The sequence below is a fragment of the Carlito syrichta genome, unplaced genomic scaffold, assembly GCF_000164805.1.
Source record: "Carlito syrichta isolate Samal-C Ts95f unplaced genomic scaffold, Tarsius_syrichta-2.0.1 Scaffold315494, whole genome shotgun sequence".
Lineage (NCBI taxonomy): Eukaryota > Metazoa > Chordata > Mammalia > Primates > Tarsiidae > Carlito > Carlito syrichta.
Window position 1 is genome coordinate 291,106 of NW_007259590.1, and position 72,089 is coordinate 363,194.

A 72,089-nucleotide genomic window follows, 5' to 3' on the forward strand; every position below is an offset into this window, starting at 1 on the left:
GCTTGCCTATGGCATTCTCCAAACTGGTTCCTGTTCCTCTATTTCTTCCTTACTCCAATCTGTTCTACGTAGATGGTTGCCCTATTTGTCTTTCTGGGAACTCTTATCATGTTGTCCATATGATGATGATAATAACAATAAACACAAAGCATAATGATATAATACAAAAATAAGACAAAAACATAAACACAGAACCCAGAAAACAAAAACACAAAAATACCCTCAGTGGCAAGGAAGACCCTGCATGACACAGAGACACCTTTCTTCCCCTACTTTCTACTCTTCCTCTCGTGAACTTCTCAGACTCTTCCTGTCATAAGCAGTTCACTTCCCCATAGCTGCCATTTGTTAATGCTTTTTCTTATAAATGAAAAAGACAAGGGAGAAAGCTGCATGTATTAAGCACTGATCATTTGTAAGTATAGTGCTAATTCTCTTAACATACTGAAACCCAAACTTGACTGTTTCAAAAGGTCCCATGGTGGGAACTGTATGAAAACAGTAGAGGTGATAGCTCTTAGCAAGGTAGGTGTGTCCAAGGCGGCCTTCTCGCAGAGGCTGGACTCTAGACTTGAATGTCCACATGCTCCGAATGTTCTCCCAGCCATGTTTGTTTCTCCTGTTCTTCTGCCCTTCTCCTCCTCTCTCTTTTTGTTTTTGAGTCAGAGTCTCACTCTGTTGCCCAGGCTGGAGTGCAGTGACACACTTACAGTCACCACAGCCTCAAACTACTGGGTTCAGGTGACCCTTCCGCCTTAGCCTTCCAAGTAGTTGGAACCACAGGCATGTGCCACCAGGCCTGGCTAATTTTTTTGATTTATTGTAGAGAAGAGGTCTTGCCAGGTTGCTCAGGCTGGTCTCAAACCCCTGAGCCCAGACAATCCTCTCGTCTCCACCTCCTAAAGTGTGGGGATTACAGGCTTGAGTCACCATGCCTGGCTACTCCTCTGCTCTTATGGCAGCACATTTTTATTTCTCTATCCTTCAGGTTTCTCATGGAGGGACTTCCACCATAAGTTCATTCCTACCTCTCCTCACCACTCCTATTACCACCTCACCCTTCATTTCATCCTCTCCATGGAGGGAAGAGTGAATGTAAAAGAAGACACGTGCAATGCCTCTTTCTGTTTTTCTTTCTTGGAACCAGCCTTTCAGCAAGATAGAGGATTCTGACCTGTCCTCTGACATTGACCTACCTCTGTGGAGAAGGTCAACAAAACAGAGGTAATTCACCTGCACTGTGTCCCCTACAGGAAACCATGCCCCCTTAAGCCACAGGGTCCTATTTTTCTACTTGACTCTCCAAGTCTCTGGTTTCTGGACTCTGTGACAAGTTACTAGGAGAAATGTCTAATTCCATGAGAAAATATGAGGGAGCCCATTGTGGCCATACTTCCCTTAATCCACAAAGCCATTGCTGCTGTCTCCACTAGCCTGACTCCTGTCTATCATCTGGTTCCAAAATAAGAAGTGGTTATGGAGTGTTATTTATTAGTCCCCTAGCTGCTCCAAACTTCCAAGTTTTTCACTAGCACTTTCCTGTCAGTGACCCCAGATATACATTTTCATGTGGCTTCTATGGTTTTTGTTTTGTAAAGGCATTTCAGAGAACCTTCTGGATATTTTCTTCTAGTATCTTTGTTCAACCTGCAATTTCAAAACTTCAAATTTTCTTCTTATGAAATTCAAGACCACTATCCTTCTTAAAACTTTATCTATGCATTGTCAAAGATTATAAACGATATATCTGCAATTGTTATGGAAGTAATTTACATAAGAGAAAATGTAATTTGTTTGGATTAGAGTCTAAACAGCAGTTTGCAAAGAGCATGCTGCATCCTCCCTTGAGGATATCTTAATTTTCTTTGCTATACAGCACAGCAAATGCAAAATTTATGGAAGGATTTTAAAACTCATGTTTGTGCAACACAGTTTGTATGTGTTTTTATTTAAGAGTTATTTTTAAATATAGGGATGCTTTAAACAATATTACACATTTAAACTTAGTTCCACCAAAATTGCCTAACCTACCTATATAGATACATGTACATAAAATGTAAACTAGGGTTATTTCATTTATTGTGTCTAATCTGATAAAAATAATCTCACATTTTATATTAACCTATTAAAATATTTTCAGTTTGAATGCTGGCACATTTTATAGCTTTTATGAATCATTTAAAATTTACATTCCATGGAACTGGCAGATGGGACATTCAAGCAAGTTTCTACTGTTAAATAAAGTATACAGTTGTGACAATTATTCATATTTTTTTCCTTTAAATCATCAATCTGTGCCTAAATTGCTTTAATCAATAGGTCCTGTATAGTATTATTCTACTGAGAATGCTCATTAGGATAAGGAAGTCACCAAAGAATTAATTGATAAAAATTATTACATAAGCTGGGCTCGGTGACTGAGCCTATAATCCCGCGCCTTTGGGAGGCTGAGGTGAATGGATTGCCTGAGCCCGCAGGTTCAAGACCTGTCTGGGCAGTGAGACCTCATCTCTACAATAAATCAAAAAATCAGCCGGGCGTGGTAGCGCATGCCTGTAATTCCGGCTACTTGGAAGGCTGAAGCGGAAGGATCGCCTGAGCCCAGCAGGTCGAGGCTGCGGTGGCTGGGAGCAGCCACTGCACTCCAGTCTGGGCGACAGAGTGAGACTCCAACTCAAAAAAAAAAAAATTATTACATAAACCACAGATCCCTTAAAGTATAACTTATAGAGCTCTAACAAAACAAAACAATATATCTTGGAGGCATGTTTGATCCTGATTTTGTCCAAATAAAACAAAATAAAGTTTGGTACATATAAATTTGAATTTTATTACAAATTTACTTTTCTGTCTCAGCAGGTTTTAAACACAGACAATGTTGAAATAGAGACAACATGAAACACAAAAGAATGTCAAAGAAAGCTTCAGACAAATGTATTACTTTATACTCACAAATTTTATAGCTGCCACTGAGAAGAGTTGGACTATATATTTTCTGTGCAAACAATATCTTGTGCATCTGTGTGCACATGTATGTTCCTCTTATAAAGTATACAAAAGGCCAAGTGTCACATCTTTCATCCTCTGGAAAAGACAAGCCTTGTGTTCACCTATATATAACCTAGATTAGTAAACTTCCCTATTTCTTCCTTCTCTTCTCTGCTTCCTTCCATCTTCCTGCCTTAACTGAGACCAAGCTCTCTCATGAAACTTTGTTTTTCCCCTAAGCTCTCTCAAGCAAATTTTCTTTCCTATACTCAATGGGCCTCAGTGTCTGGACATGTTATCCTTTATTGTCCTGAGAGATGTCTATACTTTCTGTAGGTGTCTTCTGCTCACTTTCATAAACTTTTCATTATTTTTAAGCTCATTCTATTTAGTCTTTTCCAATCTCTTAATTATACTCATTCTCATTCACCGAAAATTTGCATAACTTAATCTTTCCACTGATATCCTGCTGTCAGCTAAGTGACCTCCATGTCCACATACAACACCTATATCACTCAGTCCTTTTGCTTCTACTCAATGACCCCCCCCCCCACCAAGAGTTATTTTTCTCCTCAGTTCCACTCTACTTAGAGCTATGGCTGCACCTTAGTTCAGAACACAAACCATACCTCCTCCACATTTTATGTAATAAAAATTTGAACCTCAAAACTCTGTTCTTCTAGAAATAACACTCAGTAGTTCCCAATACACTAGTTCTTCCATATCATCAGGGCCTCATAGATCAATGGGAGTAAAGGCCATGTCCCTGAAGTATACTGCAATAGCCCTAAGTCCTATAAATAAACTTAAACATAATAGTGCTCAGTAATATTTATTGAATGAATGAGTGAACCCTTCTACTTTTCTTCTTAACTATAACTTTGTCTTCATATCTATCCTGAATGAGATTAGATTTCATGCCGATAATTACAACCATTGGTTTATCACAGAACTAAACTTCCTTGATGAGCTATCCTTTCGTGACAACTGCCTGGCATGACTCCAACAAAGCTTGGCTCAGTGCTACTTGAGAAAACACTATAAAATGTTGATAGGAGTTACTATATAAATATACCTCAAACATCAATATATCTGTCAATGCTGTCCTCTACTCAGCTTACACAGCCATTCTTTACCAAAAAAAGCCAAATCATTTCTAAAAATCACTTCATCTCCTGACTTTAATCCTCAACATCTGACTTCATCTCCTAGCTCAAAAAGTAACTGAAGTCATCAGATGAGAATTCCTCAACTTTTCATTGTCAAGTCTATTTTCTACAAAGTGCCTTCCACACAAAAGTGATCCTCCCTGTCCTTGATTTTCTGGATTCTATCCCTATTTGTTCAGGGATATGAGTCTCTTGATGATCACCATTCCTCTGTGTTTAATCTCTTCCTGCTGGATCTTTCCCATCAGTCTTTAAACATGCTCAATATTTTCTCATCTTAATGAATTAAAACAAAACAAATAAAACTCTATCTTAATTCCATGTTGTGTTTCAGTTATGCCCTTTCTCTAACCTATTCCTTGCCATTTAACGCTTCCAAAATTGCCTTTTCCCTTTCTCATTTCTCTATCTATAAGCAACCTACTATCAACTGGTTCCCACCTCCATCTTTCTCTGGGAACTACCTGCCCCATAGTCATGATGGATATCTACATTGATAAATCCAGTGGATACTGCTCAGTCCTTATTTGCTTGAATGTTCAGCAGCATCTGACATCTTAACAACTATCTCTTCTCTGAATGTTATTTTTCCTCGTGTTTCAGATTTTCATAGTTTTTAGTTTCACCACTCTGACCCTTCCTCCCTTTGAATGATTTCATATCATCTCATGCCTTCAATTACCATACATATGTTTATGAATCACAGGTTTCTGAATTTCTCTAATTTTTATCTGATTAATATATGAAACTGATAGAAAACTCCACTTTCTACTTATAATCAAGTACAAAATGAAGTTCATTTTATCCCAAAGATATATTTTTCTTCTAATAGTGCTAGAGAATCTTGAATTAGGTCACGTCTCCCCTTTCCCACAATCTCGCCTTAAAGCAGCCACTGCCGTCTCTCGCCTGGATTACTACTGAGGGAGCCTGCTAACTCTTCCTTACCTCTAGTCTTGTTCCTCTTTTCATTCATACATTCATTCCCGTTCTCCTATAATTAATTGCTGCCATATTGATCTTTCTAAACTTAAAAACTTATTTTTGCATTTTATTTTATTTTGAGTTAGAATCTCACTTTGTTGCCCAGGCTGGATGCAGTGGTATGCTCATGGCCACCACAGTCTCAACCTGCTGGGCTCAGGTAATCCTTCCACCTCAGTCTTTCAAGTTGCTGGGACCACAGATGTGTGCTAATTTTTTGATTTATTGTAGAGAGGAAGTCTCGTCAAGTTGCCCAGGCTGGTCTCGAACCTGCAGGCTCAGGCAATCGTCTCACCTGAACCTCCCAAAGTGCTGGGATTACAGGCGTGAGCCACCACGCCCGGCAGCATTTTTATTTTAAACACTGCAATGGCTTCCCGATGATCTCAGGTAAGATCTCAAATCCCTATGCTATTCCAGGCCTTCCAAAAATCTGCCCTCACTACATATCTTCAACTTCATTTGGAGCCTCCCTCTTATTCTCTGTGTTCCATTGGTACCGAACTCTGATTATCTTTTGCTCTCAAATCCTTTAACACGTTTTCCTTTGCATCACAACTTTCCTATCCTCTTTGCCTGGTTAGTTATCACTCACATTTTCACTCATGGTTCCAAGGACATTTTGTTGCAGAAAGCTTTCAGTGACCTTTGCAATATAGTTTAGTCTTCCTCCGGCGAGTCCAATGGCAGCATGTATCCTCATCAGATGATTTATCAGGCTTATTCATACTCTTCTTAGTCAAAGTCTAAACTAATTAACATCAGATAACATGCTGGTCTTCATAAATTTTTCTTCACAAGGCTCTCAGCTCATGCACAATACTCAATAGGCTTCCATAATAAAATAATGTGTGAAGTGTTAATACCTTCTCTGGGTGGATGTATATACTTTAAAAAAAAACATATTTATGTTTCATATACATTAATGAGAGATCTTTGAGTTGCAAGGAAACTAAAAAATAATTTATTTTAATATTCTCACTACAAATGTGGAAAATTTGATCCAGAAAAAGTAAGTGATTTGTTCAAGGTTACAGAATTTATTTGGTTTCTTTCTAATTTACATTTCCAGGTAGCATACCTGCATCTTCTTGCTTCCTTATTTTTTGTGTGTGTTAACCATTTATGGGTGCATGTGTGCATGTGTGTGTGTGTGTGTGTGTGTGTGCGCACATGCATTATGACTTTAACAATTCAAGGTTATTCTTCGTTTGAAATTTATCTACACAAATAAATTGAGTACAAAGTTCTGGCCAGGAAGAACATATAGATTCCTTAAATTCATTTTGAACATATGCAAAACTCCCTTCTAATATCCATACAACTGTTATTTTTATCATCTTCCCCCAAAAAACCCTAGTTACATTTTTATTATGTGTAAAACAAGTGGAACAATAAAACCTATGTTCTATCATAGTTAATTATATTCTTGAGATACATTAATTCATTTCGTCAGCAATTATTGGTTGACTAACTACTACCTGTCAGGTACTGTTCAAAGAATTTGGTATACTGCATTGAAAAGAAGACAAAGTCCCTTTCCTCACAAAACCTGCATTTTAAGGGGGGGTAGAAAATAAAATAAATAAATAAGTAAATTAAAGAGTAATAAGTAAAGTAAATTATTATGTTTGATAACAATAAGTACTAAAAAATTAAATAAGACACATTCAAATGTTGCTATTAATTTGTTTTTGCATAGCTCTAAGTAAAATTTTGCAATTTTACTTAGAGCTATAACTAGAGAGTTCTCACCTATGTGAATTTAGGAAATGAAGCCAGCCATGTATCTATGTTGGGGAAGCATTTCAGCAGAGAAAATAGCAAGTTCAAACGTTCAGAGAAGTAACTGTGACTGGTGTGCTACAATCATAACAAGGTCAGTAGAGCTGAAGCAGAATGGACGAGAAGACTGGTAGAAAATTAGGTCAGACAGGAGGCAACTGGGTGGACTGTATCAATGTTAAAGGGCATCAGAAGGACTTTGCACTTTACTCTGAGTGAAATGAGAAGGTATTGGATGGTCGTGTGCACGCTAGCTGCTGAACTGAGCACAGATCCAAAAGCAGTAAAGGAGGAATCAAGGAAATCAGTTAGAAGACTATGGCAACAACCCAGGCAAGAGATGATTGTGGCTTGGGTACAAATAATAAGGTGGAAGGTAGTGATCAACTGTGAGATGGGGATATATTCCAAAAATTGAGCTCATGTGGCATCTTAAAAAATACAGGTGAGATATGAGAGTGAGAGGTCAAGGATGACACTATGGTTTTTTGCCTAAGTACATAAAAGGCTGGAGCTGCCATTAGTGGGATGTGACATTATATAGAATGTTAGTTTGAATATCATTCTGGAGTAAAACTATAACAATATCTAGTGCAGAATTGAATATAGCACACAGGCGTCCTGCAGCCAAACCAGGACAGTTCCATTTTTGGCATATGCTGCATCAGTATCAGAAGAATCACAAGTATCTCTTCATGTAACATTTTAAAGTAATTCTCCTTTGATCTGACTGCAGTATTGACAGCAGAGAGTTCTATACTAATTTTATTGCTTATAATCGGTCATATAGAATGTTACTGTGGATTAAATACAGGCGAAAATTCAAGAGTAAAAACGGAAATGTGTAGGTGTGAGTGTGATATATATATTGTATGTGGATATATATATGTTAGTATATATATTATATATATATATAATATTCCCATTCAAACTGTGTTACTTAAGTCTAAATTTTGATACTTTGATTGTGATGCTGGGTACAGAAAAAAAGTTTTTCAATTTTTTGCAGATATTTAAGAACACTGAATTTTAAAATGGGAACTATTTTTTAGGTTTAAGAAAAAGTTATTTATTTTCTTTTAAGATCACCATCATCTATATCTGAATCGCCAAATCAGTGCATAAAGTCAAGGAGAAAAGTACACAAAAGTAGAGGTAACAACTAAAAACCACTGACCAAGCCTGCCATGGAAGCCAAGAGTGGTAATCAAAAGAAAATGTTGTCAGATGCAGTCTGTAATCCCAGCACCTTGGGAGGCCACGGCAAGAGGATTGCCTGAGCCCAGGGATTCGAGACCAGCCTGGGCAACCTGGCGAGACCTCGTCTCTACAATAAATCAAAAAATTAGCCGGGTGTGGTGGCTTCTGCGGGTGGTTCCAGCTACTTGGAAGGCTGAGGCGGAAATATCACCTGAGTCCAGCAAGTCGAGGCTGTGGTGATCATGAGCGTGCCACTGCACTCCAGCCTGGATGACAGAGACTGACTCCAAAAAAAAAAAAAAAAAAAAAAGGAAACGTTTCTCCATTTCTCCCTAATCAAGCCTGAGAAGCAATCTGGTCTCTTTTGTTCTTATACCCAAATACCTAAAGATTGTTACCTTTCAATACAAAATCTATTAGAAGGACAATATATATATTAAGAAGCTCCTCAAAATTAAGAGCAAGCCGGACTCGGTGGCTCAGCCTGTAATTCCACGCCTTTGGGAGGCTGAGGTGAATGGATTGCCTGAGCCCGCGGGTTCGAGACCCACCTGGGCAACTTGGCGAGACCTCATCTCTACAATAAATCAAAAACTAGCTGGGCGTAGTAGCGCACGCCTGTGGTTCCAGCTACTTGGAAGGCTGAGGCGGAAGGATCGCCGGAGCCCAGCAGGTCGAGGCTGCGGTGGCCGGGAGCGGCCACTGCACTCCAGTCTGGGCGACGGAGTGAGACTCCAACTCAAAAAAAAAAAAAATTAAGAGCAAAGAAATAGCAGAAAAGAAAATACATGTAACTCTTCATTTATTTATAAATCATAAATTTCTACTAAACATAGCCAAATAAGATGCATGGAAAAATAATTTACTTTTAAATTTGAGGCTTAATATCACCCCCTTGCTTAGCAAAATGCTGAAGTTTTAACAGCCACAACTACTAATTAAAAATAAATTATTCTCTTCAATTCCCAGGGATGTCATTTGTTAACTTAATTATACACAGAATGAAATAAGATAAATAGGATTAACTTTTTTACTTTTAAATTTAAGATGTCCTCACTAGAAACTATACATTGGGCTGGAGCTTGCTTAAGTTTTTATCACAGTTCCTACAATAAAGGCCACATTTTCAGAAATATTGTTTTCCGGATGTTTTTGCTGTTAAACTTATAAAAGACATACTTAGCTTGCTTGGTTTTAAATAGCAGTGAATCTACTAGAATTAATGGTTTTCCCATCTCATGAAGTAGTTTTGCATTAGTTTAGAATCCAGATTGAAAAGTGGAATGTCAAGCAGGCCATAGAAAAACAGAAAATGATTTGTAACTTTTAATGATTCAACCTGATTTTATTAGCTTTTAAAATAAATTGTGCCATGTGTTTGAAATAGACTTTTACTTGAGTGTATTGAGATGTTCATGGTGTTTTTCCATGTTTATTTATGGGTATGATATAAAAATGCTTATATATATTATTTTACATAATATATAATATGTAAATTCTATAGACATTATATATAAATACAATAAATATTTATAGCACAAATATTATATATATAATACAAATATTATATATAGTATTTATTTAAACACTTAAAGGGAGTTATGTGGCTTTTGGTAAATCTCTAGTTTTCCCTGAACCAAATTATAGATACAATACTTATCTACTGGGAGGCTTTAAGTGAGTTATTTATCATTTGTGGGTTTCAGTTTATCATCTACAAAAATGGGATGATAATATTGTTGCAACATTAACTTTTACAGCATGTGCATGTTACAAATGTATTGAAAATGACTTGGAAAACAAACCTTATCCATTAATATTCCAACAGAAACAAAGTTTACTAATTTAAGTTGTTTTTTAAACAGAGTTTAATCACACGTCAACATTATCAAGAAAAAACTTACTTTTTCTTTAGAGAGAAACAAGATGATGTAAAATAGTTTCCATAAAATTTAGAGTTGAAGAGAGTTTAATATATGTACTGCCAAATACCCTACACCTTTTGGCAAAGTTGTGCAGCATTGACTAATACAGTCATTTTGGCAGCTGGTATGAGAGTTGAACAGGGAGCTGTGAATAAAATATTTTATTGTATATGTCTAATAGAAAATGAACCTTTCTATGAATAATTTGACAATGACAATCCATCATGCCTCACCTCATCTGCAAGCTTCTATCACACATCATAGTTTTAGGCCGCAGAAACAATGATTAGGTGCAGCTGTAAAACACACTGATTCAAAGTGAAAGGTTCATTAGTCACCTAATAGGAGCAGCACAGAGAACTGCACAATGAAATCTGCGATTTCCCTTTTGTCTACTTTTTGGTATTCAATCTGTTTTGGCCTGAGGTCTGCATGCAGACAGATGCCCAGAATTGATTTTTTTGCACCCTAATGATTCCCTTTCCCCCCTTTGCATTAAATTGATTGAGGAGGACAATGATTGTGCTGATATTCTAAATGGATTGGGACTCTCCCATGGCACACCTGAATCAAGGAAAAATGCAATTTGGACTGATGTGTTTTCCACATTGGCTGCTTTATCTGAGAGTACCATATGAATCCTGAGCAGTGTATGAGTAGGGCTGAAATTAACTATTTCCTCCTTATGGTGTTGTCCATAGTCTGAAGAAAATAGCACTGACTGGGGAATCATAAAACATAAATACCCTATGCCTAGTGGGTCTCATGTTTTCTAGATTACCCTTTCAGTAGTCTAAGAATAACTCCTCATGTTCCATCTCAGTTTCTCTCTCTCTCTCTCTCTCTCTCTCTCTCTCTCTCTCTCTCTCTCTTTCTCTCTCTCTCTCTCTCTCATAAGGAAAACCAAAGGTTTGGGGCACACATCTTGATAAGGCTGTTGGAGTTCTGGCAAGAGCTATGTAATACACCCACTACAGTTGGGCAGCAAGGCCTCCAGGCTCACTTCAGAGGTGTCCAAATTAGTTTTATGTTTACTCTTGACTCTCCAGTGCTGCTATTATTTCATTCTACAAGTATTGTCTTTCTGATAAACGTGGAGGCAGGGGAAAGAGTACTGTTATTGTCCCAGGAATAAAGTAGGCAGGGCATACACATTTGTGAAGTTGAGTTGTTGAAATTGTTGCCAGTATCACCAGGTATTCGATTTCTCCTCTTCTGAATCCCTCACTCATTCCTTTTCCAACATCTCCTTGCCTTTGTCCCTCATGTTCACCTTCTATTCTGGGCCATTATATTTTTCATAATCTTTCATAGCAGGAATCCCCCTTTTCTTGATCTCTTTTACCCTCCCGAGAGAGTGTGAAATCTCAAGCGATAACACTCACAATAGACTAAGAGTTCAAAACAATGATCCAATGGCGGAATAAGTTGATAAATACACTACCTGCAGAAATATCTATTATAAAGTATTCATTCATTTATTACTGTTTCTCAAAATTTATTTGGGGACCAAAATGTTAAGATAATTGATGTAACCTGGTACCACCTTAGCACAATGAGTAGATGTAGAATACCATATGAGGGTTTCTTGTTTAAGTAGGACCTGAACATTAATCACAAAAGTGCAAGGGAGGGATTGGCAGTCGCAGGACACTACCAGGGAAAGAAGGATGGGGGACGGTTAGGGAGGGGGCATGTAATAACACAAAGGTTATCTGATCCTAAACTAGGGTTAGTGAGGACCAGTTGAAGGTCCAAATTTCATCTTCACATACATTACTTATGTGCCTAATCCTGACTTGTACCCCGCATCTTTATAATAAAATAAAGTAAAAATAAATAAATAAAACCAGTGAAAGACACCAATAGTTCTTTATGCTTTTTTTAGTTTACTAAGAAGTACATTTGATATTTCTACTGTTTTAAATAAATGATGGAAGGATATCTCTAAACAATAATTATAGGTATTCCAATATCAATAGGAATTGTTCACTCATAATAGTAAGATTGATATTTCTCTTACGATCTATCTGGTATTTTTCGTTTCCATCAACAATGCTAACGTTTTTTGCCTCACTACTACAATAGCTTGGTAATTATTATGCCATTCTTGGGTCCTTAAAATAAACTTGATTTTTATTTTGTCTTTCAGAAAATCTTTAAATGATATTGTATTGAACACAGCTGTCTTCAAACAGGAAGCAAGCTTCCTGAAGTGTTTGTAAGAAAATGCAGTGAGGAGTTGTAAGCTCTTGATATTCCAAATGTGATCCAGGGAACAGTAATTTCAGAATCACTAGAAACGTGTAAGATGCAAGTTCCCAAGTTCTACACCAGATTTACTATATCAGAATTGCAAAATGTTGTCCAGGTGTTTCGTGTGCACATTAACTTTTACTCACAGATTTTTATTTAGAAAATATGAAACACTAAATGTTACTTATATATAGTGTACCAATTGCTACTGGAAGTTTCACTCAGTTCCTTGGGTAAATCTACATCCCAAGGAAAGGCTAGAACTTAATCAATTCAAGGCATTCTCAATTTTGTCTTTCATTTTCACTTGTTTAATGTTTTGGAGTTTCACTGTACACTGATACAGAGACTGCAGGATTATATAATCTAGAGTAGCATAAACCAACTTTCCTCAAACAAATATATGGCTTTAAAAAATGTAAAGGAAAATTGAAGGTAGGACAAAGTATGCAAACAAAAATGAATAAGAATCTAGTAAAGCTGAATATTATTTGCCTAGTACAAACTATTTTTCAAGACAATATTTGAATTATGATTTAGATGAATACTAACCACTATATGTTGTACTTTAAAATTTTCATTGGTCAAATTCTAATATTTCCTCAAAGTATTATGTGTATCAAGTAGACTAAGTGAGGCTTCCAGTACTAACTTGTATACTATTAACATATGTGTTTATTTTCTAGTACCTTCAGACTTCATAGTGAAAGTAATGAAATACTGAGCAAGAATTTTAAAATTAAAGATTTTACAAATAAATACAATCTCTGCCACTTTTCTCAACATTTAAAAATGATATAATAGGCCAATCTATGGAAAGTTCCTAAAGTAAATAATATTTTGAAGTATGTTTTGTAATTTATGCCTTAAAAATGAAATAAAAAATAAAACCATTCCAGTAAAAAAACAGATTTCTTTTGCCCAAGTCAAAGTAAACAACTGAAATAATATCTAGAAAACACTATGGTAAGAACCTAAATGAATTCCTTCATCAGTAAACTTTTGTCAGGGGATGAGGGGAATTACACAGATAACATTACTGAAGAGCTGAAAGAACAGACTTATAAAACTATGTGTTTTTGGAAGACTGCTCATTGTGGGATACAAAAACAAACAAACAAAAAAGATTTCTATCCCATTTCAGCTTATGCAAAACATGGTTTGAACTAGCAAAAAGATGGTTGTAGGAAGTTATATTCTGAATGGTACATAAACTGTAATAAAAGTCATGTTCTGTGGTGAGGAACAACTGTCTGTTAGGTATAAACACCGATGAAGTAGATTTTGGAGTAAGCTTCCCAAGATAGAGCACCATGAGTGAAATCATCTCACTGTATCTTCTGGGATAATGAATGTAGGAGAGAGGTTGAAGCAAGAATATCCAAGTGCTACAGGATATTTTAGAGACACTTGAAAATAAGCAAGAAAACAAAAAACAAGATCTATAGAAAATTCTCAACAATACTCTGTAATGACAGGGGCCATGATAGCAAACATCATTTGCGCTACAGAATGTTTTTCTGGTTTTATCTGGTAAAGAACTTAAAGGAGTCGGTTCTAAAGGTATGTTGAATAGTTACCTCTTACAAAAAAAAAAAAAGAAATCCAAACGTACTGTTATTCAGTAGAATGCTATTTAGTAGATGGTTTGGGAAAAGTATAAACATATCTAATCTCTCTTTTTAAGGTAATATTTTAAGCAAATGAATCTCCATGGGTAACATATACACTTATATTTAGAAAAAGAATTTGCTCGCTTGTTTAAAAATGTCTGAAATAAAGAATTTTTGAAATTTTTAGATCCATTTTTTGAAAATATAAGAAAAAAAGGCTCCTAAACTAAATGGTCTTAATTTGCCAAATGACTGATTTACATTAGCAAAAATAGAGATGTAATTGGCCAATTGAATGTCAAAATTTCCAACAAAAACAAGACCAGGATCCTTTCTACAATTGGTGAGTGAATGTCAAATGACTATCATGATTTAACAAGCACAGACAATGATAAACTTTTTCCATTTGTATTCACCTGATTGATTTTAAAATCATTTTGCACCTAACATAGATTACACCAAATTTTAAAATGGTACTAAGAACTAGAACTTTGAGACACCGCATTAAAGAAAAGTTTAATTTGAATTAAAATTAAACAGAAGTAAAATACATTTTTAGGAATTTAATGATTAATGTTTAAATTAATTATTAACATAATTGACTAATGTTCTTTTAATTTCTAGTTCTGTGTTTATCTTATATAAAGTAAATGAAATAAAAATAAATGGAATTGCTAGGGGATACAGAACACACTCTAAACTTCTTTGCTTTCTCTTCTTTCTAGTTGATATTTTTGTCTTATAAAAGTTAATGTTTTAAAATGCAGTTAAAGTATTATTTTACATAGTGCAATACAATATATATTATTGTAATACAAATATTCTGAAGTTACTGTTTATTATCATTTTTATTTTCTAATTTCCTCATCTTTGGGTCAAATTATGAACTAAATACGAGATGTTTTTATTTACAACTTATTCTCCTCACCAAAATGTTTCAGTTAAGTAAATATTTATCCATCCATACACTGACCAAGACAATCAGAACTCATGTTCAGTTCCTTTGTCTTTGAATCAATATCTTACTCATCTTCCACAGCCCTCTGGTCACCCATTTTTTTAAGCACTATCTTTTGTTGAATATTTACATTTTCTTTTCTGTTTCCTGAGACTCTCTCAATCCACTGATAATTCCTCCATCATTAACTTGTAACACACCTACTTGCCCCCAACAAAAGTGATCTCAGTTGACATTTTCATTCATATTTCTTTCTGTCCCCTGTGACAACTCTCTAATCCAGTTAAAACAGCCACTGCAGCTTCCCTAAGATGTATCATATATAGATAGTCCCCTGGTGCAATTTCCTGTGACTATTTTAACCCTAAAAATGCTCTTCTTGGCCTCTCTTCATATCTAAATAGCTTATTTCCTCTAAGACAGTTCATATTTAATTTTGTTCCTTTCCAATGTATTAGACATTTCTTTTCCTGAAATCCTATTGTATTTATTACCTATACAGATAATTACTGCCCTTACTGCCTTGAGCCTTGCATTGTCATACTACATTGTTGGTCTATTACATACATTGATGTATTTCACTGTTTAATTATTTTCTTAGCTTTTATAATAATAAGCTTTGTTTCTATGAGGTTTTAACTTACTTGAGGGTAGATGATTTCTCTACATTCCCAAGAGTACCTACCATGCTGTTGACAGAGAATAGATGCTTCTGGATAGGGTATTATTATCCTGAAAAAGATTTTTCAAGCATATGTAATGCATATGTTTATGTATAGCTCATAAAACTAAGGGTTCTAACTGCTTCTATAATGACCCAGAGTTAAGAGAAGTTATACGTTTATGGTAGATTGTTAAAGTCAATTGCTTGAGTTTAAAAATTGGTCTTATTTCCAATATCTCAAGACCTTTTTTTTTCTTTAATGTTTTATCTTGCTGTCTATTTTATATCATTTGTGGAGTTAGAGTAGGTTCCAATCTCCTGATCTAAATAAATAATACAAGCAATGAGCCAGACAGCCATCAGTGTACCTATAAAACAGAAATATGCTGTAGCTGAAATGATGGAAGAAATCAACCTATAGACAAACTCTCACAGTCTTTACAAAGGAATCTAATTTGTGCTCATGTGAACAGAGAAATCTTGTTAATAAAAGAAGATATATGAGACACAGCATTCCATCTCTCTGGTTTAAAAATGTTATTAAACAGTATTGTACAATGTCTTATTCTAATCATTATCACAAGTTATAGCACCCTAAGTTCAGCTTATTTTAGTGCTAGAAGACTTAGTACACTGGTGTTTATGATATGCTGTTATGTGTTCCAGGCATTTAAGAAACATTAATAAATGAGAATTTATACAATTATGCATACGTTAAGGACAGTGCTATTTAATATTAAAGATTTTTTTAAATGTTTCCCTGAAAAAAATCCTCACTGCACAAATATGATATTCACTACAAAAAGAGATAATGTTGTTTACTAAGCATCAAACACATGGGCACATATTCATTCTTTTGAAAAATGAACATGCATTTTTATTTTAACAGAAGACGATTCATGCAACATCCTTTGGTTATCCCATTGGAGAGAGAGTTTGAAGAATTTACCATGCATAGCTTCAAGTATGAAAATGCCTAATCTTAAAATGTAAATAGATGAACCACAATTCAGAAATGTAAAATAAAATGATGAAAACCAAGTGCAGTCAGCCGTGTGGCATACTGCAGGACTCAGTGCAAAGTGAGCAAAACCATGTTAAACATGAAATTAATTCTTATTCATGAGTTTAATCCTAAAGGATTACTCTTCCAAGCTTGTATATCAGTGTCCCTTCACTTTCAAAATATTTCCAGCACATTTTAGAATAGAAGATATTTTACATTGTGCTTATAGTATATAGTTTACACAAAAAACACAAAATAAAACACACATGTAGTAAAAACCTTTCAATTATTTATGAAACCACCATCACCACCACCACAATAGCAATTATGCTTTCAACTGCTTCTATAGAACATTGCCGAATCTTGGATCTAGTGTTAATTAACTTTACGGCTTTCAAAGTACATGTAAGGACTGTGGCAGTGACCTTTGTAAGATTATCAAATACAGGTGAGGGCACATGAACCATGGCTGAAAGTCTATTACTTTAGATGAATCATTTGCAAAGTTTGTGACCTATATTCCTCATACAGATTCTTTTAAGATGATTTCAAAGAATGTAATTTCAAAGAAACAAATATTGGAATGACCCTGGACATTTTAGAAGTGTCAGACTATCATATACAACTGTGAAATTTTGTAAATACTACTTCTTGAGCATAATTATCTAAATAGTATTGGTTAATGCCATTGCCTAGGACTGTAACTAACAGTCCAGTGTGACACTATATTGACAGTCCATAATTACATATCCATTGTGTAGTCACCAACTAACAAGTTGGTACCATCTCATGTTCTCAACAGTAAGGCAATTCCTTTCCCCTGCTGGGTTCTGTCCTTCAATAAAAATCAATCAGTCGGGGAATTGGTGTTTCCTAAAGGACTAATGCCTACAGAAGCACTGAAATCCGAAACACATCTGGTCCTAAGCATTTCAAAACGGATGCTGAACTTGTAATATCCTCTTACGTACACGTTTTATGGATTAGAGCCTCAAAACTACTTTTTGGTTTTTTGTAAACCTGTAAGAAACAAAAATTTAACAGTTTAATATGATGCTAAAATTGTTAGTATTTATTATTGGTGGATAATAATAATTTTGACTCAAAGGAAGATAATAAGGTGTGAGTTACTCCACCTTATATTATGTCAATATCAGCCCTGTTGTTATCCTCATCATTGAATTTTGATTGGATGGCAGCAAAAGTCAGAAATTACATCTTGATTTATATACAGTGGTTCATGTCAATGTTGGGGATTCTCAAATGACATTTAATTATGCAGACCCAGGAAATACCTGTGCATAAGACTCTAGATAGGATATATGGGTTCAAAAATAATGAAATTTCAAGAGCTTCTGATAAGTTTATCTGACTCTGTATCTCTTTCATTTAGGTGTTTGGAGGTGGGGGGAGTAGTCATGGGATTAACTCGGGTGACATAAGGATGAATGTATTTGTGGAGAAAAATGCAGCCTGTAGTAGACAAGAAGTATCTTTTAAACAGAGGGTGGAAAGTCCAGATGCGAGGCAGTGGGTTCTTTACTAAGTCAGTGTTGAGTGTTCAGCATTATTAAGACATAGTCTGTGCATAAGAACAATTAGAAATAGATAGATCCGGATAAGGAAGATATTAAGCTCACAACCATCTCAAGCAGTCTGATTTCTTCTCTTATTGTGATCTGGTTGATATGCAAAGATATTTTTCAGCTCATGTCTTGAAATAATTTATATACTGATAATGATACAATGGATTCCAACCCTCTCTCTCTTCCCCTCTCTTCTCCTTCTCTCCCTCTGTCCCTCCTATGTCTGGATGCTACATCCACTTTTTCTTTTATTATATTTCCTTTCACAGAGCCTTCTCCTCTTCTATTTCTTAAAGGCAAATTTATCAGGTCTCTATTCTTGGTCTTCCCTTATAACCTCTTTCTAGGATCTCATCCTTGGAGACTCCCATGATTTAACTCTTTGACTCCTTCCTATTGATTTGGTGTCATGTCCAATTAGCCTCCAGATCCAAGCAATTTCAATGTACAAAGTTTAGAGAAAATATCTTTTTTTCTGTTTTTCTTTCTGAGATTAAAATATCCTTTATTTGTTGGTCTCTTAATGGTCTCTAACTTAAAATACTGCCTTGTCCTGGGCCATTTATATACCATGGGCAGGTTAATTATTCCTGATGCATAGGCTTTAATTATTTAAACAAAAACTGCATGAATCTCTGTTACCTAATGAATAAAGTGAAAATTACTAGCATAAAATTAAATATGTCTATAATGTCAAATTAAATTATTTAGTTTCTCATCTTTTACTGTAACCTTCACATGCCCTATAGTCCAGAAAAGGAAGAAGTTAAGTTTCATGTAAGTGGAATCAAGCTTTTCTCATCCTACTCTTTCATAACATCCACCTCTGTTATCCTAATAATTTTTAACTATTCATTACAATGAGCGTTTCCATGATGAATTCTCCTTTGCCACTTTTCAACCTGACATGGTCTATCGCTCTCTATCGGACACCTGTAACATTATTTTGTTTTCTCTTGTAAAACATTGATAAAGACCTTTTATTTGTTATTAGTATTTGTATACATATTAATTTCTTTTCTAGAATGTAAACTTCGTAGAGAAGGAAGTTGCTCCCATAAGCAGGGATTTCAATTTAACAAAACTTTCATCCCACACAGAGCATAACACAGTGCTTCATCATGTTTCCGGAAAAGTATGAGAGTTCTGAGAAAGGGAGAGAGTAATTGAATAAACTCTGCATTTTCTGACTGATTTTATAGAATTTTTGCCAATAACTTTTGGTAATTTATGTATTGGACTTTCTTACCTTTATGAGTTGCAACATTTTTCTGTAAGAACCCTGTGCTTGTTCAAACAAGTCTTCTTACCTGGTCAGATTTCCTATCTGAAACGCCTTCCATCCTCCAGTTGATAAAGTCATAGGATTTCCAGTTTGAATTCTTATTCCTCCGTTGGAGTGTCACCAAATCATTCTGGGCAGGAATTTTTTGGTTTGTTTTTTCTTTTCTTTTGTAGTCACAACCATTTATTACTTACTTGGCATTAAGGAATATATTATTTGGTGAAAATGTTTGCTGTGTCTATGGTGTTATAGTAACATAGTTTCTCTGTATATTAAAGGGGGAGGGAAAAATGTCTTATAATTACAGGTTGACCTCCCTAATTCAACAAACCGAAATCCAAAATTCAAACCTTTTTGAGCACCAGCATGACACCAAAAACTGAAAACTCTACACATAAGTACTTAACACAAACTCTGATTCACCCACAAAATTACTAAAAAATATTGTATAAAATTACCTGCAGCTTATGTGTATAAGTTATATGTGAAACATACATGAATTTTGTGTTTAGACTTGGGTTCCACCCCCAAGATATCTCACTATGTATATGCAAATATTCCCAAATCTGAAATCTGGAATACTTTGGGTCCCAAGCATTTCAGATAAGAAATACTGAACTTGTAATATCCTGTTAAATACAAGTTTTATGGGTTAAAACCTCAAACTACTTTTTGTTTTTTGTAAGCAAGTAAGAAACAAAAGTTGAAATAGTCTAATATGATGCTAAAATTGTTAGTATTTATTATTGGGTGGATAATGACAATTTTGACTTATGAGAAGACACTAAGAGCAAGAGCTTTGTTTATAATATAAGTTGGCATGTTTGGTATGGGTGAAAAATGAGCATACACATGAAAATTTTTTGTATTAAATAAAAACTATAAGACCAGAAAAGGAAATCAATACTCCCTGATTTAATATACTCAAATGAAAGTATATGAAGTATATCTATTCTTTCCCATGTTATATTAAACATATTTAAATATGCTAAGGTTTAAATATCTAAAGGGTTAGTACATAGCTCTAAAAGTTCAACAATACATTTTCTATATTCCTAAATTACAACTAAAATTTCAGATTAATATCAAGACAAAGAAGCATCAAATACAGTATTAAAGGTATTAAGTGAATTCTTTTCTAAAGAAGCATATGTGGAGAGAGTAAATAAAAATATCATTTTTTAGAATTTAAAATATTTTGAACAATAATAATAGTTAGCTATCATAATAAACACACAGACAGCCACACAGATAGAGCCAGAGCAAAATTCTCAATGTTTAGTACTATTTAGTATATTTGACATAGTCAACATAGAATTCAATTAGGTATATTTATAGAGCTGTTCAAAACTACTGTAAGGCTGCAATAAGAAAGTTCTGAATACTGTTTTTATTCTTTTGGTGCCAAAATCATAAGGAAAACCACTATTTTTCTTGAAATGCAAAAGGAAAGGGCTAAACATACTCACAATCTTTCTATATATAAGTGGAGAACTTAGTGCTAAATGATGAAGAAGAGAACAGTTTGCCCTTCAAAGAAGACTTGGAAAGTATTTAAAAGGACTTTGGCATTTATTTCATTTTACTGACATAACAAGAATAATATTTTATACACCAGAATGTCAGAGCACCAGGAAGGTCATAACAGTCTGAGAGGGGTGCATGCTTCTACAGACAGAAGTTGTTTTATATGCGGTAGTGGTGAGGGATGAAATTGGTGACACTTGTTTTGGACTTTACATAAATGGGGGAAGAGTTGGTCTTGGCCAGGTGGTAGCTACAAGAAAGTCATCAAACAAGGATGGAGCAAGAGAGAAGGTAGAAGGAGGCCAGGCATGGCTGGTCTGATCCCTTACCTGTACCGTTTCAAGACTAACTTTACTATACTCACACAGTTATTCCCGTCAGTGAATATTTTCCAGAAAATCTGTGAAAAGGTGGTATTTTGTGCTCAAATGAGTCCAGGACACAAGGCGAAACTTGAGGCAGTAGTCAAGAAGTCGCAAATTATGGAGAGGAATCTAAGCTTTTATAGGACATGAAATTAAAACTTTGTGCCAAATCATATTCTCCAAAGAGAAAGTTCTAGAAATATCTGGGCTATAAACATTATAATTTCATCATTTCATATGTACAAATTCAAACTTAAGTTTAAAAATTAAAGTTATTTCAGGTGATATCCATAGATCAAAGCACAGAAAGTTATTTCGAATTCTAGAAAGTAGAAAATGATGACAATTTTAAAAATATTGTACTTTTAACAGCAGTCAGCATGATAATTGATTATTACTATTTAGTAGTAAATGGACAATTGAAGAAACATAAGTCATAATTCATAAGTCATAAGTCAAAGTATCTCAATGGAGTTGGAAAAATGAACAAAACTGCAAGACTACCATATCCTTCCAAGTGCCTATAGCACTTTAAATATATCTCACATATGGTATTTATATATATTTGTATGACTAATAGTACATTTTGATATGCTTATCTTCTCTGTTAGAGAAGTTAGTCTAAGTTTCTTGAGTGCTGAATCTGTGTTCAATTAAGCATTACACAGGTCGAGTATCCCTTGTTGAAATTCTTGAGACCAAAAGTTTTTCCAATTTCAGATTTTTAAAAATTTTGGAACATTTCCCATTGTACTGGTTGAGCATCCAAAATCCAAAATGCACCAATGAGTTTTCCCCTTGATCATTACATTGGTGCTCAAAAAGTTTTGGATTTTAGAGCATTTCAGATTTCAGATTTCTGGATTTCAAATGCTCAAATTTTTTTCATGATAGCACTTAGAATACTATGTTAAGAGAGAGATCGCATAATAGCATCTCAACAAACACTTGTTAACCCAATATGAATAAAAAGAATGTAAGTAAGATGGCATTAGCAGTCTCCTACCTACTCTGCTTTGGAAGTGGCAGTATGATTTAGTTACTAAGCATGTAAGTCTTAGAGCTGGTGTCCTTCTCAACTTACTAGCTTTGTGGACTTTGACAAGTTTCTTGACTTCTTTGTGCCTCATAGGCCTCACTGTAAACTGATTGATGTCCTAATCCCTAGGACCTGTGATCCCAAGGGGCTTTTAAAGTGGAAGAGGAAGAAGTCAGTAAGAGATATTTAAAGATGCTGTACTGCTGGCTTTGAGGATGGAAAAGAGGCCCATTGACCAAGGTGTACAGGTTGCCTCTAGAAGCTGGAAAAGGCAAGGAAATATACTTTCTTCCAGAGCCTCAAGAACGAACAATGTCTGGCCATCACCTTGATTGCAGCACAATGAGACCCACTTCAGACTTCTGACCTCCAGAACTGTAAGATAGTGAATTTGAGTTCTTTCAGCAACTACATTTGTGGTAATTTGTTACAGCAGCTGTAAGAAACTAATGTAATATTAATGGATGCATCATAGGGATTTTTAGGGAATTCATATATGTTAAGCGTGTAGATCAGTGATGGAACCGCTAGTATTATTATTTGTAATGAGTGGTCCAAGTTATAAGTGGAATAAGCTTCATGAGGGAAATGAACATTGAAGGAAAAACAAAATTTGACCATGAAAAAGATAACAGCATAAAGACAAGTGAAACTTTAGGGATAAGAATATACTTCCAGAGTAAAGAGATTACAGTGTTTTAAGAAACATGACATAAATTTTTATAGCTTTAATGAGGCCAATATATGAGAGCCCTGAAATACAGACAAAGGAATTAAAATGTAAGATGGTGGTAAACTGAAGATCCTTAAAGGCTTTTGAGCACTGGAATGACACAGTTATAAAATTTTTTTTAAAGTTCCTGGAGGAGTGGGAAGAGACTAAAATACAGAAAACTATTTATGAAAGTATCTCTGTCTAGCAGACAAAAAAAATTAGGTAGGTAGTATGGTGATGAAGAAAGTGGAAATAGAGAAAGGATATATTTAACTAAACTGCATTCTTGATTAGCACATGAACACCATTCATTATCACCATTACATTCCAAGCCATCATCATCTCTCTCCTGGACCTACATTAATATCTTCCTGTCTTTCTACTTTTCTTCTTGTGCCTAACTTCACTTGGTTTCCCCAGAAAATAGGAGTGAGGCAAAAGCTCATGTGCTTCTCTTGCATTTGGACATGCAATTCCAAGTAAACAGGAATACAGGAAAAGGTAAGTGAGGCAGAGAAGGAGGAAGAGCCATCAGGAGAATGCACTGATATGCTAGCTTGGTAGCAACACAATGGATTGCTCATTCTTCGAAGATACCATTTTAAGAACCACATGAACTACACACACCATCTCCAGACAGTCTGTCCTGAAGGAAGAAGAGAGAAAAGTGTATCTGCTGTCTCCCTTCTACTAAAGGTCGAAAATTCAATCTACACTGCCAGTTTCCTGGCGAATCCAGATATACTGTAGGACACTAGTAAGATCTTATGCATCTTACACCTCAGTGGCTCAAAGGCAGCCTAGATTAGGAGACGCAAAATGCATAAGCAAGGGGAAAGGCAATGATGCTGTACTCACATTAATTTGGAAGCCATGATGGCTGGTGAAATGAGTCAATGGTCCCCAACCTTCCTGGCATCAGGAACTAGTTTCATAGAAGGACATTTTTCCACAGACAGTGGGGAGTGGGGGATGTGCAGTCAAATCTCACTGCTAAAGTGAATCTGTATTTGCAGCTGCTCCTCAGCACTAGGATCTCCACTGCTGATCTGCCAGGTGGCGAAGCTCAGGCAGTAATGCAAGTGATGCAAGTGGTAAGTGTAAATGCATGAAGCTTCACTCTCTCACTCGCTGCTCGTCTCCTGCTGTGCGGCCTGCTTCCTAACAGACCACAGACCAGTATCATTGAGGACCCCTGAAATGAGTGGTCAGTGGTCCCAGAAACAGGAGTTATTGAGTGTGTCTGACAAGGCACATGAGAGGAATCTGATATAACTCCCTACAGCCTTCTATCTACCCAGCACTTGAAGTGATCACCATAGGAGCCAAATTAAGATTCTACCAATTTCCAATTGCTCTCCACTATATTTGAAATACAATTCAAACTCTTAGATACCAGACAACACTTCAACCACATCTCTCTTGATTATTCTACTTTTGGTGTGCCGGTCTTCTTGTTATTCCTCAAACAGGCTGAGTTTTTTGTCCCTCTCAGCAGCTGGACAGTTAGATGTCCCCATTCCTGGAAATATCCTGACCTAAAATATGAGGAAGGACCCCAAAAAACCCAGAATTATTTTTTGGAGAGTGGGCCCCTTGTAACAAAGACTTCCCCTCCTAGGTAAGTGTTCTAGGAACCCATTGGCATCAGTGTACCAGCTAGCATTGTTGAGAGAGGCTGTATTCAGCTTCAGTGAACTTTTGTTGGAGATTATTTCAAAGCCTTTGCTCATTTCATGATGAGTGACTTACAAAGCGTAACTGTTCACAGGGCACTGAGTGTTCAGCAGTTTTTGACTAAAAAAACAGCAGGACCCTGATGCCCTGCCCTCCCTATTCACCCGATCTTGCCCCAAGTGACTTTTTTTTGGGTTTCCCTGGATGAAAAAAGTCCTCAAAGGGAAATGTTTTGCCATTGCGGAAGAGGTAAAATGAAAAAAATGGCAGCAGTACTAAAAGGCTTAAAAATTGGCGAGCTCAAAGACTGTTTTGAGCTATGGAAAAAGCATCTCAATAGGTGTATTGCCTCAAACGGAGAGTACTTTGAAGGTGACGTCAATTTAAACATGTAAAAAGAATTATACTATTTTTAATAAATGGATTCCAGGTTTTTTTGGAGGTTCCCTTCATATTTAAATCTTAGTATGTCTCCCTCTGACTAGAGGTCATCTGGTCTTTTCCCAAATGTCACCTTTGGAGAGATGACTTCCCTGTGTACCTACCTTCTCCCACAACATTATTTTCTACCACCTGTCTCTAACATTATAGTGCACCAGTACCAGGAAGTTTATTATCTACACATTTGCTTCCTACTCTAGGGTCTGCTTCTCCCACTCAAACGTAAGCTCTGTAAAGTCAGAAAATTCACTTCTCTTGCTCCCTATTATACCAGCACCTGAAACATGGTGAGCACTAGATAAATATTTACCGAATGAAAAATGACTTTAGTTTATACCATAATACTATTTACGTAAATAAAAGAAGACCCTGATAGAAGAAAAGATTTATTTATTAAATGATAACCATATAAATTATTATTCAAACTAGGATGTTGAAGAGAAAGCTAATATTTTGCTAAGTACTTATGTAAGTGATCATATAATCCACTGTCCAAACTGGGGAAATAGAAGGCGGAGCTATCAATAATTATCCCTAAATATTAGGCAGATGTTTGTCCTTGAGCACCAAGAACCCTGCTAGGTGCTTAAACTTATCATAGCTTTCCTCCTGATGGTATGAAATGTTTATTTCCCTTCTGTTACAGTACTGTGCTTTGCGGTCTTGACTCGGGAAAGATCATTTTAAATAACCTCTGGCAGGAAAAGTTTCTCTCTGTTAAAGAGATCCAAGGTAAAACAGATCACTCTTCATCTAAAAACACTGATGCCAGGCCAAGTTCTGAGTGTGTCTTTATTCAATATTCTGTGTCTAGTCCCCATATTAGTAACATTATAAAATATGCTTTATGATTAATTTTGAAGGAATGCATATGCTATGTACGCACTGAAAAAAGTGAATATTGGAATTAAGCTCCTGAGTGATTTTTCAGTTAGGTTCTGTAATGCTGTCTTATGTCATTATAATAGATGAAATATTAGATAATAAATAGAAATTAAATATTTGTATTAAATTTATAACCCATGAACATTCATTAGTTAAAACAAATCTGAGGTAAAAGATATTTTTAAATTATAAGTTTAAAATTTTTAGAAGTGGTAATTGAAAGTAGAGCATAAAATAAGATATATGCCAATTTTTGAATAACTATGCTGATGACAGAAAAAATATATATAGTTAATTCAGTTCCCACATCCCCCGCAATCATCTGTGTCACTCATTTTGCTCTTTCCTAGACAATTGTTTATTTATGAAACTACCTTACAATTGTATTTCAATTTATTGTTGCCAAAGTTTATATGTGTGCATTGTTTTACATGGTCCTCACATTAGATGGGGCTGGCATGGTTATTTTTAATTTAGAGATGTGAGTGCTGATCCTCTGGGATAACTGACTGTCCAAGGTTTCACAGGCTTAATCTAGAGCTTAAATCCAGGCTTTCCAATTAACACCCCTTTTATTCCTTCAAACAAGTCTTTAATTTTTAACTTTAGGAATCATAAAGTGTTGTAAAGTGAAAATTAAATCTTACTCCTTCTTGCTTATCATGGGGTTGTGATTTTTCCCCAGAAGCTGTCAGACTCCAAGGCAGTCTAAGGACAGATACAATTGAGAAAAAAAAAGATCATATTAAAAATTCTTTGCTTGCAACAATTAGAGTAGGAGAGAAGAAAATCAGTAAGTCAGATTTTGTTTTGTCATTTCAACTTTAATGCCACTTTCAAGTGATTAAATTAGTAAAGAAATCAGATCCTTTGCTTAATGCCTCAATTTTCTTTCCATTTAAAGAAAAATAAATTGAATAGTGATTGCTTTGGTCATTTCAAGGATATACCTGCTATAATAATATAAAACCCTCAATCCAAGCCATCATGGTTTAACAGCCTGAAGTGGTGATGTAGCATGTGATAGAAACCTTTATGTTGTCTAATTGATGAAGTGCTCAGAGGCACCTTCAGAAATTCTATATCCATTTCTAAGAAATTCTCATAGAAAATTCCCACCCTTTCAGTTAAAAAGGAAAACCTTTGTGCATGTCACTTGCCAGGAGACTGGGACTTTGCTATTAATAAGGAAGCTGCTGTTGCTGTAGTCAATGATTTATCACCTTCACACCTCTAACTGGGGAGGGTTCACATCAGATGGAAGAAGTCACTCATTCAAAGGTGATAGTTCCCTTTCCACAGCCAGTGCTTTAAAATCTAGTACTTCATACTTAATTAATGAGTGTCTTTTGTGGCAGGATGGTTCTGTTCACTGAGGTTTACAATAGAAACTGCTACTTTCTAATACACTTTTTCAATGATATTGCCAGCAAGGTTAAGAGTGTACCTCTACATTCAAGAGTCCCAGCACCTGCTCCTTACTGAAGAAATCTGCTTATGTAATCCTGAATTGTACCCCTCACATCCTTAAAATAAAACTAAAAACAAAAAAATACATCTGCTAGTACATCAAGATTCATCCAGTGGATAAAGATTGAGGGATCTTATGATTTAAAATGCTGTGCTACATATTATTTCATTTCTAAACTCTAATTTAGAGTCTGTGGCATCTGTTTGCTTATTCTTTCTCATTAATATTTTTGAAAGCATACAAATATTTTATGGCCTTAATGAATGAGATCCTTAGCAATGTGTTATTGACTTTTGTTATCTTCACAAGGCAGTTCAATGAAAAATAGTTGAGGTGCTTAGAACAAAACACTAAACCTAGTTTTACCAGTACTTTAGCTTATCTTTGAGACTGAATGTATTGCAATGTGAAACAGATTTATCATTCATTGGGAATATACATCCAGGCCTGAGAGATCAAATTTAAATGTTTTTTAACTATCCCATAGATTTTCAGATGAGGCCAAAGGAGAAAATGTTTCTTTGAGAATATCAAATATTTGAAAAAAAACATTTCACTTCTTTTTGTAGTCTAATACTGTGCATTCTGGTTTCAGATTTTCTTTTCAGTGACTACATTTTAATATATTCATTTTAGTGTATTATGGGTGTTCCTGAAGATATAGTTCTTCTTGGAAGAATTTATCATTTCATTTTACAGGCAAATTATCACCTGCTAACATGGGGACTAAGTAGACACACTTATAACTCCAGTTAAATATTCCAAGTTGTATTAGCAAATACAAGTTTGCCCAATTCTATGCTATGGTGATCCATGTCCACAATAAACTTAGGAATGTCTTTTAAAAAGCACCTCTTGCCTATTTTGTGTCACATTCCAGCTGTATCTCTTGTAATCCACATTATCTCTTGTAATTATCTATTACAAGAGACTTGACTTTTAAAAAATCTTTAGACAAATAATGAATCACAATAGAGTATTTCAACATCAAAAGAACTGAGGGCATATTGTTAATTTTTTTTTTCTTTTTTTGAGTTGGAGTCTCACTCCGTCGCCCAGGCTGGAATGCAGTGGCACATTCACGGTCACCCCAGCATCGACCTGCTGGGCGCCGGCGATCCTTCCGCCTCAGCCTTCCAAGTAGCCAGAACTACAGGTGCATGTTACCATGCCCAGTTAATTTTTTATTTATTGTAGAGACGAGGTCTTACTAAGTTGCCTGGGCTGGTCTTGAACCTGCGGGTGCAGGCAATCTTCTTGCCTCGGCCTCCCAAAGTGCTGGAATTACAGGCTGAGCCATTGCAAACTTTTGACTGCACCTCCCACATTCTTCCCTATGCCACCACTAGAAATGTAGACACAATACAGACTAGACTGACAGTGGTCAACACCATAAAGGATTTTGGTCATTCATAGGGTATTTTCTTCTAAAGTTACTCCAATTTTTAAGGAAACTAAAGTCTATCTATATGCCTCTTGGGATTTTTTATTCCATTCTGGATGCTTGCAGATAAATGCCCTTAATATGATGACTGGTTCATGATGGTCTAGAAGGAGATCTCTTTTTTGACCTTCATGTCACTGACTTGTTAGATTAAAAAAAAGTCTACATTTCTTCTGAGAAGCATATTGATTGCTGAATCACAGCAGGTGGCAATAAGCTTTAAGAGTGAGCCTTGCCCTTACGTTAAAAGCATGAATAATGGATACACATTTATTTGTTTTCAATTAAAATAAATCAATTAACATGTGCTTGACGCAATTTTTATATAGCAGCTTGAATCAACCTTTTAATGAACTGACAACTATATTCACTTGGAATTTTCAGTTGTTGCATTTGCCCTTATATTTTGTATTTAAACATTTATTTTGGAATAATTACAGAAAAGTGACAAAGATTGTATATAAGGCTCCCATATAACCCTCACACAGTTTCCCCTGAAGTTAACATCTTACATTGCCATAGTACATTTGGCAAAACTAAGAAACCAACTTGGTACATTACTATTAACTGAATTTTAGACTTTATTTAGATTCCACCAGTTTTTCCACTAATGATCTTTTTCCGTTCCAGGATCCAATCCAGCATTCCCCCATCCCCTGCTGCACTTAGTTGTCAAGTCTCCTTAGGATATTCTATAAACTGTGACAATTTCTCAGACTTTCCTTGTTTTTAATGACCTTGACAAGTTTTGAGGAATACTAGTCCCATATTTTGTTGAATGTTCCTTCATTTGGGTTTGTCTAATGTTTTGCTCATGATAAGTCCGTGGCTATTGGTTTCATGAAGTATCTGGGAGGTAGAACAGTAAACAAGGGATATATCATATCAACATGACTCCACTATTGTTGCTAACCTCGATCATTTGGTTAAAGTGGTGTGTCTGTCAGGATTCTCCATTACAAAGTTATTATGTCCCCTTTTCATACTCCATTATTTGGAAGCAAGTCATTAAATCCTGTCCACACTCCAGGGTATGGGCTAAACTCTGCCTCCTGGAGGGGAAGAGGTATGTAATAAATCATCTGAAATCTTCTATAAGGAAGCTTTGTCTCGTTCCTGTTCCTTTTTTAAAAAAACAAATATGGGTCATAGAACCCCTATCTCCTGCCAATGGTGTCTTTTACTCTAAAGTGAATGTCATTCATTCACATATAAGTATATTCAGTTACAAAGTGATTTTGATGAGCTTATCAATTACTTGCCTCTTTACCTTTCCATAATAGAAAGGAAATCACCTTTGGCAATGACTAGTTTTCATATTTTAATAAAAAGAGGTTGCGCTTAAAGTGAGAGTCTAAAATATTGTTAGGAGGCATGATTGCCTGTACTAAGAAAATCACATTATTCCAGTTAAGTATCTTTATAGTGCTTTGTACCTTAAGCATTTCTTATAGTCATTTTTATTAATTGTCCTTCTTTCAAAGATATCCCATGAGGCAGCCATAGGCATGAATACAAAGATATGCACTTGGCCTTCTTCTCTAAGTCTAGGTGAGTTTACTCATGATTCTAAGAATAAATGCCTCTCCCTTAAGCAAGTTTAAATTAAAAATAAATTGAATTTAGGAATACCAAAATACAGAGAAATTTTATCTAATTGTTAAATTGGTAATGATTATACTTATTATTGGAATCTAATTCAGTGTTATCAACTTCGCTTTTTGTGACTTGTTTATTCTTTTAGTCCATAATTTTAATGTCTAGTACAATACATGTCAAGCCCCGTGTGGGGTGCTTATAGATGCATTCAGAAAAGACAGCATCTACCTGTAAGAAAATGATGACCTAGCATAGGTAGACAAACCTATGGCTACCTCAGCGATGAGCTGAGAGTGCATAACGGGGGCCTGTGGGGCACAAAAGCAGGAGAGTTTATTCCCTCTAAAGGCCACGAAAAAAATTTTAATGGAAATAACATTTACTCTGAGCATAAGTGTGCACTGACTATAAGGACAATGAGCAAGTTGAGATTCTTGGCTGAGAAAAAGGAATATAGAAAGACAAAATGATACTGACAGAGCAGGCCACTTTCAGAAAAAGCAAGCAGTTTTCGCAGTGTGGAACGTGTTTGGAGGTTGCAAAAACGGCAAAGGAAGAGAGCAGTGAGGAAAAGAAGGGTCTCTGACATGTTAGTGATGCATATATTTGTATATAATTCAAGATGTAATGTATCAGTGGAGCTTCAATTACACGGAAAATTAATTTTAAGATTGTCTCTCTTATCAGTTGGTTCATCTGACATTCATGAAAACTGTTCTTTTCCACTGAATGTGGTGATCTTTAAAATTAATTTACATTTCCAAACCTGTGGATATTGGTTTTGCCATGTTGCAGCAGTTTTCAAAAGTAGAGATTCTAAACTCTCTTAAGAATTCTATTAACTCCCTGATATGCTTTACTGCAATGCCTACTTGCACACTATTGTTTTGTAATAGCTTATAAGCAAAGTTTGCTGCCTGACTGCATGTCCCAACATTCAGGCCAGAGAGTTAACATCTGCTGTAGGTTTGGACTTGAGGGATGGACAGGCAAGATAGCATCCCCCCACCCATCATGGGACCCAGCACAGTCTGCATATGGAATTCCTTCTCTTTCTCAAGGCTACAGCTACTGCCACTACTAGTGTTTCTGTTGAAGCTGTCACCGTCACCACTGTTAGTTTGGGCCCAGTACCCAGCCTGGCTGGATTGTCCTAAGGCCTGAGACCACATGTGTGAAAAATACTCAAGAAGATTGCTACTTTGAAAGAATTAATACACTTGATAAACGCCAAATGCAAATTATGAGAGAGAGAGAGAGAGAGAGAGAGAGAGACATAAATTGCCAATATCAAGAATAAAGGGACACTGGAGATTTTACATGAATTAGATCCAGAATTTATAGAATTAGTTATAAATGTCACAAAACAGATACATAGAAATAAAAATAACAGCAAAAACAATGAACAGAAACTCTATGGAAAAGAAAAAATCTAATTTCAAGAGTGCCAAATTAGATTAAGTGTTTAATTTTTAACAAATATAATTTGAAGACACATAAAGAAACTAGAAAGTTTGACCTATATAAGGAAATCATCAATCAATGGAAACTATCCCCAAGGAAGCCCACGTACCAGATTTACTAGACAGAAACTTTAAATCATCTATTACAAGTATATTCAAGGAAATCAAGGAAACCAGGTCTAAATAGATAAAGGATGAGACTGGCATCTTTAAAAATAGAGAATTTCAATAAAAAGATTGAAAAGATAAAAAATATGAAGTAACTGCAAGTAGAAACTCCAGGTAAGAGGATGTTACAGTGGTACAAAGGTCATGGGCTTAATAGCTTGCACTACAATGAAGAGAAAGATTTACATGACATCATGAAGCCACACGCAGGATTTAGTAATTGACAAAATAAAGCAGAGAAAGTGCATACTGTTAAGCCTTGGAGCATATTACAATGGAAGAAATTACATATTTACTACCCTGTCACTTCCAGTAGGAAGGAATCTTCTTTTCTGCTTCTGTCAGGATGGTCTCCTTAAAAAGGGTTTTTCTTAATGTGCTTTTATTTCTACTTTTTTTTTTTTTTTGAGTTGGAGTCTCACTCGGTCGCCCAGACTGGAGTGCAGTGGCCGCTCCCGGCCACCGCAGCCTCGACCTGCTGGGCTCCGGCGATCCTTCCGCCTCAGCCTTCCGAGTAGCCGGAATTACAGGCATGCGCTACACGCCCGGCTGATTTTTTTTATTTATTGTAGAGATGAGGTTTTGCTGCCCAGGCGGGTCAGGCGGGTCTTGAACCATGGGCTCAAGCAATCCACTCACCTCAGCCTCCCAAAGGCGCGGGATTACAGGCTGAGCCACCGAGCCCGGCGTATTTCTACTTTTATGATTTAGGTCATATAATTTGCCCTGTCTGGAAGTTCTATTTGAGAAAATTCTTGTCATTTTCAAAATCTGCCCAAATTCCATCTCCTACAAACCCTTCTATTTCTGTTGCAATGGTCATATCTTCTTTTATTTCCTAAGGCATGACTGATTTTTACCAGATGTTGTAGCTCCTTGTTAGCCATCTTTGATATTCTCTAAAGGCATATATAGTCTATCTCAAGTAGTTTGAAAAGTTTTTAGGCATAAAGATATAATCACAGAACTTGATAGAAAATACACAGAACCAGACACTGGCACAGAACCAGACACTGGCACCAGACAATTTATAAATATGATCAGTGGTTCTAAACCAGGGATGATTTTGCCTACAAGAAGTAATCGGGCAATGTCTGGAGCCTGGAGGGCAGTGCTATTGGCATTTAATGGATAGCGAAGTTAGGAGTGCTGCTGAACTTCACACAATGCATAACATAACCTCTCAAAACAAATAATTATCCAGTCAAAAATATTAACAGTGCCAACATTGAGAAATTCTGGTTTGGAGACATGGCATATGATAGGTAGACATTTCCTGAAAATCCTCAATAAAGTATTTCTCAAAATAGTAAACATCTGTATTGAGCTATTATAATACCAGTAAAAAACATGAATATGCAAATGGTTTGGTCATAGGCAAGAATCCTAAATCCAGTAACTCCATAACATGGTTATGTTAGAGTCCTTCATGAAGCAGATGCCAAGATGTGATTGGACATGCAAGATGTCCAATGGGGGACATGCTTATAGAGACTGAAAGGAAAGGGGTTGGGAAGTCAGGGAGCGCCTTCAGGACCTAATGGTACATGCAGTTCTGTCACCTGTGACAGAGATTTGGAAGGAGGGATTCAGTAGAAAGAGCCTTAGACAGCAGCACATGTCCGAGAAAGTCTCCGTTAGGATGACGGGAAGTGTTTGAACCAAAAATATCAGTTGGAAGTATCCCATGTTGAGCAGAATGTTGTAGCTCTCGTACCCATGCACAGGGACTGGCTGAGAATAGCCCATGGGGAAAGTGTGCAGTTCACTTGTTATAATATGAAGTCAGACATCATATTAAAGAAAGAAAAATAAAACTATGCCAGATATTAATACATTCCAAAAGCACTTCTTAAAAGATTGCTACTTCAAAAATATAATTTTTCACATGCACTTATATTTCTAAGTTTCAGCTAAAAAATATCCTAAATGACAATTAAAAGATACTTGACCTAAATCAAAGCAACTTTATTAATACAACTGCTTTTAAATGCAACTAAATTCCAGTTTCTTTATTTGTACAATGTGCAACATTATTTGTTTAAGTTCCTTTGATTCCTTCCTTTCTGTCTTCCCCATATCCAGCATGTTACTAAAAGTCTGAAGATTCCACCTTCTATAATTCCATTAATTTAATACCTTAATGAAAGAAATAAAGGAATACATGTTATGCATAAAAAGGTGACTGAACATTTTTGGAAGATGGACTACTAGGGATAAGACTGAAGCAAACAGACAAGTCAGAAGCATAAACACTAGTCCACGTCTGAGGTCCTGAGAGAGGGGGAGAGGAGGAAAGAATGAACATGGAGAACACTCAGGGAGTAACTGAGGAAACTTGGGGAAATGAAGAGAGGTTCTCTGAGAGAAGTCTAATGTACTTGGCTTGGTAATTGAGAGATCCTCCCTGATGTAAGCAAGAAAGATGTTAGCAAAATGAAAGGGATGAAAAGCAAATTTCGGAACAAGAAAAAAATTGTTCATGCAATAAGCTTGATCATGAAGGAGAGAGAGGGAGGGGGGAGGGGGAGAGAGAGAGAAAGAGGATTAGATAGAGCAAATATGGTTTGTTCCTGTTGTTTTTGTTGTTTTTGTTTGTTTGTTTGTTCATTTGCTTGTTTTTTAAGCCCTTCAGGAACCTGAGAATGTTTATATTCTGGAGGAAAGCAGCTTCCAGAATTGCAGAGTTGAAAAGAAAGAAAGAAAAGACAGTAATCAAGGAAGTACACTAGGCAATAGCAAATGAGAAATTAAATCAAAATAGTTATTTCACGTTAAAGAGAATATTTTCAGCCTGATTTTATTTCTAGGGTTTTGAGGCTGTTTTTTAAAGAAAATAATGTGTTTTTTATTTATAGCATGCTGAATTCTGGCATCAAATGAGTTTACATTTTATTTATCTCTGGTATGTAAATAGAACATGTAAATTTCTTAAGGCCGCACTCTGCCATTAAATAGATTTCCCTTGTAGCTACTAGAATACTGCCTTATATAATACTCAGTGGGCACTCAATAACCATGTGTTGAATTATATGTATGTATTTTTTTATTATAAAATTACTGCACAAATGAAAGCTACTGTGTCACAGAAGTCTTGAAAAGATCATAAAAGTGCAATAGTGAAACAACATTGTAATCAGATTTTAGAAATTCTATTTAGACAAAAATTGGTATTTATCAGATCTCTTTTCTTGTTTAACCACATTGGGCAGCACATATTAAATGACCATAATAAGAATGAGACCTAGGACACAGATACATGACACCTAGCCTTTCCAAAAGTCAATAACAACAAATGTTAATGCATTTAGCAATGCTACATAAAGTACTTTCACAATACCTGTGTATACTTTCACAATGCTGCCTCATAAGAAAGGAAATATTACTGATCCCATTTTCACAATGATAAAAATGGAAGCTATGATAAATGGCCTTATTGTAAGTTTCAGATCTGGACCTGGAAGGCCTGGGATTTAAATCCATATCTTCTGGATACTTTAAGCAATGCTAGTACAATCTATTAATGAATTAAAATATTTAATAGAGGAAAATACTTTTTTGTTTTATTAAAAATCTAAACTCTTATTCCATTATTTTTCTTTTGCTCTGAATAACTACACATGACACCCCCCAAATAAGTAGGTTGCTGATATTAGAAACATTTTAAAAAATTGATGAGCTCTGTCTTTTGATTTTCCAAAATGTTAACATTTTCATTTTCTTTAGCCATTGCAATATTTCTTATGATTTAAAGTAAATATATTTTATGGACTTTTGTAAAGTATCTGTAATACATAAATATTTTATTCTTCTTCTCTTATCCCTAGAAGCTAGTTGAGTGCTATTTACTAATATTTATATTCAGAAATAAATGACTTAAGGATAGACTTAATTATTCATGGAAGAGGTCAATATAATAATAACAATTACTATAAATAATTTTTATTGGCCACTTATTGGGTACTGTGTTAACATTATATATACATATGTATCTATGTTTCTATAAAATGTCATTTGTATCATCACAAAACCCCTACAAAATAGATACATTTATTATCACCATGTTAATTAGAGAAAATAAGAACACAACAGTGGTTAAGCAACTAGGCAAAAGCCACATATAGAGAAAATGGTAGAACCGGAACTGATTTCGGCAGCCTGAATCCAAAACCAGTAAAACTACACCAGCTTGCAGGAAGAAGTGTAGCTTGAAATAATCTCTAAAATAGGTTCTGCTCTATATCTGGCAATGTGCTGTAATTGATGTCTAGAGAAATCCTCTTAATGTAGAAAACCTTAAAATACTAGATAAAATATAACATGCATATTTTTAAATGCATGGCTGAATTGATAGGAAAGAAAAATTCTCAGATGCAGAAGTTATAAGAAAGCACAATTTCAGTGAGAAAAGAAAATACTGAGTGATGTATTTGCCAGAGGTATCTTTTCATTCATCCTTCCTGGTGCAGGATTTGACTTTAAAAATTACAAATGTACTGGACAAATGACAAAATCCTAAGCAGCTCAAAATAGGAAGTCAAATTAAAGACTTGTACAGGATACCAGGACTCTCAAGGTGAGCCCATCAATGGATAAACTACAGAGAGGGCAAAGATAATTCTCTGTCTTATCTTTGTCTCAGTTTGGAAGAGAATGAGAGAAAAAGTCACCTATGATAGTTCATAACCACAAACCTGCCTTTAAAGGATTGGGGTGAATGATTTAAAATAGCAGTTGGCAAAGTTTTTCTGTAAAGGGCCAGATAGTAAATAAATATTTTAGGCTTTGTGAGCCACATGGCCTCTGTTGCAACCACTAAATTCTGTCATTGAAATGGAAAAGCAGCCAAGAACAAAACAGAAATATGGCTGTGTTTCTATAAAACTTTATTCATGAAAGCTGGCAGTAGGCTGAATTTGTTCTATAGGCTGTGGTTTGCTAACCCATGCCCAAAAACATCCTAAGTGAAAAATTAGCTTTAAGTTTTCCCGAGCTGGTAATAATCCAGGGACCCGGCGGAAGTAACAAAAATTATCTCTGGAGAAAATACTTTAAGCCTAAAGGCTTTAAAGAAGTCCAATAACTAATGTTCTAAGAAACATGTGTTCCAACAGGAAAGGAGCAACCATGAGCAAAACTCAGCAGAGACAACACATTACCATTAACACAGGCAAATACAGCAGATAACAGAATTACACAACATAAAATATAGCCTAAGAAGGTTTATTTGTTTAAAAGAATAACAGCATATAGTGAATATATGCTAAAATAAATGCTAGAAAAATGACCATGCAGTTTGAAAAAGAACCAGTAAAATGGTCACAATTAAAAGATATGATTAAGTTTAGACAATCAGTGACACCCTTAAACAGCAGATTAGATACAGCAGAAGAGAGAATCAATAAGTTGAAATACTGATCTGCAGAAATCATCAAGGTTGACACAGAGACATATAAATATACAACAAGGAAAAAAGAAAGAGATGATATAATACATCTAATCAATATTTGATGCAAAGAATAAAGGAAGGCAGTATTAGAAGGAATAAAACTAAAAATTTTCAGAATCTATGAAAGATGCTAGTTCTCATTTTCATAAATCCCTAGAGGAATATATATATGATGCCTGGACAGAACAGCATCAAATAAAAACGGATTTAGTAAAGTTTTTCAAAATGCTGTGAGAAAAATATCTATCACCATAGAATTATATACTGGGCAAAATATTCTTTCATAATAATAGTGAACTAAAGACATTTCAAATACCAACAAATTGAGATAGTTTACTAACTGAATATGCTCATTAATAGAACTTTAAAAAATCTTTTGCAAATAAGTTTTGTCCTAAAGAAGATCTGAGAAACAGTGTGGACATGAGTTGTTTTAAGTCACCATTGACTGCATGAAGAACTAATAAGAATATCTAATATCTAAGGGACAAAAAAATCCAAGTACTAGTGGGTTCGGTGGCTCAGCTTGTAATCCTGCGCTTTGGGAGGCTAAGGTAAGTGAATTGCCTGAGCCCGCGGGTTTGAGACCCACCAGGACAACTTGGCAAGACCTCATATCTACAGTAAATAAAAAAAAATTAGCCAGGTGTGGTAGTATGCGCCTGTAGTTCCAGCTACTTGGAAGGCTGAGGCAGAAGGATGGCTGGAGCCCAGCAGGTCAAGGCTGCGGTGGCAGGGAGCAACCACTGCACTCCAGTCTGGGCGACAGAGTGAGATTTCAACTCAAAAAAAAAAAAAAAGCAAGAACTAAATATGAGAAGTGATATCGTACAAGTTGGGAGGGGATGACTAGATTTAAAGCATTCCAAGGTACTTGTACTATTGGGAAAGAGGAGAAAAATAATGATTAACTTTAGAATTTGTTTCTGATAAATATTTCTGACAAAGTATCTATTATATTCACTAGGAGAATGGTAATAAAGTGCAGAACTTCCAAATTAGAAGATTAAAAAAATTAACAGAATGACATTTGGGAAATGTAGATGGGTACAAGTAAAGTTAAGCACATTTGCACAGTCAGGAATAAACATGATGTTTGTTGAAAAAAGTACATCCAGTAATATTTACTAGATAGTCACCTCAAAAATACTAAAGTAGCTGAATCTGTAGTGAAGGAATAAAATTGGATATGTTTTTGTATTTGGTTGTAAAAACAGTATTGCAAGTATGAATGACTGTACATCCTTATGTGAATGTTGCTAACTCAAAGTAAGAGTCAACAAACGTAAACGCTGTGAAATCCAATCTTCTTGTTCGCTGAGCTTCCAAGAACAATTGCAGAACACCAGCCTCACAGGAGGCCAATTATGGCAATATAGCCTCCAGGCTCACATAATCACAACATCTGTAAAAGTCCCCTTCACGGGTGGTTTACAGTAGATTTTATTACAGCTTTCATGTTGTACCAGAGGCTTGAGCACATACTGCGCTACTAATATCAGCAAACAACCAATTTAAAAACCATGCAATAAAAATAATGACTTTTAACTGGAAATAATGTATGAGGTTTCAATTTGTTCTAATATGACACTAATCAAATATTATTTTTTAAAGTCCTTAAATGCTATTTATCTACTAATTTTACACATTTTAGAACACAAATAAAAACTACCCAACTGTAGTTATCCTAATGTATAATTCTAATACAAACATACTACTAAGAGGGTGATAAGCTATAAAGATGTCAAACACAAAATTTTAAGTCAAATAAACAAAAAAATTTTTTGAGCTACCCTGGAGACTTAATTGCTGTTTCTAAATCTGGGGAAAAAAAATCAATCACATCAAATACATATATCTACATATTTATGACCCCCAAAACCAGAATTTTTAATAAAAATTGTGTATCTATTCTTACATGTTTAAACTTGTCACCATCAAAGTACTCTCTGTCTGATGCAATACACCTATCAAAACGATTTTTCCACTGCTCAAAACAGCTTTTGAACTTGTCGATTTTGATACCTTGCGGTTCTTCTGATATTTTCTTGTTTCATCTTTTCCAAATTAGCAAAACGTTTCCCTTGAGGACTTTTTCAACTAGAGAAACAAAAAAAAGTTGCTTGGGGCGAGATCAGGTAAATAGGGAGGAGAGGGCAGTGGGGTCATGAGATTTTTGGTCAAAAATTGCTTAATACTCTGCACAGTATGGACAGGTGCACTCAAAAATCACCTATCATGAAATGGACAAACGTGTTGAAAGACTCTCCCAAAAAGAAACTCCCTGAAGCTGAATGCAGCCTCTCACAAAGCTAGCTGGTACACTAATGCCAATAAGTTACTTACCTGGAACTAAAGGGGCCAGTCCTCCAAAAGATAATCCTGTATCTATATATACGTAAACATATTTGTGTTTGTGTGTGTGTGTGTGTGTGTGTGTGTGTGTGTATTCATTACATATAATAAAATATTAAGGTATATATATGTATACCTTTAGGTATGTATACATCAAGGTATATATACCTTAATACTCAATTTTTAAAAAAGTAAATCCATTTCAAAGCACAAAAGCTCCCTGGGTTTTCGTTAGCAACATATACTTCATTAGTGACTAAACAGATATAAATATTGATTCTTCTTTTGTGGGGAAGGAAAATCTAAAATCTGTTCATCTAAGGTTGAAAAAGACAAAATGTCATTGACCATCACAAGTCTGGTCAATATATAACAACTTTGCAAATAGAATCACTTACATAGAAACATTCTGCCGAGCATGGCAGCTCAAGTCTGCAATTCCAGTGCTTTGGGAGGTGGAGGTGACAGGATTGCCTGAGTTCAGGAGTTCAAGACCAGTCTCAACATAGCGAGACCTCATCTCTATAACAAATCAAAAAATTAGCTGGGTGTGGTGGCGCATGCCTGTGGTTCCAGCTACCAGGAAGGCTGAGGCAGAAGGATCACCTGAGCCCAGCAGGTCAAGGCTGAGGTGATCACGAGCAGCATGTCACTATACTCCAGCCTGGGCGACAGAGTGAGACTCCGACAAAAAAAAAAAAAGAGAAAGAAAGAAAGAAGGAAGGAAGGAGAAAGAAAGAAAGAAAGAAAGAAAGAAAGAAAGAAAGAAAGAAAGAAAGAAAGAAAGAAAGAAAGAAAGAAAGAAAGAAAGAAAGAAAGATTCTTAGAACTTATTTCACGAAGATGTTTTTAGCATGGATGTTTTTTGCATTAAGGGCATTATCTCATTGCATATCTACAGCAATTCCATGAGGAGGTAGTATTAGCTTGGAAGGAGAATTTGTAGTACTCACATGGTTGCAAATATTTTCCAAGAGAGTTGCCGACTGACTATTTCTAACAGCCCTTTACTCTTGCCACAAACACCCTGTAAACTACTCTTTTGATATCAGAATTCTATTTCTAACATACTAATAAATAAGTTATTTCATTGCTTAAAATTCTTTGTTGGGTCCCATCACTGACCAGAAAAGGACAAGCACAATGCCACAACACACTGGTATAGCAGATAGTCATTCCAGTTTGTGTTTGTACCTTCCTTTCCAAGTATTCCTTTCATACAAACTGTGCTCCTGCCCTACCGGTAACCAGATCATTCCACAGCCAGACACACGCAGACACTGTTTCCTCTGCCTTTCATGTCTCTGTCCTCATCTACCTTACCAAATCTATTCAAGCTTCGGGTCTTTGCTCAAGTGTCACTTGTTGGGATAATGCTTTGCTGTCCATCTCTTGACTAATTGAATTAGTTGCCTCCTTCTTTCTGCTTATAGATATTAAACATCTTTTACATTGTATTGCTAGGTGTATATGCAACATTTTCATTCACATATGTATGCTTATATACATGTATACACACACATAGATATACATAAATTTATGTATATTAATAAAGTTTGTTAATGCTTTTAATCTAGCTTAACAATAAAAATTAGGTTCTTACTACCTTGATTCATTCTTTGAAGATAATCTCTCTTAATCATCTGTAGCTGATCATTAAATATGGTTCCTGACTCTCTAGGAAAATACATTTAAATAATTGCTTTAGCTCTTCTCAAAGCGCTCATCTATTGCTCATTTTATCAGGATGTAAAGGTGATATGTTTTGTAAAAACATGTTAGATGGAGGGATAACCTAAGATTTGCTTTGTGGAGTAATTAAAATAAGGCTATTATTAGTATTAAATGGGGACAAGCCAGTCATATTTTATAAAACTCTTAAAAGAACTGTTTGATCAGTTATTCATTGTATTGTTAAATTGCTTCCTCTCTTCTGTTTTTTCCTCCCTCTTTTCAATCAAAAATTAGAAAAAGAATATTTAAAAATCCTACAGGTCTTTATTTTGAAAACGTAGTAACTAATTTATTTTTCTATGAAATTTAATTTACTACAACAGATTATTCAATCTTGCTTTAAATTGAATGACTCACACTAAGGCAGAAAGGTTGTGGGCACACAGAATCAATGATTGACAACAGGTATGTCTTTGTTATTCAGTACTAACTGCAATTAAACAAATGATATTTGCAAATAGTCTATACTATAAAAATTGATAAATTGGAAAATAAAGGGATGAGAATGAAACTATAATTATCTTACATAATTTCTCATGAAAACATATAAACAATTAGATCAATATCCTGAACTATTTTACAAATCTAAATCCTGATTTCATCATAATTTTTAGTAATTATAGGATGAAGCAATTTTATAAACTAATAGATCATACTACTGGATAAGATTTCTTTTTTTAAAATTTTTTATTTTAAAGATGTGGGGTACATGGATAAGATTTCAAGAAGTCAACTTGTTCAACTCCAGTCTTTTGACAAATAAGGTATTTCTTTTTTTTTTTTTTTTTTTTGAGTTGGAGTCTCACTCTGTCGCCCAGACTGGAGTGCAGTGGCCGCTCCCTGCCACCACAGCCTCAACCTGCTGGGGTCCAGCGATCCTTCCGCCTCAGCCTTCCGAGTAGCCGGAATTACAGGCATGTGCTACCACGCCCGGCTGATTTTTTGATTTATTGTAGAGATGAGGTCTCGTTGCCCAGGCGGGTCTCGAACCCACGGGCTCAGGCAATCCACTCACCTCAGCCTCCCAAAGGTGCAGGATTACAGGCTGAGCCACCGAGCCTGGCTAAATAAGGTATTTCTAATGAAGCAATTTAAAAAATTTTAAGTGAACTTTTCTGAATATGTATTTCATCAAATCCAAAGGAAAAACTATGAAAAAATATAATAAGGATTTCAAGAAGTTAATTTATCATACCCTAACATAGGGAAAAATGGTTTTAAAGTATGTAATGGAACAGAAACTCTTAATGATAACCCTGAGTGAAAACAGAGATAAAAGACACTTTAAATACATAAAAATATGTGGGAAAACTAATGTGTAAATCTTTTTATTAAAAGTGATAATAGAAAAATTCCACTAAAAGTGAATATTTATTTTATAAGAAGCTGATATCTGAAAATGAGTAAATGAAATATAGAAAATATAGATTTATTAATAGAAAATAGTTCAGGGACTTACTAATAGCTCATCGTGCAAGAAAAAAATAAAGTTTATTTCATCATTTTTGAGCCTATACAGACATAAACTTGATATCAATATCTAAATTTGCTATCTTAGGATACTTCCTTATAGGAATATGAGTATGCTTTAAAATCGTAGTGACCCAGAAAAGTCTTGCCCAGTCTTGGCATGTGTTAATGAGATATACCAGGCAGTAGAAACATGAGTAGCACTTCCTACAAATCCTATAGGTTACCAGCTACCTATGAAGAATAGCAAATTATACAGGTCAGAAACAACAAATGTTGTATTACTTGGAAATTGACTAGACTAGTTAAAATGAATATGAATAATTAGAATATATTGGTTGAATGATAAATGTTAGAGAAAGGACTTCAGCTATTGCCAACTTAAATGTTGTTTCTGAGTTACATTTTCTTCACTAATTTTAGTCACGCATTCTGTCAGTAAATGAGAATATTATGCATTTCACCTGCTTTGATTCCCCTGAGAAAGGCTGGGTCTTTCAAGTAGTTTCATCTAAGTATATAGTAGCAGTATCCCATCCTCTCCCCAACTGTTTATGACCCTGTAGTTCTGTCCCAGCCTACCATACTCTAAACGTGTATGACACTAACAGAAAATAAATCCAGCTTACCCTAAGAACAGGCTGGAATATGAGCAATTTTAAAGAATAGTAATCTGAGCCTGAGTTCCCATTTCAAAGAATATACAAAGATCATTTTTTTATCGTGGACAATATCTAAGCAGTCTTACTTTGCAATGATCAAGCAAAACATATTCTCACCATTAGGTCTGCACAGAGTCTACTCAGTTATACTGGACTCTGAGTAAATAGTTAAAAGTAAAAAAAAAAAAAAATTCATCTACTTATGTGTGAAAGGACACTGAATTTCAAAAGGTTTATGAAGTTCCCTGCCCCTTAACCTTCTCTTATTATTATTGCCTAGTGAACCTTTTCAAGATGAATGGTGTATATCTTTATCTATGACAGTTCATTTAGCAATAACAATACTTCCTATAAGTTAGATAAATTGACCAGTCACTTAACAAGAAGAAAGGCCAACATCAAATTTCAGCAAAGGTCACTCAATCCAGTTTTGCTCTATATTAAGTTGTCATCAGATGTGAACAGCAATTTCATCAATAACACGTCTAACTAGAATCTTCCAAAATTTAGAAATCAACTTCACAGGGTATTGAACCCAAAATGATACCCTCCCAATATCTCATTTATCATTTAAACTAAAGATGATTTCAGAAATAACCGTTAATTCAAACGTTTATCTTTGCAGAGATTACATAAGTAAATGTCATGTGGACTTGTAAATATATTTGAATTTCTTTTAGCCAAGGAATGCATATATGAAAGAAGCAAAATATATTCTGATATTATGACCTGAACATAATAATGAGGAGACTGACACACAGATCCAGAACAAGACATGATATCCAGGACAACTGACCTCCATTCTCACAGAGATTTAATGCCACAAGAACACAGGGAGGCAGAGGACTCAGACTGGGGAGAACAAGGAGAGGCTGATGCTTGAAAATGGGTAAGTGGAATACTTAGCCAATGCCATGAGTAGGTTTTGTTTGATACAGAATTAAGAACATGCAGCAAAAAGGGCATCTTGAGGATCATCAGGGAAATCTGAAAATGGGGGGAATTTTCTTAGATGGAGTAATGTGATGTGGCCGTGTAAGAGGTCTTTGTTTCTGGGAAATGCAAATTGAAATGTCTAAGGAGGAGTGTCATAACTTTTGCAAACAACTTAAATAATATGGCAAAATGTGTGCATGCACACACAAATGTGTGTGTGTGTGTGTGTGTGTGTGTGAGCAGCAACTGTGAGAAGAAACCATTAGTTCTTGAAGATGGAGGGGTGGTGAATAGGAGTATATTATACATTCTTTCAACTTTTTTGTGAGTATAAGAAAATTTAATTTTTAAAAATCAGAACGTTATTCTTCTGCTCAAAACCCTGTACCAGCATCTCATTTTATTCAAAATCAAAGCTAATTGTTACAATGGCCTGCATAAACTGTTTCCTCTTCTCTCTGCCCGCTTTGTATTCCATTCTTCCCCTTTTCTTATTTTCCTCCAGTCACACTGGCTTTTTTGCTGTTCCTCAAACATATTAAGCATACCTTCGCACTGCTTGTTCCCTTAGACTGGAACATTATTTGTCGAGGTGTATTAATTCTGTACTTAAGTGCACCTCAATGAAACCTACTTTAACCACTTTATTTGAAATTGTAACTCAGCTGTGACACAAGTGAATCCCTTGTATGATTTTTATATAACTTTTAAAAGTATTATATATATGATTATGTGGTATTTTCACTGTTATCATCAGCATCACCCCAAAGTAATCTTCAACAGGGATGGGTCTTTAGGTTTTCTATTTCTTGAATGACCTTGAAGAGCTCCTGGCACATAATAGGTTCCTAATTAATTCTTGTTGAAACTTTAATGAATAAAGAACAGCTTTCCTTGTAGTTAGAAAATGAAAGATCTGAGTGCAGTTTTGTGGTGGAATACAATGTGTTGAGAAAGATAAAAGCTTCAAAGAAACAGCTCAGCATAGAGAGACAGGAGACTGGAGAACATCCAAGGAATAGGAGTTAGAATGAGAGAAGACTTCAAGGTATTATAGATATTTGCTCACTTTAATTATGTAAACGAGGAGCTGAAAAAGGAATAAAATAAATACATTAACTATTCTCTAAATAGTTTGTAATATGAACAGGATCATTTACAATGAATGAAATTGGGATAAACATAATCCAGTGAGATGTGTGTGACATATTTGATAAGTAATGCGCAAAAAACATTTAACCTAAATTTGAACAAGGCCATGTTTGTCAAGACTATGTAGTATCCTAATCAAATGATGGCATTTGTGGTAAAGTTGAGATTGTGTGTTACCTGCCTTTAAAACTTATCTGCAAAAAAGCCTAGGACTTTATCAATGCTAATGGACCTACAGTATATCAAGGACATGGACAAATGAAACCATGTGTTTGTCATAAAGCAAAACCACCTAATATGTTCTCCATATTTCAAGAGCTAACACTGTAGAGGCAATCATGAGCAGCCTTGACACCACAGGAAATATATACCCATGGGTATGCAGATTGTGGCAACGTGAAGTCATTTAAACAGTCTAGGAATAAATAGACATGGTTGGGAATTTGAGGTTGGAGGCATGAGACTCAAAGCCTCTCCTGAGGATATGATTACATTGTGACTTTTCCCTTTCTAGGCACTAGTGCCCTGTTTAGAAAATTAGTGGTGAGTATGCCCAAAAGTGATCTCCAACTCTGCCATATGACTCTCAGCTCAAGGATAGACCTCTCAAACAAAGGACACAAAGGGAATGGATTCATGAAAAAGGTATTGAGATAAATACACATCAAAAATTGTGTATTTATTCTTATAAGTTTAAACTTCAGTCATTTTCAAAGTACTCTCTGCTTGATGCAATACACCTATGGAGACACTTTTTCCACTGCTCAAAACAGTTTTTGAACTCATCAAAATTGTGATGCCTTTCAGTGCTTCTGTTATTTTTTGTCTCACCTCTTTCACACTGGCAAAATCTTTCCTTTGAGGACTTTTTTCATCTGGAGAAACAAAAAAAGTCTCTTGGGTCAAGATCAGATAAATGGGCGGGGCGGGGCGGGGCATGTGGGTTATGCCATTTTTAGCTAAAAACTACTGAATTCTCACTCTCAACACAGTGTGGGTAGATGCGTTCGTCAATAACACATCACGAAATGGGCAAACAGATTGAAAGAATCTCCAAAAACAAATTCACTGAAGCAAAACACAGCCTCTTACAACAACGCTAGCTAGTACACTGATGCCAGTGGGTTCCTAGAACACTTACCTAGTTGGGGAAACCTGTACTACAAGAAGCCTGTCCTCCAACAAAATAATTATGTTTTGCGGGGATCTCCCTCATGCATCTTAGTTTGAAAACAAAAGATAACATACATTAAGGAAAGTCATTCAGAATTATTAATTTATAATATAGAATATATTACTTATGAAGCTTCATCTAAGAACAGGACACTTAAACTAGAAAATATATTTTGATTACTATCACTTGGCTTTCAAACAGATTTCCTAGAACACAATCAACCTCAATATCCCAAACATGCCAATCCTTTAAACTTTCAAATACATGGCCCATCATAGTGTTTAATAAATTTAAAAATAACCACCGGTGAAGCAGCCTAGTCTGAAAAATTCACTTCAAAGATATTTGTAACCAAAGAATAGTCAATTATTAAGTAATCAATTGTGTTGGTCCCTTGGTTGTGACTTAAGTCGGTGGGCCTGCAAGCTTATCACTGGGCTGCCATTTAACATTAGCTTGTGATGATGAATGGGTTTAACTAGATATTTACCTCTTTTGTTCAGGATCTATCCCACAAGGAAGGATCCTTAGGGAAACATACTTTTCTAAGCAAAATTCTATTGAGTATGTTTACCTAGGAACACCTCTGGTATTCACAACTGGCCATTTACTCTTCCCCTTATAATTTTAACTCACCCAATTTATTAATTTTGGCCAACAGCTCCTACTATCTACAAAGTACTACCTGCAGATTTTCTTTTTATTTATTTGTATCCAATTGATGTCCAATAAATATTTGCATTTTCAGTTTTACTCTCTAGTAGCTTAATTTCAGATAAGAAATATTTAAATGAGTCTTCCTCTTAATTTTAATCTAAATTACTTGCAATATATATAGCAATGAGTAATTTCAAGTATCTTAAAAATTAAATAATGTAAGCAAACAACACTTTTGAAAACTATATATTTCATATAAATTATTCTAATCTTAACTTGTACTTTCTTGTCATCAGTACATATGATGCTAAGATGAAAAATTATGAGACACATCAAAAGACACATTAGAAACTGGTTTTGAATAGTGACAATTCTTACCACTATTTCAGGTGTTCATTCTTTTACATATTGAATCGACACCTAATTCTGTGACCATTATGTAAGCAGGACTAAAAAAAGTTGAAAAAAATAATATCAACTTTTTATCATGAAGCTTTTATACAATTATTTTATTTTCACTTAGTTGAATCATACTTTATTATATTCAAAGAATTATTTAATAAGCAAAACAATCATGGTTATATTATAATAAATTTTAAGTAATTGGAGTTTAAATAATTAATGTTGCCTTCAGAAGCCAAACCCATGTATTTATTTTGCTAATAGGAAATGCTAACATTCTAAGAATTATATTTTAATTACAATTGCCATAATCTGGCTGAATCCTAAATTTACTCAGTCTGATCTTAATGAGGTTATTCAGTACATGAAATTACTGGATACATTTTGTTTTTCTAACAGAAAGTCAAGAGTGTACTTTGAAGTACAACTTTAATCCTGACAGCGAGCTACATTTACCAATGTTCTCCAAGAAAAGGACTAATATTATTAGTTGGAAACTGATAGATTATAGTTTCAGTCTAACTTTTGAACTTGGTCATTACTCAAATCTTTCTAAAAATCTCTTTCTATTCCAAGGACTAAATACAGCATGAAAACTAAATCCTAAGTAGCATTCAGTTAATTCTAGATTGTGTGGTTTAAATTATTAGTTCTAAACTTCCTTCACTTTGGGAAAACTATGCATAGTGTTACTTATTTTTCAGAATTGTGAATACTTAAGTGCATTCCACAAAGACATTAACACTAAAGTAAAGTAAAATGTTATGGGATAATACTCTTTGTCCCCACTGAAGATACTGAAATGTATCATGATCTCTTGCCTAGATAAAATTATTTATAGTAAAGCAAAAAACAGTATTCTTTGTAATATATATATTTATATTTTTAAATAAAAGTATCCCATATATTCTTCCTTTTTGAATCTTTTTTGCACAGGCCAGTTTTTCAAACCTAGAATATATACATGTATATATATATATATATATATAGAGAGAGAGAGAGAGAGAGAGAGAGAGAGAGAGAGAGAGAGAGAGAGAGTGAGACCATTAAAAATTCTCCATCATAATATTGTAAAATATACTTATAATTTATAATAATTACATAGATATGTTTATAATAATCACTCTATAAAAATTAACACTGAAATTGTTTAACTTGATAAATATTGGGCACTAATTACAATCTAGACATATCTAATAAAAAAGCTTAATAAATGGTCACAATAACCAAAAAAGCTTTAATTTAACACTTATTAGAAAAAAATAAGCCGGGTTCGGTGGCTCAGCATGTAATCCTGTGCCTTGGGAGGCTGAGGTGAATGGATTGTCTGAGCCCGTGGGTTCGAGACCAGCCTGGGCAACTTGGCAAGACCTCATCTCTACAATAAATAAAAAATTAGCTGGGCGTGGTAGCACGCGCCTGTAGTTCCAGCTACTTGGAAGGCTGAGGTGGAAGGATCCGCCGGAGCCCAGCAGGTTGAGGCTGCGGTGGCCGAGAGCGGCCACTGCACTCCAGTCTGGACAACAGAGTGAGACTCCAACTCAAAAAAAAAAAAAAAAAAAAGAATAAAAGAATAAAAACAGGACAGAATATGAAGCCACTGAAAATGTTTTACCTACAGAAGTAAAATTTTGGCATGTAAAAAAGCTAGTGTAGTACGATGTTCACTTGTATACCTAATCCTGAATCGAACCCCACAGCTTTAATATATATATATTATATATATATACTTATATATATAATATATATAAAGCTAGTGTACATTTATAATTCAATACATAAATAGAAAATATATCTAGTGCAAAACAGCTGATTAAAACATTGACAAAGCCGGGCTCGGTGGTTCAGCCTGTAATCCCTGCAATTTGGGAGGCCGAGGAGAGTGGATTGCCTGAGCCCACAGGTTCGAGACCAGCCTGGGCAAATTGGCGAGACCTCATCTCTACAATAAATAAAAAATTAGCCAGACGTGGTAACAAGTGCCTGTAGTTTCAACAACTTGGAAGGCTGAGGCAGAAGGATCACCGGAGCCCCACAGGTCAACACTGAGGTGGCCGTGAGCATGCCACTGCACTCCAGCCTGAGCGACAGAGTGAGATTCCAACTAAAAAAAAAAAAAAAATTGACAAATGAAATGATGGCCAATAACTATCAATATATAAGTAATGAGATTTGGAATTTGATATAATAAATATAACAGATGGTCTCAGATTACTTTTTGCAATTCCAATACAAATACCAGTGACTGGTTGTTTTTTTTTTTTGTAGTAAAAAATGATTCTAAAGTTCATCTTGGAGAATAAAATCCAATAATAATTAAGATAATTCAAAGACTTGCAGCAATAATCATAAATTGTGTTTTTAAAAAATGCCAAAAGACATCTTCCTAACCAGAGAAGTGAAAGATCTTTACAATGAGAATTACAAAAACTACTCAAAGAAATCCAAGAAGACACAAATGGAAAAATATTCCATGCTCATGGATAGGAAGAATCAGCATTGTTAAGATGTCCATCCTACCAAAGGCAATCTACAGATTCAACGCAATACCCATTAAGTTACCAACATCATTCTTCTCAGACCTGAACATGACAATAAGGAATTTATATGGAAACATGAACAACCACAAATAGCCAAAACAATCCTTAGCAAAAGAAACAAAGCAGGCAGTACCACACTTCCAGACATCAAACTTTACTATAAGGCTACAGTAATCAAAACAGCCTGGTATTAGTACAAGAACAGGCACGTAGACCAATGGAACAGGCTAGAGATTCCAGAAGCAAAGCCTCAATTCCTCAACCAACTCATCTTTGACAAAGCCTCCAACAACAACCACTGGAGAGAGGAGAACCTATTCAGTAAATCATGCTGGGAAAACTGGCTGAACATATGCAGAAGATTGAAACAGGACCCCTACCTATCACATACACAAAAATTAACTCTAAATGGATCAAAGACCTAAACATAAAACCTCAAACTGTAAGAACCTTAGAAAATGCAGGAGACACTCTTATGGAAGTTGGAACTGGCAACCAATTCTTGATCAAAACCTGAAGTGCCAAGGCCATAAGAGATAAGATAGACAAGAGGGACCTCATTAAACTGACAAACTTCTGCAAAGCCAAAGAAACCATCAAGAGAGCAGGGAGACAGCCCACAGAATGGGAAAAAATATTTGCCAACTGTACATCTGACAAAGGCCTAACATCTAGAATACAAGGAACTCAAACAGTCCGAAAGGAAAAAACAAACAGCCCCTTTAAAAAGTGGGCAAAAGACACGAATAGACACTTTTCAAAAGAAGATATATGGGCAGCCAACATACACATGAAAAAGTGCTCAGACTCACTCATCATTAGAAAAATGCAAATCAAAACCACATTGAGATACCACCTAACCCCTGTAAGAATGGCCATCATTAATAAAACAAACAACAACAGATGCTGGCGAGGATGTGGAGAAAAAGGAACACTTCTACAATGCTGGTGGGAATGCAGACTACTCCAATCTCTTTGGAAGACAGTGTGGCGATTTCTGAAAGAACTAGAAATTGACCTTCCATATGACCCAGCAATTCCCCTATTGGGAATATACCCGGTGGAACTCAAATCATTCTACAAAAAAGATACCTGCACATGTAAGTTTGTTGCAGCTCTATTCACAATAGCAAAAACATGGAACCAACCATGTTGCCCATCGAAACTGGACTGGATAAAGAAAATGTGGTACATATACACAATGGAATACTATGCAGCCATAAAGAAGGACAAATATATGAACTTTGCAGCAAATTGGATGAATTTGAAGTCCATCAGGGATTTATCACAGAAACAAAGAACTGAGTTCTATATGTTCTCACTCCTAACATGACCTTGAACAATTATAATGCTATAAGAAAGCGATTGGCAGTAGCGGAAAACTGTCAGGGGAAGGGGGTTAGGACTGGCAGTTGAGGGAAACTGCTAGGGGAGGGAGGGGCATACCTCATCGATAAGGGTACCTGCATGATCAATGTTTGTATACCTAACCCTGAATTGTACCCCACATCTTTATAATAAATAAATTTTAAAAAACTAATTTAAATAAAATGTAAGTTAACACTTAAAAAAATGCCAGAAGAAAATGCACTACAATAATTAACATTGATACTCAGGCAGAAATCAACAATATAATTAATGAAATAGAATTAAAAGCCTAAGTACCTAAGAATTTGGAATATAAGCTGGCTCGGTGGCTCAGCCTGTAATCCCAGCACTTTGGGAGGCTGAGGTGAGTGGATTGCCTGAGCCCGCCGGTTCGAGACCTGCCTGGGCAGCGAGACCTTATCTCTACAATAAATCAAAAAATCAGCCGGGCGTAGTAGCGCATGCCTGTAGTTCCAGCTACTTGGAAGGCTGAGGCGGAAGGATCGCCGGAGCCCGGTAGGTAGAGGCTGCAGTGGTCGGGAGCGGCCATTGCACTCCAGTCTGGGCGACAGAGACTCCAACTCAAAAAAAAAAAAAAAGAATTTGGAATATAATAAAGGCACCATCAAAAGTTTGAGTAGAATGAAAATATGAAACTTTTTGAGACATTAAATACACTTTAAGACTAAGGTAACAAAAAATGCACATATTTATGTATTTTTACACATAGATTTGGCAATTGAACATAAAGTCAACACCTAAACAACAACAGCATTAGGATAAATATTTAATAATTATGGTGAACAGTGAAAAATGACCTTGCAATTCAGAAAGGACTTACAAGGAGGAAAAGGATGAATTATTACCCCAAGAGAAAAAGAAAACATAATTGATTGCATAAGACTTTGAATTTCTACATGATAAAATCATTTAAAGGCATATAAGATGATTAATTTTAAAAACCTGCTATTAATAATAAAAAACTAACCAAGAGAGAAAAAAGAACAAATTGTATGCAGAGACCATTCACAAAACACAGAGACACAAGTAAATGGCCAGAATTATAAATAATTCAAGTTTACTCAATAATAATCAGCAAATTAAAATAATGTAGTTTTTCAACAATAAAAATACCCAAACTTCAAAGTTACTACAACTAATAATAAATGCTATTGACAGTATTTTGTGAAAGTGGTACTTTTACATTGCTAGTAGGAGTATACATTGGAATAATCATTTTGTAAAACAATTTTCCAAGAATGTTATTCAACCCTAAAATACAAAGAAATTCTACCAATTGGGACAGCATAGATGAACTTAGAAGACATTATGCTAAGTGAAATATGCCAGTCTCAAAAAGGAAAAACTGTATGATTCCACTTATAAAAGGTATCCAAAATAGTCAAATGTATAGGAGCAGGCAGTACAGTTATGGTTGCCAGAAGCTGGCAGAGAAGGGGAAAGGGGACTCGTTCAGCTGGTAGAAAATTTCAGTTATGCAAGATGAAGAACTCCTAGAAGTCTAGTGTACAATTAGTGCCTATAGTTAACAACATGACATTAGGCACATGATAATTTTGTTAAGAGGGTAGAACTCACATTAAGTCATCTTACACTTACACACACACACACTCACACAGGAGAAGTTTTGGAGGTAATGGTGCTAGTGTCACAATCAAGCATATGTATGCATATGTGCAAACTCATCAAATTGTATTACATGTATACAGTTCTTTGTATAGCAGTTATATCTTAATTAAGGTGCTAAAAATAAAAATCAGACAATTAGTGTTAACTTTATGCTAGTAAATCTTTATCTAGAAATGTATTCTAAGAAACAAAAGAGATAAGACAAGTAAAAGATTATTACTGTTATTTGTAGTAAACAATGGAATCAACACACACATTAGGATAGCTATTATTTAAAAAAATTAAAAAATAGAAAATAACAAATGTTAGCAAGGACATGAAGAAATCAGAACCCTTGTGCACTGTGGTGAGAATGCAAAATGGAGCAGCCGCTATGGACAACAGTGTGGCGTTTCCTGAAACAGTTAAAAATAGTATTACCATAAGATTCCACAACTCCACCCCTGGATATACTCCCAAAAGAATTCATAGCAGAGACTCAGATATTTGCACATCCATGCTTCATGTTAATATCAGCATTATTCACAATAGCCAGAAGGAGGAAGAAACCCATATATCCACTAATGGATAAACAATATGTGGTATGTACATACAATGAAACATTATTCAGTCTTTAAAAAGCAAAGGGATTCTTCCACATGCTGCAGCACACATGAAACTTGAAGACATTATACTAAATGAAATAAGTCATTCGCAACAAGAAAAATACTGCATGGTTCCATTTATATGAGTGTAGTCAAATTACAAGATAAATAAAAGAGGTAGTTATCAATAGCTGGGGTAAGGAAGGAATGGAAAGTTGTTTAATTGATACAGTTTCAGTCCTACAAGACAAAACAGTTCTGGGGATAAATGGTGCTGCTTGGTTGCACAAGAATGTGAATGTACTTAATTCCACAGAACTGTATGCTTAGAAATGGCAAAAGCAATACATTTCTTGTTATGTATATTTCACCACAACCTAAAAAAATGAAAAAGGAATTAAATTAAATGTCAAATAAATTAGGTAATAACAACTGTGAACATTTAAATATTGAAAGAGTTACCTATTTTCTAAATTGTAATAAAAATGCACTCACTACTATAATTATGAAGGTACATTTGGTAAGTAAGATAAATGAGATCTGATGAGAGAGAGTAGGCCTCCTTTGTGGACCTCTTCTGATGGTGAAGCAGATGCTTCCGAAGACGTGACTGGCCCAAGGGAGTTGCAATTTAAATGAAGCAAACCAAAAATGATATTTTGGATAGCTCCTGTTGGGGGAAAAAAATGCCTCTTTCCAGACCACCAAAGTTCTGAAACATGAAAGTCAGCACATATGTTTCATTTTCCCCTCCAGGGCAGCCAACACATTTGTAGCAGTGGCTGTTCTAATCTCACACAAGAAATTTTGCCCCAGAGACTGAATCTGCATATGAAATCAGTCCCAATAATGGAACACATCAAGCTGCTGTGACTGCAGTGCCTGGAAGGAAAATGTTGAAGGCTTTATAATTTTTCAGAATTCCCCAGGGAGAAAAAGCAAATAAAAAAAGCCCTCCCCTTATTATCTGGTGTCTATTCACAACCTTATTTGCTAATAGAGAGGGTGGTCCATTATAATCAGATTCCATTTTCTACATTATGACTTTATACAGGACCTACTTAAAATTCCCATAATGGGGGATGAAGCCCTATATCAGGTTTGTCTTTTATGAATTCTTCTGTTTTAATGTTTGCTATGTTTTATAACCCTTGGAACTTTATCTTTTAATTTCTCATAGGTGATTTGTAAAATATAAACTTCTGAAAATATAGACTCTGTCTGCTGGTTAAACTAATGAAACATTGTGGAAGTATTCCAATAGAGCTAAAGACACATCTTGAACATTCATAAAATTGTTTTTATAGCAAAGACCTAACATAGAAGAGCTTGAAAGTATTCCAGAGTTATTTAAAACTGTGATATGTCAAGTATTGGTGATTCCCTTACATGAGGCTCAGTATAAATGTAAGGCATTTCAATCACCAGTCGCAACTGTTATTAGCATCTGAAACATTGCAATAGATTTTGCAGTTGATTTAACATCAAGAAGTTTAAACATCGTACATTTGTTCATTTAGGCATTTGTTCTGTGTATGTTTCCAGTTGTTAAAAAAAAAGCATTAAAATATATAATTTATCATTTTCAAGAATAAAATGGAAAGTGATATTTATTCTGCATGACAGCAAATCACCAGAGATAATGTACAAGGGAGAAATGCATAAAGTAATATAAGCTGTTCAGTTCAATTTCTAAAAAGCACATTTCCTCTACAGGATGTAAAGTCATAGTTGTCCCGACCAGAAGAAGGGAACATCTGGTGCCATTTGATAACATTTTCTAGAAAACATTTGTGATAACATTTTTCACAAGGAGACCAAAATTCCATAAAGATAATGCTTAATGTCCAACAACACAGAGAATACTAGATCTGACAGACCCAATAAAGTGACAGGAAAGGCCATCATTCTGTCATGATGGTATAACAAAAACTACGTTTCAAACATAGATTAAATTCACACACACACACACACACACACACACACACACACACACACACACACACACACACTCAACACTGTAACTCACAGTCCTGAATCAATTATGACCAGCATCTATAAACAAGTGTATTTTAATATGATTCAGTCTCTAACCATCTAGGTGCTCAGAGTAGGGAAAGATGATGAGTCCTTCCTCCACTCTGCCTATCTGTGAGTATTGTGATGTCCCAATGTTTATCTAAAATAAACAGTCCAACTCCACTCCAGAATTCCCTGCTATTATACTTAAAGCCCATGGATGAAAGAAAGGAACTAAAGAAGTCAGATTCCACAAATCCATATTAAAAATGGATTTAATAATACTTAAAAGAGATGAAATAAATGCTTTGGCTCACTTTTGAACCTGATATATTTTTTAGATTATAATCCTGAACATATCACACCCTGGAGGTAGTTAAAAATGTGCCTGTTCCTACAACAAGAAAGGTTCTGTCTGTGCTAGATACATTAACAGGGTGTTAGCTTCCAGATGGGGCTCTGGAAAAGATAATTCACTACGTGGATTTCTATTTCTGAAGGATTAAAAAAAAATCTAGCCAGGCGTGGTAGTGCGTGTCTGTAGTTCCAGTGACGTGGAAGGCTGAGGCGGAAGGATCACCGGAATCTAGCAGGTCGAGGCTTCAGTGGCCGGGAGTGGCCACTGCACTCCAGTCTTGGCGACAGAGTGAGACTCCAACTCAAAAAAAACAAAAAAACAAAAAACAAACTTTCTCCTCACATATTTTAATACTACTAACAAATAAAGCAATGAATTGTTTTCACCATATAAGGCTTTAGTTACAATTATGTTATGCTGATTTAATGGGTATCCATATTTTCACATCTATTTTTAATGAAATGTATTTGGTTAATAGTGCCAATAAAAATAAAGTTCTTTTTCATGTTATTATAGAAATGTGTGGTACAAGTGAGCATTAACGGCATAATTAGTGTATGCAAGTGAAGTCTGGGCTTCCCAATGACCTCACTCCCCCTAGGAGTGGACCAGGTACTCTTTGTATTGCTACAGGGCCCCCACTCTCCTCCATCCCTCCCCCAGCAGTACCCAGCGACTGTGAATTCCTCCCTTGTGCTAATGGGACTCACGTTCAGGGCCCACTTATGAGTGAGAAAGAACATGCGGTATTCAATTCTTTGTTTCTGTGATATTTCACATAGTATGATGGTCTCCAATTCCATCCAATTTGCTGCAAAGTCCATGATTTTGTTCTTTTTGGTTGCCTAAAACTCCATCTTGTATTCATTTTCTTTATCCAATCAACTTTCAGTGCACAGTAGGAAGAAAACTGATAGAAAAACAGGAGTTAGTGCAGTGAACAGATTCACTGAGAGAAATGTGGCAGCCTGACTCTAAGACTCATTTTGTCTAAATAGCTGTCCCTGTTTCTTCTTTTGTGTTGGAATAAAGCAGCCTCCAATAATGGACACTTCCAAAACGAAGGCCCGGAGTCTATATTACCAACTGATCTTGACTTTGGTTTTTGCACTAAACTATTCCACATACAATAAGAAACTGTTTGTGTGGCTTACATTTGACTTTTTTTCATAAGTAGCCAGGAAATGACTTCTAAGCAGGAGGACGCACTAGGTACCACTTCATACCGAGACTTCCCCGGTACTGGAAGCCAACAACAGATTTGCTTTCCTGTTATGAAGCAAAGCTGACAAAGCCACTCAATAAATAATACAATTAAAATATCATTGATGATAAAAAAATAAAGCTCTATGTATTGAGTCTCTATTTTTGAAATCAAACTAAATGGAAATTAAGAGAGGAAGATAGGAGAGTAGGAGAAAAGGAAAGTAAAATTGTTTTTTAGAAAATTCACTAGTATCATACTCAGCGATCTATCACAAAGACCAGAGTTCCACATGTTCTCACTCATAAGCGGACCTTGAACGCTTACCATAATAGTATAAGACAGGGATTAGCAGTAGTGGGGCACTGCTAGGGGAGGGATGGGGAACACAACATCGATAAGGGTAACTGATCTCAAACCAGGCAAAGTGGAGACCGAAGGGAGGCTCAAACTTTACCTGTATGATGTCCACTTGTATACCTAATCCTGAATTGTACCCCACATTTTTAAAATAAAAAAAGAAAAGGAAAAAAAGAAAATTCACTAGCTTAGAAACGATATCTCTCAAAAACTAATAAAATACTTTTAGAATTACAAAGATTAATATTTATATCCAGAGATCACAGTTCAACTCTTATGCCTAAAGGAACAATTAAAAGAAAATAACTGCAGACTATTATTTTAGAAACAATTCTCATATGAACAGAAATGGTCACATTGAAATCATATGCTGAGAAATACTAGTATACCAACGGTTCTGCTAACTATATACACAACGGAATGCATACCTTTGTTAAATTTAAACACCATGCAGACATTGCATTAGTAATAATTTATAAAGCACTTTTATGTGCATTATCTTGTTTATTTTTCTTATATCAACCCTGTGAATAAAAGCATTAATATTCACAAATATAAACACAGCTGGCATCATTAACTTTCTGACCTAGAAGTACTGTGGAGATTTCCTAGGTTAAGTCTTTAATGGGTGTGAACAGTAAGAATATGTGAAATTAAATGATTTGCCAAAGATCAATCTGCTAGTTAGTATCAAAGATAGGTCTGACACCTAAGTGATGTCATTGTCAATATATGAAGTTGTTTTCATTAGATAAGAGCAATTACTTCATCAATTCTATAATGTACTATCAAGAAGTATTTTATCTACTTTTCAGAAATGTTCACTGTTACTAATTTTTTTCTCTCTACTTTCTAACCTCCCTCCCTTTCATCTACCTTAATGATCCCTATTAGCAGTTAATTCTCAAACAAGATCTTTAATTAAGTGCCCTCTCTTGTACAACAGACCCATGTTTCCAACCCTTCCCTGGATATTTTTATCTGAATTTCTTTGTCTGATAGATCAAGGGCATGAGGATAAAAACTAGATTCATTATTTAAAAGTTCTCCTCACCTGTAAGGTTTGCTGTCTTATTCAAGGGCATGTTCTTTCTATGAGCAGAGGAAAAAATCCTCAAAAACATCTTCAGTTAATACCTCTAATTTACATCCAAAGTGTATTTATTCAACTTTATATCTCCCAATTCTTCTCCCACCACTGAATGTTGATTTCTGTTTTCATAGGCCTGGTCCTCATCTTTCTTTAAATGAATCATTATATTAACTTCCTTATTGATTTCTCTACTTTCCTTTTCAAGTCATCAATCATTGGATTGCAGAATTATTATAAAATACAACTATTTTATAATACAAATACAAAGTATTTTATGAGGCTATTCCATGACATATACAAGGAAGTAAAAATGTTGGCTAATTGTAGCAAAATATTTTATCAAGTCTATCAGAATATAAGTGTGGGAGCTCAATCACAGATGCCCTCAACTATTTATGTCTCCCAGTTTCTGTGTCTTAGTCAGCTCAGGCTGCTAAAACAAATTTTTCACAATCTGGAGGCTAGAAAATTCAAGTCCACAATGCTTTTAGATCTGACGTCTCATGAGGACCTGCTTCCTGGGTTACAGATACACGTCGTCTTGTTGTATACTCACACAGCAGAGACAAGAGAGAGAAAACAAGCTACCATGCCTCTTCTTATGAGGACACTAATCCTATTGGTGAGGGTTCCATCCTCACTAACTGATTCCCTCCCAATGGCCCAGCTCCTAACACTTATCACGTTAGGGGTTAGCATTTCAACATATGAATTTTGGGGAAACACTTTTAATCCATAACAGTGTGTCTGTATAGTTTCTTTCCACAATGAATAAGGCTGACCTATGGAGCCAACAGAATATTGCAGAAATGATAATGCATGACTTTTGTGGCTGGATCATAAAATATTTTCTGGTTTTGCCTTGCTCTCTCTTTGATCATGAAGTCTGGTGGAAGTCAGCTGCTATGTTCTGAGTAAACGCAAGCAGCCCTATACAGAGGTCCATGTGGCAATAAATTCAGATCTACAGCCAACAGCCAGTTCTAACATGCTGGGCGTGTGACTGAGCCACCTTGGAAGTAAATTCTTTAGCTCCAGTCAAGTCTTCAGATGACTGTAGTCTCACTTAACCTCCTGACTCCAACCTCATGAAAAACCCTGACTAGAAAAAATCACCCAGTGAATCTATTCTCCAGATCTCTGACCCACAGAAATGATATGAAATAATAAATGTTTCTTGTTCTAGGCTCCTGGGGGTTTCAGGTTTTTTTGCACAGCAATGGATAATTAGTATAATGAGATTTTTTATTTTATAGGGAGAATTTGTAGCAATAAAATATCCTGGATAGAGAATCAAAACTTGGATGATAGATATGAGGCAGTGAAAATGTATGCTCTATAAAGCACTTATTCTAATATATAGACCTGAGCCTTCAAGCCTATAGTATATACATTTTGAGTCAGATAATATTTACTTCTGGGTTCTTTCCTCTGTATTGTGGTATGTTTAGCATCATCCCTGGCCTCTACCACCAGATTCTAGTTGTACTCTCTTCCCCAAAGTAATGATAACAGAAAATGTGTGTAGAACTGGGAGTACATATTCACCATTGGTTAAACACTACTGTTATAGATATAAATATGTAATATAATTTTAGCACTAATTGAAAAATATTTGTTCAACAAGTAGAAATGTCCCCATCTGTTCTGCAGCACTTCGTACCTAAGGATGGAATATAAAGAAAATCCAGAACCTTCAGTTTGGATTTTCTGATTAAAGAATCTGAGGCCATCTGCCATAGTTATAATAATCTGACAGACTGTCACAAATGATCAGTCCGATGTTAGTATTCAACAGGAAAAAAATATTTTTAGCGATAGGTCTATGATGTCCTTATTGTAGAAGATAAAACTTTTAATTAACATGCACACACACCCACATGCACACACATGCCTGCGTACTTTGGGAAAAGCAGTCATTCATTCTCTGTAGTTCTAGTAGGCACCCAGCTGAACTGCAAACTTATTTAGTAAAGAAGAAAAGCAATAATCTTTAAACACTAGACATGACAGAAATCAAAATCCAAAACTTCTGTTGTAACTTTTAAAGTTAAGTTAATATGACTTTAAAAAAGAAATATAAGCCAGGCTCGGTGGCTCAGCCTATAATCCCGCGCCTTTGGGAAGCTGAGGTGAGTAGAATGCCTGAGCCCGCAGGTTCGAGACCCGTCTGGGCAGCGAGACCTCATCTCTACAATAAATTAAAAAATCAGCCGGGCATGATAGCGCATGCCTGTAATTCTGGCTTCTTGGAAGGCCGAGGCGGAAGGATCGCTGGAGCCCAGCAGGTCGAGGCTGCGGTGGCCGGGAGCGGCCACTGCACTCCAGTCTGGGCGACAGAGTGAGACTCCAATTCAAATAAAAAAAAAAAAAGAAAAAGAAAGAAATATAATACAAAATAAAAAACAATTATATTTGTAATTCTCTCCTATTTAATAAATTTTTTTCCTATGAAATATGTTTTACTGTGTCACTGTTGGCTGTAGAAAACAAAGGTTTTTGGTTTTTTTTTAGTATTAGGAACTTCTTTGGAATAGTACAAGGCATTTTAGAATACTTTGCAGTAGTGTTTGCTGGAATCCTATAAATGTTTCTGCTTTACTTGGATGACTGGTGTCTATGTATTTTATTGGAATCTTGAACCTGAAAAGAGAAAAAACTATGCTTCTTTGTTTTTGTTAGGTCTCCCACAGGAGCAGACCCTGGTATATTGATCTGAGTGTGCATAATTTATTTTCTGGTGAAGGAAACATTGGTAGAAAGGTGGAGAAGAGAGAGACACTGAAAGAGAGATGGACTGAAAGCTTTAATTCCACTAGGGAAACACTGATAGTGAGTACAGAATGCAGATGGTCCTTTATGTACAATGGGTTATGTCCTGATAAACCCATCTTAAATTGAAAATACCATAAGTCGAAAATACATTTACTACCCCTAACCTACCAATCATCATAGCTTAGTCTACAATTTTGGATGTGCTCAGAACACTTACCTTAGCCTATCAGTGGGCAAAATCATCTAACACAAACCTATTGTAGAAGAAAGTGTTGTGTATCTCATTTAATTTACTGAATACTGTACTGAAAGTAAAAAACAGAATAGTTGTATGGGTACTTGAAGTAGGATTTCTATTGTATATGTCTTGCTTTTGCATCATTGTAGAGTAAAAAAAATCTAAGTCTAACCATAATAAATTGAGGACTGTATATATATAATTCAGTGTCCCACTGAAGGACAAGGGAGCTGGGGTATTTATACACCAATCTTCATCAGCCATTGTTTGAAGGTTGCTGTCAGGAACATTAACTCCCAGACACTTTTGGCCTCATGCATAGGCAGGCAAAGCCAAGTTCAATGGCCAGAAAAGGCCCTTAGGCAAATAAATACAGCTTTAGGTAGCTAACAATCAACTAACTGGTGAGCTAGAGGGGATACAGATGGGTCACTGACAGCATCTGCCACATTATAATTTATATAAAACAATAGTCCAGAAATATCCAATAGTCCAGAAATACGAGGGAAACACTGGCTTCTTAACTAATATACTTCTTTAGCTGCAAAGAGAAAATATTTGTCTCGCTATATTAACAATGTCTTTTAGGAGAATATAAGTGAAAATAAAAATACCAAAACAAATTCCCTTTGGTTCATCAGTTAATGAATTACCAATAACTGTCCACTTACTACTTATTCAGGTTTTCTAACACAAATTAGTTTTTCAACTATAAGAAAGTAAAAAAAAAAATTCCTGTTGACTGCAAAATTAAGAGTTCACAAATTCAAATTGCACAGAAAGTTACTAAAAAAAAGGGAACATCTCTTTTATCAGGGTCTCTTCTCGATTTCTCTAAAGAGACATAATGCTAATGTTGCCTGTGATTTAATACAGAAATCCATGTATATGCATGGATACATACATATGTGTGTGCTTGTTCCTTTTATTTTGCCTGGGATATTTTTGCTTGCTGAATGTTACAATGCAAATCACTCATCAATTTCAGGAAATCCTCAACTAATACAGAAGGTGCCAAAAACATGTATACACTTGTTGAGAGATGTTATGTATTACTTTTCGAAGTTGAATTAAATTATGGTAGCAATGTATAGTATAATGTTTGCTCAACTGTGCTTCTGCCATTTTCTTTGTCCTACCTGTCACATGGTGATTCCTGCATTCATTTGATTAATGCCATCTTTTGAGTGAACGTCACATTTAAAATGTGTATACATTTTTGACACTTGTATTTTTTCAATTATTGCCATCTGAAACGCTAGTTAGATGTATGTTAGAATCTCTCATTTTTGTCCTCCATGTCTCTTAACTTGCTTTATAATTTCCAACTGTTTCTTTTTGCGGCATTAAATGAATTTCTTCATCTTCTTCCAGTTAGCTAATTCTCCATTCATTCATCTCTGATCTACAATTTATCCATTGAGTTCTTAACTTCAATCTTTGCTATTTTTTTCTAGGTTTATTTTGTTCCTTTTCTAATGTGTGTGGTTCTTGGATAGTATATTTTTCTGCTTTCAGAAGTGTTCAATTCTTATTTAAATTTGTAATTCTTCTAAATATACTTGTTTTATAGACTGGAAACAAAAATTTTATGCACTGAGTTCTCAGAATTCTAATAATGTTGTAGGTAGCTACCCTGAGACTTAGTCATGGAAATTCTTCTGTGTATGTTGTTGTAATGTTAGGCTGTGAGAAGATAATCAGATTATAGAAATGCTGTAAATTCTCGGTTTGTGTTTGATGTTTGCTTTTGGCAAGTATCTTACCGGATTTACCAGTGTGGAACCACTATAATTTATCACTTTGGATAAGTAGTACGAATTTGTACTTCAAGCATCTGGGATAGAGGCCTGTGATTACTCCACCCCTCATTACACAAGGATTGTATATATACCCCCTCAAATGTCTGAGCTTGATGTGGCAGGTCTTATTTCCAACTGCCTACCTCACTCAGTTCCATGGCATTGTTTCCTAGCCTTAGATTCCTCCAAAAATCCAAGTTCCCTGATTACTAAACACTCCCAGCCAGTCGTAGCTTGACTTTCAGTTTCATTTCCTTTATTTATATATTTTTTTAGAGACAGAGTCTCGCTATGTTGCCCGGGTTGGAGTGCAGTGGCTATTTACCTGTGCAATCATAGCACATTGCAGCCTCAAACTCCAGGCCTCAATCAATTCCACTTCAGCCTCCTGCGGAGCTGGGACTGTATGGACTTCTGGGCCTATTATACTTTTGATCCTTCAAATTTCCTTTCCATTCTTGTGAGTTCACCTCTGCTTTCAGTGTTAGACTACATTGGTTTTGCAGTTTCATTTTATAAAGGTAGGTTTTCCACAACATGCAGTGTTTTGTTTTAAATTTTCAGAATCAAGCCGGGCTCAGTGGCTCAGCCTGTAATCCCGCACCTTGGGAGGCTGAGATGAGTGGATTGCCTGAGCCTGCGGGTTCGTGACCCACCTGGGCAACTTGGTAAAACCTCATCTCTACAATAAATCAAAACATTAGCCAGGCGTGGTAGCGCACGCCTGTAGTTCCAGCTATTTGGAAGGCTGAGGCGGAAGGATCGCCGGAGCCCAGCAGGTCGAGGCTGCGGTGGCCAGGAGCGGCCACTGCACTCCAGTCTGGACAACAGAGTGAGACTCCAATGTAAAAAAATAAAAAATAAAAATAAAAAAATAATAAATTTTCAGAATCAAGTGGTACAAGTGTATATTTGTTAAATGGACAAATTGTGTAGTGGTAAGGATTTGGTCTCAGGTGGCCCATTTCCCAAATAGTGAACACTGTACTCAATAAGTGATTTCTGAACCCTAAACCCCTTCTCCACCTCCCCCCTTACTAGTGTCCCCAATGTCTATTATTCCCATCTTTATGGTCATTTAGCTTCTGCATATAAGTAAATGTGTTTGGTTTTCTGTTGCTGTGAGTTCTCTTAGGATGATATTCCCTGCTCCTTCTATATTGCAAAGAATATCACTTCATTCTTTTTTACGGCTGCATAGTATTCCATGGAGTATATATACCACATTTTCTTTATCCAGCCAATCATTCATAGGCATTTAGGTTGGTTTCATGACTTTGCTATTGTTTATAGTGCTGCAGTGAACACATGTGTATCTTTTCTTATATAATGATTCCATTTCCTTTTTGGCAGATCCCTAGTGGTAGGATTGCTAAGTGGAATGGCATTTCAATTTTGAGGAATACTCATTCACTGTTGTTGAGGCTGTAAACTAGTTCAACCTCTAAGGAAAACAGTATGGTGATTTTTTTAAAGAATATTCCATGTTTTATAGTATGTGAAATATCTCATTTCATCTGCTCATTCCCATTACCTTGATCATTATTGTTAATCCTGCCCCTTAAATATCTCCAATTCCCTTAGCTTATGGAGATCATTATGCTTTTATTTCCTCAATATTCAAGAAATTCATGACTGGTTATTAAAATGATGTTCTAATAAGCACCCTGAATTCATTCACGTGTATTCTCTGTTACACTCCGCTTTTACAGTCACAAACATTGACTATACCCTACCATTAACTGAACTTCACATACTGTGGCTATCGGTTCACCAAGCCTTAATGAAGAAAATAATAGGCTAATGTTTTACTTTACAAAACAATCCTTTCAAAACTCAAGTATGCTTTTAGGGCTAATTTGTAATCTTTAATTCATCTTCCACTAAATCTTTCAGGCATTTCTCTGCTCCTCCCAGACCTCATTTCCTATTTCAATTGGAAATGATTTCCCTTAAACTGGTTTATCCATTATGAAATATCTCTGTATAATTAATCCATTTCTTTCTCCCTTCTCTTCGCAAAGAATAATTTCTTTTACTAATCATTCCCTTTTGCTTTGAATATTCAGCTGTTTCTTTGCTAGCAGATTCTTCATCCCACTCTCTAATATTTTGTTTAATTCTTTGTTGTTCATGCCTCTCTCAGCACTGGACTCATCACTAACCCCATCCTACCTTTCCTCCTTCTACAACAAAGACTAGTAAATCAGATAATTCAATTGTGCATACTCTCAGACCATCAGGATTAGTCATTATTGTGGCCAAAAAAAAAAAAAAGGTTGCTCTCTGGGCAGAGATTCACCTCCTGGGGAGAGATTCTGTCATTAAATTTTTTTTTTAAAGCCTTACAGGATAAATAGCTTTTTCCCCTTTACCTCCTTCATACTTTCTGTCTGGAAAGCAGTTAAGCCTAGTGGTGCAGCAGTTGTCTTGTAGTCATAAGTAATGACCTTGAAAAAATAAAAAGGCCTAATGCTACAAAAGGTGAAGAAGAAAAGCAGAAAGCACCTGGGATCTTGACATATTTTTTAGCAACAGAGCTCCCTAGATGCCTCACTCTAGACTTCTTGTTAATGGAATAATAAACTGCCATTCAAAAACAATTTTAAAACAAGCAAACAAACACAAAATTACTGTAGTATTTTTTTTAACTTGCAAAACAATGTCATATTAATGAATAACTTTCTTTGATCTCTCTCATACCCAATTAACAAAAATTAAAACACTAAATGCTTGCTATTCCTATTTCTTCACCATCCATTCACACAAAGCCGTGGTCACAAACTGGCGGCCCCTGGGTTTTCTAATGCCAAGAGGTACTGTGCTTGGCTCTTAAGAGTCCACACAAATGTTAACTTAGTTACCAACATATAAGCATTAGAAAATCTTAGCTTTTTGGATTTCTTGGGTCATCAAAAAACAAAAAAAAACAAGATAACAGTGTTTTCACCCATACTTCCTGAGAGGGATACTCTGTCAAAGTTGTGCAATGATTTCTTTTAAAATTGAAATGAGCAACACAATGGAGAAATGACAGTATTTAAACAAATAGTGCTAGAACAACTGGACATCTACATTCAAAGAATAAATAAGTCTAGACACAGGGCTTAACACTTTTCACAAAAACTACCTCAAAGTGGATCACAGACCTATATGTAAAATGCAAAACTCTAAAACTCCTAGATAATAACAGGAAAAAAATCTCGATGATTTTGATACAGGGATAACTTTTTAGATACAACACCAAAGAAACAATTCATGAAATAAATAGTTGATAAACTGGATGTAATTAAAACTAAATAACTTCTCTATAAAGGACACTACTAAGAAATTGAAAAGGCAAGTGACAGTCTAGGAGAAAATATTTTCAAAAGATGTAACCAATAAAAGACTATTATCCAAAATATACAAAGAACACTTAAAACTCAGCAACAAGAAAACAAGCAAACTGATTTTTTAAAATGGGTGAAACACCTAAACAGACACTTCACTAAAGAAAATATATGGATGCTAAATAAGCATATGAGAGATGTTCCATATCATATGTCATTAGGGAATTGCAAATCAGAACAACAAGATACCACTACACACCTATTAGAATAACCAAAACCTGGAACACTGACATGCCAAGCACTGGTGAGAATGTGGGGTTATAGGAACTGCCATTTATTGCTGGTGAGAATGTAAAGTGGAAGACAGTTGAACAGTTTCTTACAAAACTAAACAGATCTTTAGCTCCCATTCTCACCACCCTAGAATTGACTCACCAATTTCTCCAAACCCAACTCCTTGTAAGCACAAGTTCCAGATCCCCAAAGCCTCTGGAATTCCAGCCAAATATCCTATAGTCTCTGCCAAGTCCACACATCCAAATGAAACCCACTATCTTTCCCATGAAATTGGTTTCTCTTTTGATTTTCGTTCTCCTTCTAATGACACCACCATCCTGTAAGTATCCATCCAACCTTTGAATAGTCTTTCATATCCAATCTTTCCCAACCATTTCTATGAACCCACCATAGTCACACTATTAACATCTCTTGCCTATATTGTTGCAGTAATAATGTAGTCATTTTTAGCATCTTTCTTCCACAGCTCTTTTTTTTGATGTTTCTACCGCATTATTCTGAAAGCATAAATTTGATATTGTTACTCTCCCACTCAAATACCTTGACTGTCTTCCCACTCCCTAATCTTATCTGGCGTATGTTCCTCTGTAGTCTGGCCCAAAATATCCTCCCAGATTTACATATCTAAGGTATTTAATAGTCCCAGCACATTACACCCCTTACCCCCATACCACTATTTTGTTTCCTTAGAGCCTCTTGGTATTTTTCACTGTCAGAAAAATGTTTTCCCCTCAGCTACTACACAAATTGTTTATGCCCATAGTTGCTCTTCAGGGCCTAGAATATCTTTAAAATTTTTTATTTGAGCACAGACAGTGAGCCCTACTCTTTCATATATATCAGAAAAGACATTCAGTGTAGAGACTTGTGGAAAAACTGACAGGCTCTGGAGTCAGGCTGTCTTTACTCAAATCTCACCTTTGCCACTCACTTGGGTGAGTGCTTTATTCTGTTAATTTTTTTGTGACTCAATTTCACTATCGGGAAAATGAGGATAAAAACAAAACCAAATATTCAATGTTGCTCTGAAGGTTAAATGTATTAAGGCATGATTGTAATAAGCACTAAGCACAGAGTAAGTGCCAGAAAACAATAAGTAGTCAATAAATGTAGCTATGATTATTACTATAATCTAGTGATAGAAACTGAACAAGAAACAAATAATTATGTGAATAATAAAAGGGTGTCAAATAGCCATAAGAGCTATGGGGAATACTAAACCAAGCAAAGTGACCGATAGTAATTCTGGGTGAGGAGACAATTGGATGGACAGGGAAAGCCTCACTGAATAGTTAACATTAGAGCACTGATCTAAATTACTAAATGCACTGGATCCCTCAGAGATCCAAAGGCAAGGTTTTCTAAGCAGAAGGAAGAACAGAGGCCCTAAGTGGTATAGTCGAGCAATAAAAGGCCAATATGCCTGCAACTGTGCTGAGCAAAAGGAAGAGAGGCAACAAATTAGATCAGAAAGGTGTGGATCAACCCATCATGAAGAGCATTCCAGGTCACTGTAAGGGATTATGCTTTTATTCTAAAGGGAAGAGGAAGCCTTTGGAGTGTGTTAAGTATGGGTGTGGCTGATCTCGAAATGCCGTGTAGAGGGCAAATGTGGAAGAGGAAAGAACAGCTAGGAGGTGACTATGGCCAACCAGTCTAGAGGTGACACTCCCTTGTCTTCTTTTCCAAGTAGGCAAACTGTTGTCTTAATGTTTTGGGAAGTATTATTATTTGATTACAATCGAAGAATGAGGTTAAACATGCTTTCACCGTTTTGGGGGTAGGGTGGGAAGAACATAACTTGAGATCCACTGTCTTAACACATTTTTAAGTGCACAATACAATATTGTTTGCTACCGGCACAATGTTGTACAACAGGCCCCTAAAGCGTATTCATATTGCATAATTGAAACTTCATAACCTTTAAAAAAATGTCATTGTCTTTTACAAACCAACTCAAGATACCTTTTAGAGACTCTCCCGATGCTCCTGTGAATTGTCATCTACCTGTTCTTTCCTTGTGGCACTCCACATGCAATTACTCATTTGGGTGCACTTCTTCCTAAGTATCCTATAAGCACCTTGTTGGCAGGACATGCAATATGTAATCTGTGTCTCCAAGTTTGTATTACAATGATCTGCTGGAGAAGGTATGGTGTGTTTGTTAGAATCAAGTACCAAAATGCTATAAAATGTTACTCGCAAAATCTTTGCACTGTACTGACACATTTCTTTCAATATTTATTTGAAAATTAAATCTTATGGAGATGAAATGAGAGGATATAAGGAGAAACACATTTTGAGGTTAAAATATGGCCAATTAGGTACGTACTGATTTCTAAATCAGAGTCAAAATAAAAGCATACATTATTGAAGCTGAATGTGCTGAATGTTTTCTAATGAAGACAACCACATTGTTTTGTGGTTGAAATCAAATTAAGCTGCTCAACTACTGTTACACCGTTCAGAAAATAAAAATAAATAAAACAGAAAAGGACATGGTGCTGGCTGTCACATAAGGTAGTTATACAACCAATAAGGTGAAGAAAATAAAACAAATACATGCTCTATTTAAGGAAACTGAATTGCAAACCGATATCCTCTGGTTTGCAAAAGAAACAATATACACTATTGTAGAGAGAGTTCAGGTAGCTTCAGAAAAGATCAACGAGTTCTTTACTTTGCAATAGAATGATTTCATACTCAAGCTCTTTACATTTTTATATATTGGTTCATTAAATGTTTTAGCACAACAGGAAGGATTAATGTTTATTAAATAATATCTTCTTAATGAGAGATAAGAGTATTTCTGTGGGATGCAATTTAAAAACTACATTTAAAAAATGAGTTTTTTCAAATCTAAAAATGTTTCTTAAACTGTAAAATTTTTTGCTGAAGACTATTAGCCTGACCAATACTGGTAAATACATGATGTATTTAGCACTGATGTATCTAGCACATGATGCATTTAGCACACAATGCGGCACTATTCACAATTGCAAAAACATGGAACCATCCATGCTGCCCATTGAAACTGGACTGGATAAAAAAATGTGGTACATAGACATGATGGAATATTACACAGCCATAAAGAAGGACAAACATATAGGCTTCACAGCAACTTGGATGGATTTAGAGTTTATAATACTCAGTGATCTATCACAAAAACAAAGATCTGTGTCTTACATATTCTCACTCATAATTGGATCCTGAACATTTACCATAATGTTTGGGGTAAACAAACATTATGGTAAATGAAAGGAATTGGTAGTAGCAGGACACTGCCGGGGTGGGGGGGGGCGCACAAAACACCAATAAGAGTACCTGATCTCAAAGCAGGTAAAGTAGGAACCAAAGGAATGCCGCCCAAACTTTACGTACGATGACCACTTGTGCATCGAATCCTAAACTGTACTCCACATCTTTAAAATAAAAAATAAAATAAAATGAAGAGCCGAGCTTGGTGGCTCAGCCTGTAATCCCGCGCCTTTGGGAGGCTGAAGTGAGTGGAATGCCTGAGCCCGCGGGTTCGAGACCCGCCTGGGCAGTGAGACCTCATCTCTACAATAAATCAAAAAATCAGCCGGGCGTGGTGGCGCATGCCTGTAATTCCAGCTACTTGGAAGGCTGAGGCGGAAGGATCGCCGGAGCCCAGCAGGTCGAAGCTGCGGTGGCCGGGAGTGGCCACTGCACTCCAGTCTGGGTGACAGAGTGAGACTCCAACTCAAAAAAAAAAAAGAAAAACGTTTTTTAAAACTGTAAAATTTTTTGCTGAAGAATATTAGCCTGATCAATACTAGTAGATATTTGATGTATTCATCCATTTAGAAAAGTTTTTACAAAATGATTTTTATTTAGCAATTTAAGATTCAATTATACATATATATGTACATGTGTGTAAATTCCACATGTATATACTATTACAAGTTTATAAAAATAAAATATACAAAGCCTAGCAAGCAACTGTAATTCTGATAATTACAGAGGCAATAGGTGATATTTTATAATTCTTTAATTTTTATACAGAAAAATAAAATTTTAAATAAACATTTTTTCACATGGTTGACTACACACACACACCTCTTATTGCCTTCATTATTACCGCAAAGAACAAAATCCATTGCAGAAATCCCTCTATATAATACTGTGATCTGCACTCATATTCAGAACATTGTAAAAAATCAAAAACATCGTGAGAATGGTTGGAAGTCAAGCCTTGTAAAATTTTGTCTATTATAACTTTTAAAAAGCCAGTATAAAAAGTA